Raw genomic sequence first — 53,302 nt, 5'->3', positions numbered from 1 at the left:
GTCTTCATTACTCCCTAAGCGTTCGTGAGTAGCAAAATTTCTCCCCGAGTTGTCACGCTTGCAAGATTGAATCCGGCGAGGAGTTTTGTTGCCGGGATAATGCTTTCGGTGAGTTTACCTTTCTCCAGTACTCTCGATTGTATAATATTAGTTGAACTTCCTGGATCCACTAAAACACATTTAATTTTAAAATCTAACACATTTAAAGAAATTACTAGTGCGTCATTGTGCGGTAGTAGTAATCCGTCTGCAGCTTCGTCCATAAATATGATATCGTCTTCCCGGAGCCTTTTACTATGAGTTATCAATACTTTTGTCTTCTTCGCTGCCGAAAAGGCGACCCCGTTAATTTCATTTCCTCCGAAAATCATGTTGATCGTTTGGCGTGGGGGTTCTTCTCCTGCTTTCGAGGTTTCCGCGTCGCCCCTGTTCCGACCATAATTGTTTTTAGCTCGGTCACTCAAGAATTCTCTGAGGTGACCATTCTTTAACAGTGTTGCCACTTCTTCCTGGAGGTGTCGGCAGTCCCCAGTCCGGTGGCCGTTAGTGCCATGGTATTCACACCATAAATTGGGATCCCTCTGGCTGGGATCAGATTTCATAGGTCTTGGGAATCGCGCCTCTTTGATATTCCTCATGGCCGACACTAACTCTACTACACTGACATTGAAGTTATACTCTGATAACTTTGGGTAAGAAGAATCTCGCCACTCCCAGATTTCTTTATCCTGTAACGATCTGTTGTTCCGGCCACGATCGGTCCCTCTATCAATGGTGAACTTGTCTGTTGTCTGGAAGCTCCTGCCACGACCTTCTGTCTGTTCGTAGGGCAAAAACCGGCCCCTCGAAGTCCGTCTATCCGTGTCAATATCATCTTTCATTTTTTCTCTGTTCTTCTCCCGTCCTTTGGTCGACGATGGAAAGCCCACCTAATCGTCTTCGATCCTTATTTGTGACTCATACCGGTTGTGTACATCCGCCCAAGTCGTCGCTTGGAACTCGAGCAAACTTTTAAGAAACTTCCGGTAAGCGTCCGAACTTCTCGGATTTAATCCTTTGGTGAATGCTTTAGCTTCCCATTCGTCCGCGACTGCTGGTAGTAATATCCTTTCCTTCTGGAACCGGGTAACGAACTCTCGTAATAATTCATACTCTCCCTGTGCGATCCTGAATATGTCGGCCTTTCGGGCTTGTACCTTTCTGGCGCCAGCATGGGCTTTGATGAAAGAATCCACGAGCATCTCAAAGGAATCTATGGAATGCTCGGGCAATAATGAATACCACGTTAAAGCTCCCCCCGTGAGAGTCTCAACAAATATTTTCAGCTACATATACCTAATTTCATGAGGAGCCAAATCATTTCCTTTCACTATTGTTGTGTCGGTGGTAATGTGCTCCTGTGTATTTGAAGTTCCGTCATACTTTGGAACTTTAGGCATTTTGAACCTCTTCAGGATTAATTCCGGGGTTGCGCTCGGTTTATACGGTAATTGAATATACTTCTTTGAGTTTGGGCCTTTTAGTACTGGTGGTGCACCCGAGATTTGATCCATGCGGGCATTTACTTTCTTCATGAACTGTAAAAGTTCATCCTTGAACGGATCGTTCTCGTTGTTGAGGCCGGATCTACTCCCCCTAGCCCCATCAGAGCCAACTTCACCCCTAAGAGTGTTATTATCAACTCTCTACGTCGTCTGGTTTGCGGGAACACCAGGAGGAACTAGATCTCACCTGTTTGCATTATTTTAGGCACCCGATAGCACCTTCTTCAGTTCCGTCATAACCTGATCATGCCTCGTGAGATGGCCTAGAATGATTGCATGTTGCTCTTGCAGGATCCTTACTGCATCCGCCACATGCCACTCATCAGCATCATCAGGAGTTGCCTCCCGAACCTGTCGAGGGTACCGCCTGTCATGTACCGGTGTGGCGTTGTTCCCCTCATTACGAGTGTCACTGATTGAATCCTCGAAATGAGACTGTTCCCCTTGAATTTCAGGGTTGCATGTGTCGTTAACAGTGTTATCTGCCATTTCTTTTGTGATTTTTGCTAAGACAAAATAATCAAACACTTAGAGAAAAAAAGGCAAGGATCAATTTAATCGCACGAGTGTCTAGGCCCCACGGTGGGCGCCAAACTGTTTACCCGAAAAACGGTACAGTTAAATTTGTTCGTGGTTTCTAGACAAGTGAATTAATTTGATCCAAAAAGTAATGAAATAATTGATGAAATATAAAATACTTAACCTTAGAATGTAGATGGAATGACATAGTTGATGAATCCAGGAATAGGGTTTTTGGGCACAACAATGATGAGATCAATAGCGAGAGAATAAAATTATATTAAAATACTGTATAGAATATAGTATAAGGTAGCCAGAAAATTCGTCCTCTTACAATGATAGTTGAGGTCACTACTTATAGCTACGTCTAGGAAAGGAGGTCCTAGGATCATGCCCTTCTTTAATGTCAATTACGAGGGCCATTGATGAAGATGTAACGTTAGACATAAATGCCAAATTTCTTGTAACGGGCTATCATCCTTAATGCTGCAAAATATTCTGTATTAAATGTTACTGGGCGCAAAACATTTAATACTCCTTTTATGATCGTTATTCCTTAAGGTGACAAGTGGAATAGCTATGTTCGATGGACATCCCCATCTTCCGTTCCACATGTCCCTCCTTTAATCTGCTACGTGTCATATCGTATTTTTTCCTATACAATACTAAAGTTATTTAATTCATTTGCTAAAACTTCATACTAAACATGTTTAAGTTTTTGTCTTGCAGTATGTAATTTTCTAATGAGTTTTTGCTAATGCATGCTGAAGTTATTTAGTTCATTTGCTAAAACTCTATACCAAAACATGCTGAAATTTTGTCCTGCAGTCTACAGTTTTGTCATGAGTTTTATTTGAAACTTCAGTCTAAACAAGCCGAAGTTTTTTAGTTCATTTGCTAAAACTTCAGACTAAACATGCTTAAGTTTTTGTCTTGCAATATGTAATTTTCTAGTGAGTTTTTGCTAATGCATGTCATACCAAAACATGCTGAAGTTTTGTCCTGCAGTCTACAGTTTTGTCAATAATCTTTTATAAAAAAAAGGTCAAATCGTCTTTTTAAAATGCTTTTAACAAAAAAACGGGTACGGATGCAAACGAAAAAATAAAACGAGTACAAATTAAAAAGGGACGACCAAATAGGGCGCCCCATGCAATTTTTACATTTGGTTTGCTTCAATTTTTTAAATATTTTTTAATTATTATTAATTGTTCGACTATAACATGGAGCTGGTTTTATTATTTCACATGATATCACTTTTGATAAAGGACTTTAATTTATTTTTTCCACAAAATTTTAGTGTTTAAACAATGGGAGAATATTCTTATGAGTTATGACAATAGATACAATCATACAAATTACCACTGTTGCGTCTTGCTAAATGTTAACACTATGAGAAGATGTTTTACAGTGAGAGCTTAGAAATAAAAGGATGGGCCGGAAACTATAACATCTGTTTATATTTTGATTAAAATTTTGCTATTTTAGTTATTTCACTTTTTTCTGAAAAAATCAAAGGTAATTCAACTGTCTATTTGTGTAAAATCCTAATCTAAATTCTAAAAATATTAAATCATCACCAAATGAATTTCGATATTTTCAGTTCGCTATTTCAACTAAATCGCAAAAATGCATACCTCTACATCCAAGCTTGCGATTTGAGAAAGTATATCTGTTTTATTTTGCACTATTCAACCTAAGACAGGTAATAAGTTGAGGTTTCGTTCTTTTGCCCTTTCCTTCATCGAAACAAATAGCATTGAATTATGTATTAGTCACTTATTTTTCGTTGGGTAAAACTAGCAATAATTTTAAATTTCGACTACCCTTGTGTCTTAAATGAAAAAATAAAAAAATTTGTCAGATGATAATACAGAGCTGAACTCGGTGCGTCATGGTCAAAATTTGAAACTCTTTTGAAATATAAGTTGCTTTTTGTATCTTTTGGTGTTGCTGAGATAAAAAATTATTTTGCTGTATTTAATAAGTTAGTTCACTGTCAAGAACTAATTAAAAAATAAGAGGATAATGTGCTACAAAAACCATACAACTCTTTTCACAATAGCAAAACCATACAATTGCAAGTAAAATTTCCAACCAAAATAATAGGTGAAGACTCATCAGAAAATTAAAGTCCGCATAATTTTTGGATTGATTTAAAATAAAATTTGATACACATTTCTCTATTTTAGCTACCAATTAGAAAAATTAGTGAAGCAATTGCAATGTATCCTCGAAAAAAGAGAGTGGTTTTCCTCCCATCCGGGTCCATCAGCCATTTTAGCGTTTATGTTTAATTACACATCCGCCAATTATTTGGATGGAAAAATATTTAGACTACTTACTCAATGTTGAAGAATGTCAAAGTATGTTTATTAGGTTGAAACACGTATATTTAGTTTCTTTGCTGATCTGATTTTTGCTTAATTGAGTCAGCTATCACCCGAATTCTCTCTCTACAATGAATAGCCAGTGCTTTGAACCTTCAAACACAATTCCTCCAAAACCACCTGATTTAAAACATGAAAAAACCACAATGCTAGTATCCTCACACCCAATGAACTTTACAAGTGCTTTGAATCTATCTCAAATGCAATTGGCAGAGAGCTCCTCAGAAGATGGACTGTTTGGTCATTTAATGGAGCCTACAACAACAACAACCACCCAGTATAATTTCATTAGTAGGGTCTGGGGAGGGTAGTGTGTACGCAGACCTTACCCCTACCCTGGAATAGAGAGGCTGTTTCCGATAGACCCTCGGCTCCCTCTCTCCAAGAACTCTCCACCTTGATCATTTAATGGAGCTTAACACACGGGAAATTAAAACAATACCCCTAACCGAGGAAGACATGCAGAGAATTTATGAACCATGGAAGTTCTTTGAAAATTTACTTGTTTTCGGAAAATGTATACTACATCATTATCTAAAAAAGAAAATCCAAGAGTTGTGGCATCCCTCATAGGCTTTCCCACTACTACATCATCAAATTTAGCAAAAACGAAAACATGGAAAAAGGCCCTCCACCGGGGACCATGGTTCATTAATGGCTATTATCTATAAATTACAAAATGGAAACCGAACTTTGTAGCCACCAAAGAGAAATTAATAGTCTCAGCGGTATGGATTAGATTACCACAATTGCCTATGATGAAATTTTTTAGAAAAAATTGGAAATTCTATAGGATGTCTATTAAAAATTGATGCATGCACATCAACCACAGTACACAGTCATTATGCCAGGATCTTTGTTGAATTACCATTGGAATTCTCAGTACAACCATTTATCTACATTGGTTACCATAAACAATACATCCACTACGAAGGTGAAAATGTTATATGCAAGAACTGTGGAAGGTTGGGTCATACACAAACCCAGTGCATTTATGTTCAAAAGGAAAGCATGGACAAAATGACTACAAACAAGGACCAACCAACAACGACAAGGGAAGATGCTGACGGGGAGTGGAACACATTATCTTTCAATAGAGGGAAGAAGCAAATTCCAAAGAATAATCCAAAAAGTTTCACCAAATCAATGGAAAATCACAACAACTCAGGTATCACTATAAAATTATTCAATGCCAATACAGGTAAGTATCTGGATACTCAAGTCTTGCAATACAAATCTAAAAATCTTGTTAGAAATCAAGGAAAATATCCACCAATGAGGGTTCAATTAACTTGGCCATGGGAAATATCACTATCCCAACCCAAAACAACTTCTCTCTCTTAGAAAATGAGCAAATGATTTTGTGTGAAACCAATGAAAATAAAAAATAAAATAAAAATGACTACTCTATTAGATATGAACACATGGACACTTCTTTGGATAATACGGACAACTTAGAAACAAACGTGTCATTGGTTAACACTACTACTAACAATGCCATGCATAAGAGCACCCCTAACAATAGGATTTGCCCACTAACAAATAATGATCCTACCGCTGCTAATAACCAATTAAAACATTCCCTAGACACTAATACTACTGCAAAACAAATTATGAGAGATAAGGTACCCCTCTTAGGACTAGAAGAGGGACCCCCCGAGCATGTCTTACAAATGTCCAGCCAAAACTCAAATCACCAAACAAATGGCACATCCCCTAAAACACGAAATGGAAGCCAAATCTTCAGAAGATCATGTTATAAATCTTATGCCTTTCCATCCAAATGACATGCAAATTGAAAACCCAATCATTGCCCTAACTACCTATACTCCCGCTACCACTGGTGAATCCAAAACCACGCCTGCCAATAACCCCCTTAAAAACCACTAATTAATACAAGATGCTAAGAATTCCCTCCACACTGAGGAGAAGACACAGACTAATCCAGATTCTGAGACATCAAAGAGCTCAGAATATGAAAAATCTACCTCCTTTCCCCCCACAAATGAAAAATTCACAAATCATTTATGTCCAACCACCTGCTGCACAAGACTACCAGCCTATTTCATGGATGGAGATGGGACTGATGGGTCATGCAGTCTCTTTCAATCTCCAAATAAATGGGTAAGAGACGATAGTCATCTTCCACAACACCCACTACCTAGCACAATTGATATCCGAAGGTATGAGGCTTGCAATAAACAACTATCTAAACCAAGTATGGCTAAACAATATTCTGCACCCACTTGCACCATCTCTGAACCCACACCTAGTGCATGCAATGAGGAACCAATGGAACATGCCACCCCATTTCAATCCCATACAACCACAGAACCTGCTCCTGGACATGCCCTTCTTTCCATTAAAAACTCTCTCACAACTAAACCCGATCTTCATGCCATGGGAAAATCCACAACAAGCCCAGGAACAACAAGCACCACCAATGGAGCAACAACCACCACTACAACAACCTCAGATGGTGCAGGATCCAGAACAAGAAGAGGCAGACATGGAAGAAATAGGAGACCCTCTCAACCCAGGCTTGGAACAAATTCTAGAGTTCTCAAACCTAAACGAGGTAAAAGTGTATCTCTTCACGGAGATGCAAGAGAAGAGGCATGTGCTCAACTGCCCACTGGCACTGTACAAGTGCTCAATGGACATCATACCACCATAAGACCCAACAGTGGAAAACCGAGCCATGATTCTAGTTCCCTCACTCAGGAGGAGTCCTATCTTTCTTGGGGGGGGGGGGATGGGGACCCACCAAACATGAATCTAAACCTAGCCATGGATTGTCCAACTAATTTTATTATTTGGAACATTAGGGGAGGGAATAATCACGACTTTTGGAGAAACTTTAGGGTGATGGTTGACACTTATAGACCATGCATGGTTACACTATTGGAAACTAGGATGGAAAACCATGCTCAAATACTTAATGATTTTGGTTTCTCGGAAATGATAGAAGTACCCGTTGAAGGCCAAGCAGGAGGTACGGTGGTAATGTGGAACCACAATGTAGTCATTGTCCATAAGAAATTCATGCAACAATTGAGGTACTTCCTATTCGTAAACTTTGGTTATTTTTATCTATATATATGCTAGTACTGATAAATTTAATAGAAATATTATGTATAAAAATTTAGAAAATATCTACAATAATTATAAAGGTCTGTGGATGGTAGGAAGTGACTTTAATGACATTATGGGATCAAATAAAAATTTTGGGGGAGACTTTTAATTGTAATAGAGCTAATTACCTTTGGTCAAAAATTAGTAATTACAATTTAATAGACATTGGCTATAAGGGTTGCAGATATACGTGGCCAAATCATAGAAAGAGAAAAAAAGGACTCATCATGGAGCGACTAGACAAAATTTTAGGAAATGAGGATTGGCTTGAAGTTTTTCCTAATTGCTCAGTAATCCACCTTCCAAAGACATATTCAGATCATAATCCACTTTTAGTAGAATTAATTCCTAGAGGTAGACAAGAGTATAAACAACCATTTAGATTAGAAACTTTTTGGTGTAGACACCCCGACTTCCAAAACCTAGTTAGCAAGAATTTGATTGGAATAGATTATTGCAGTGCTAGTAAGAACTTTGCAACTAGTATAAAGTCATGGAAGGATAAGACTTTTGGATATATTTTAGGTAAAAAAAAAGAAGAAAATTTTTGGCAAGACTTCAAAGGATCCAAAACTCTAGAAATTATACAACGAGTGACTTTCTTCATACACTCGAGGTTAGCCTCCAAAAAGATTACAATGACATCCTTAGAATAGAGGAGGAATACTGGAAATTGAGGACTAGAATAATGTGACTTAATGAAGGAGATGCTAATAATTTTTTTTTCCATATTTCCGCTTCAAATATGAGGAAGAGAAATAAGATTACCTATTTTAAGGACGAGGCTAAAAACTGGCTAAATGATCAATACTTGATCATCTCACATGTTTGCAATTACGTTAAGGATACTTTCACTACCTCGCACTTGAGTACTGATTGGAATAGCATGAAAACAAGCATTCTGGTAGCTACGAATACCAGGTTAATGCCCCTCCTGTGAGGGTTTCGTCGAACTTCTTCAGCAAAATGGAAGACATATGTTCCTTAACGAGGTCGTTGCCTTTTACGGCGATGACGTAATGAGTCTTATGATCTTCAGGGTCGGTTGTACCATCATATATCCTGAGGTATGGTAGCATTTTAAAGGTTTTTGGTATAGCATGCGAGGCTGCATCATCACTGTACGGATGTTCGACGAACCGGCCGGCGTCCCTCTTCGGCAACAACTTGAGGGCGCCCGGTATCTTACCGACCCTTTCCTCGTGCTCTTTCATTTGATCTCAGAGTGCTTTGTTCTCATTCTCCATTTCCTCCATCATTTTTAGAATGGTTGTAAGGGCGTTGTCACCTACACTATTAATGACATTGTGAGTAATACATGTCGTTGGAGGAGGAGGGAGTTGGTTGCACTGCTCGTCTGCTGGTTGTATGGTGCAAGTCTTTGCGTTTTTTGTAGTTGTTTCTCGGGCGGGCTTGTTAAGGACGCTGGTTAACGTGTCAGTAGCCACGTTTTGAGGAGATTTTTTACAACCTGGGGTGTGTCTTCCCCCATAGATGTGGAGGCTCCCTTACCAAGAGATTTGTGATGCTGCAGTGAGGGGGCGGGGACCCATCTCGCCTAGGGGAAGCACTGGACGTCGCGCCTTTGTCTGTCGTTTCACAGCTTTCGTTGATGACGTTCATGAGGTTGGTTGGGAGATCACTTATTATTCTCGTCCTTTCTTTTCGGTTACCTGCCATGTTGCGATTTGTGCACACAAAGAAAGGAGATCTCGTTTTTACTTGTGTTTTTTACGTTAGTAACTCGTCATAGTTGTAGATATAGAAGAAACAAAAATCTTTAACTAGGAAATCCCCACAGACGGCGCCACATTGTTTGACAAAAAAATATAACTCTTGGTTCAAATAATTAAATTTATGTGCTAATGGGTTAAACCTAGTTAATAATAGTATTTCTAGATGCGACTTCCGAAAGCGTGATTAGCATCGAATAAATTTGGTACGTAGAAAAGTGATAACAGTATGCAATAATTATTCCAAAAAGTATGAGTCACCTGTGCTAGTTCATTATTCCAACCATCTAGTTCATCCTTTATTCCAATCCTTAAAGCGGGTTTTTGTGAAAGAGTCACATGTGCTACTATGAACGTAATCATTTTTGAATAAATAACAACATAAATAAAATGCGGCATCTTTCTTCACACTATACTCTAACCATCTAGAATGTGAATCTTTAAACCAACCTGGACTAAATTGGCACATTTTTTTCCCAAATAAAGTTTTAGGAAATTTGTGATAAACTGGTTGGCAAGGCCCTCTTTGGATGTAGTGTCTTCTCACTTCATCCCGTATTATGGATCTATATCTATGAATGAGTATTCTCTCTCCGGGGTCAGGATTAAGTGATTTCATATCAAACTCCTCTACAAGATGGGAAAAATTATCTCTAAAACTAGAACTTGGTTGAGAAGAATTAAACCTCGTCAAAAATATGTCCATCTCAATTCACATCAACAAAACTTCCTACAAAGCAACAATGCCAAGCAAAATAATATTTTAATAGGGAAATCACACTCATTCTATCACGAACAAAAGCAAATATAATATTTCTAATAAGGGAATCACACCACTATATTTTATTATAAGTCATAACTCATAACTGTATTATTATTATTATTATTATTATTATTATTATTATTATCTTAAAGATAGAAGGAACACTTACCAATTTGTGAAAGGTATCCTTGAAATTCAAATACAGCTTGGTTTCAAATCATCCACTTCACTGAAACAATATTTCAAATAGCATTAGCAAAATATCTTCAAATACCTATGAAATTAATTTATTAAGATAAAAGAATTAACACACCAACTAAAGATTTAACATCATGTAAATGTGCACCAATCACCATGATTGTTGTCTGCTCAAACAATGAATTCAAAAACTAAAAGAACAGTAATGAATTCAAAAACTAAAAGAAGTATCCTTGAAATCCGAATACAAGTTTCTTGCAAAACTTGCAAGCATTATCTACTATATTAAAAAACTCCAAAAAATTAAGCTAATAAAAAGAGAAATTTACGGGGCTTCATGAGCACTTTACTCATCAATTATTTGTTCAACTTAAATGCTTGCTACTATTTGAATTTGCATTTGATGGTATTAGTGAAAAGGGATATTTTGAATGGGGAAGAAAGTAAATCTGTTCATAAGTCATAACTTATAAACAATCTAGGTTAAAATCAAAAAAATAATGAAAAAAATATTTGTAAAAAGAAGAAAAACTTACTAAACTAATCAAAGATTTGAAGAAGAGTGGGATTCGAACTTCAAAGGGATGCAAAGAAGTGAAGAACTGAAAAGAAGGTTGAAGTTGAAGGGAGGCAGAGAAGTTGAGAAGGTTTGTTTCTTGGAGAAAAATGAGGGTTTGTTTTCGGATCTTTGAGGGGATTAAAAAAATATTAAGTTATTTAAGTCTTAAGTTAAAAAGTAAAAATTAAATAATATGGAATGTAGGATCCCAGATTCGAACTTGGGTCCAGAGGCAAAAGAAGGTTGTTGAGCACTTCCACAAACTATCTCTTCTGTCCGGCCTTTGTGACTTAGGGGGCCGCTTTAAATATTTAAAGGGGTCCTCCCTGTATTAACAGATATATATATAAAATATATATACAATATTTTTGTCGAGGCCAAGGTGTTCCGTTGACCCCCACTCCCAAGGGTAGGTCCTCCCCTGTGTATAGTGATGATATATTTGTCAAAGAAAGACGACAGAAAATGGGTTGGTACTACGCTTGTCTCAAACCATAATCATGAACTTGCTTCTCCGATAAAAAAGAAAGAGGTTTTAAATGTAACATAGCTAGGTAAAAATCTCGTGTGGATGAATAAGTAATCCCTCTCAAGGGATGAGTTCTAAAATATATATTGTTTTCTGTATTCTTTAAATCGCGGATGTCCTCCTCCCCCCCCCCTCCCCCCCTCCCCCCTTCAAAAATACGTCGCTTCTTTTACTGTTATGCTAAATTGGAATAACGTATTGTTATGCACGAAGTAAAATATTAGGAGTAGTTTAATAATTGGTGACTTCTATATGGATTTCAGCGGCAATAATCAATTGTCATTACTCATTAAGCTTATTATAAATAATATTATATTAAAGACGGTGCAACTGCCAACAACAGTGGATTATGGTGTTCTTTTGACAGAGAATGCCATTCTTTAAAATTTATGTATGTCTACATTTTGGGTGAAAAACTCTTGTAAATTGCTTTCTCCATCCAAATTTCTCTATGGTGTATAATAATATTTTTTCTGCAGATCTCTTCTTAATATTCATTACATTTTTGTATGCATATTGACAAGAGTAAGAATTGTCATAAGGTAACAATATTGAAAAAGCCAAATGTAATGCAGAAATTAGGGGTGTCAAATGGGCGAGTTGGCCCATTTTGGGCGGGTTAAAATAGGCTAAGTTAATAAATATATTGGGTTAAGATGAGCTAAAATACGGGTCATAGTCCAACCCGCCCAACTCTTACCAAGCTTTAATTAATATGTGTTGTTTTATTATGAAATGCATAATTACTAAATAAGTTTTCTTCTTCTTTTGTTATAGTCATATATCAAACAAAAAGAATTATTTTTAGTTGCAAAGTTACTCATGGATCAATTTGGGTTAAAAATCTGCCCAACTTTAGATGAATTGGGTCAAGATAGACTGAGTTCAACAAATGGGTGAGTCAATAACCAGCGCAATCTTGGACGGGTCATTTGGACTTGGGCCAAATTTTACTGTCCTAAGCAGAAATCATAGAATTGTTTTTGAATTTATGTGTGGAAAAAATTATGGTGGGAAGTCGTTCTGACACTCAATCAACAAAATAGGATGGTCTAAGAGGGTGTTTGGCTAAGCTTATAAGAACTAGCTTATAAGTACTTTTTGGCTTATTTACGCGTTTGGTAAATATTCAAAGTGCTTATAAATCAAGTGCTTATAAGCAAAAATCAGTCATAAGCCATAAACTAATCACCCCCAACTTATGGTTTTTTAGCTTATAAGCACTTTTAGTTTGACCAAGGCTTTTACTAGTTTATCTTTAATAATATTTTCTAATTCACAAAATATTTTTCCCAAAATAAATTTTCTAACTTTCTTTTCATTCAATATTCGTTGTTCATCTTTTTCTTTACAAAAAAAACTTTTTAATTTATAATCTTTTGTAAAGTTTTTAAGGATATTTTAGTCATTTTAATAAAAGAATTACTTATCAGTTTTTTTTACCAAACACACCAACGGCCTATTATCAGTTTCAACACGTCTATCCAAACAAACACGTAAATGCTTATTTAAAAAATTAGTTTCAACACTTCAAACTTATTAGTTATTTACAATCAGCTAATCCAAACGGACTCTAATTTGGTGAGGAAATTTAATGACAAAACTGGGGGGGGGGGGGGATGAAAGGATCAAGTGAAAGAACAAATGGGATAATCTTAAAACTATTTGGAAAGACCAGGATGCTCTAGTTGGAAAGGAGACTTCATTAAATAGGGTCGGACTTTGAGAAAAAGACAATTCAAGTGCTTGTTGAATAGTGGGATAGGAAGTTAAAAAATATTTAGAATTCTGCTATTTAGTTTCTCTTAAACACTAAATATTTTCTATTGTTTTAGGAGAATCCAAATATAGAGAAGGAGATAGAGGTTAATCGTGGCAGGACATAAAGATTAAGGATATTGTTGTTGCTGGTGAATATGCATGCACACAATAATCAAATGACATACAAACAAGTAATTGCTTTCAACTTGAGCAATCATTCGAGTTTGAAACTCCCATAGTGCTTGGATCAAGAAAGAATACGGATGATTACTTGGATCAAATTAATCTACAAGTAGTGATAAAACCAGAAAAAGAACAAGTACAACTGATTAGCGCAGTAATAAAGAGAATTGCAGAAGAAAGTTATGGAATTACGCTCTTCAACGATTGTGGAGCCAAGAGATACTTCACTTAGTATTAAGAGTGTTATGGATGTTCTGTATGATTGCAGTGATTGGAAAAGATGGTTGAGCTTCACAAACAATAGAATTTTGTTACCATGTCATCAAAGGAAAAACAAATTATTATTTGCATTTAAATATCATCTTTTTCTCAAATTACGAAATGAACTTTTATTTGAAGTATTAGAATATTTTTTAAGTTATTGGAACGCATGACCGTATTTTGTTCTAGTGATAAGAACTTGCTTTTTTTTTTGTCAGAAGTGTTATTTTTCACTTACATGAGTTGTGAATTTGTACTTTTTACAATTTTTGTTTGGGTCTTACTTACAGATATGTACTTGAATAAAAAATAGTGAAGATGTTAATGAACTTATAGGTGACGATGATGTATTTGATTTGGCAATTTGCGGTGTAGCTCTTGCAACGGAGTATTACTTCAAGGGAAATGGATCCTCTACTTTTTCTTGTGTTAACAAAACTAACTGCGAATGCAGCTTTGCTTTGCTAGACCTGTAGGTTGTTACAGCAAGTTAAAAGTTGCCTTATATGAACCATCCGTCCGAATTCTTCTAACATAGAAAGCCCAGGTTAGGCATTCAAAAAAGTGCCATAATTGAGTGCCTGCTGTCTTCAGTTGAATTTATTTTCTTCTTTTTAGAGAGGGGGGTAGGAAAACAGATTAAGATAAGGAGACAACATTTACTCAAGAAACAGAATGACCTAATATTTAGTAGAGCAAAGGAAAAGAAACAGAGAATTAACATCTAGTTAAAAGCGAACCCCTTAAAGTTGGTCATTCAACAGTAGAATACTTCAAAAACCATAAACAAGTCTTAACAACAGAACCATTAGAACAAAGACGGTAGGCATCTTATGTAAAACCCCAGCAGCAGCACTTCAATCCTCAATAGTCACCACCACGAAGGCGAAGCACAAGGTGGAGTGTGGATTCCTTTTGGATATTGTAATCTGCAAGGGTGCGCCCATCCTCCAGCTGCTTACCAGCAAATATGAGCCTCTGCTGATCTGGTGGGATCCCTTCTTTATCCTGAATTTTGGCCTTCACGTTGTCAATAGTGTCAGAGCTCTCCACTTCCAAAGTGATGGTCTTTCCTGTCAAAGTTTTGACAAATATCTGCATACCTCCCCTCAAACGCAACACCAGATGAAGTGTCGACTCCTTCTGTATGTTATAATCAGCAAGTGTCCTTCCATCTTCAAGTTGCTTCCCTGCAAATATCAATCGCTGCTGGTCTGGGGGAATCCCTTCCTTATCTTGAATTTTGGCCTTCACGTTATCAATTGTGTCCGAACTCTCAACCTCCAAGGTGATAGTTTTTCCTGTCAAAGTCTTGACGAAGATTTGCATGCCTCCCCTCAGACGAAGCACCAAATGAAGGGTTGATTCCTTCTGAATATTGTAATCTGCAAGGGTCCTTCCATCCTCAAGTTGTTTCCCAGCAAATATCAACCTCTGCTGGTCTGGAGGAATACCCTCCTTGTCCTGGATCTTTGCCTTTACATTGTCGATGGTATCTGAGCTCTCAACTTCAAGGGTGATCGTCTTGCCCGTTAAAGTTTTAACAAAAATCTGCATGCCACCACGTAGACGGAGGACAAGGTGGAGGGTAGACTCCTTTTGAATATTGTAATCCGCAAGAGTTCGGCCATCTTCAAGCTGCTTTCCAGCAAAGATCAGCCTCTGCTGGTCTGGGGGAATCCCTTCCTTGTCTTGAATTTTCGCCTTCACGTTATCAATTGTGTCTGAACTCTCGACCTCAAGAGTAATGGTTTTGCCGGTAAGTGTTTTAACAAATATCTGCATGCCACCACGTAGACGGAGGACAAGGTGAAGGGTTGACTCCTTTTGAATATTGTAATCAGCAAGAGTTCGGCCATCTTCAAGCTGCTTTCCAGCAAAGATCAGCCTCTGCTGGTCTGGGGGAATCCCTTCCTTGTCTTGAATTTTGGCCTTCACGTTATCAATTGTGTCTGAACTCTCAACCTCGAGAGTAATGGTTTTTCCAGTGAGTGTCTTTACAAAGATCTGCATCTGAAAGGACAACGAGAAACTATTATTACCACTTAGAATCTAACTTAAATATTTAATTGTCTCAAGGAAATCTAACTTAAATATTTAATTGTAGCAAGGACAACAGAACAAGAGTTTCATAAAGGCACAAGCAATCTCAATGCAGTTAGGTTCTCCTATTTACTGAAACATAGTAGGCAAGCAACCATATATACAAAGTTTACAACAAAGAAATCATGTAAGATAACCAACCACTACTTATAAGAAAAGGTACATCTGCACACAATTGAAACAAGATGGTAAAACACATCATAAAGTCTGGAAGCAAAAGCTATTATTCAATGTCAAGATCCAACTTGTATTACATAAATGATAGAACCAAGTGAAAATATTATACATTCGTTGTCCCTCCTTCAAGGACAAGAGATCGGGATGAAGCTCGCTTATGTGATTAGTCCTCTATCTAAGTTCATTTGTGATGAAATCTTTTCCTACCCAGGCTTAAGCTTATTCTAGTTATCTGATCATCATGGATTCATGAAAAAATGTATATCAATTAGACAGTAGACCAAGTTAGTATATGTAAGCGATATATCATGGGTCGGCAGCATCAACCACCTTTCAATCATTTACCGCTCAGTTTTCTCTAATTATATTCGTGATCAAAACAGAATTTTGATCAGCCTAAATCAAAACAAGCCTACGTAACGGCAACTATCGAACCATCAAACCCTAAGATCATCAAATTCCTAGTGAAAACTTGCGCAATATCAGTTAACCGAAGAACCGTGTGTGACAGATCCCATCAGATTCCAATAAATCAAAAAGGGAAAAAGTTACCCTAATAAGCAAAAACGCCGAAAAAAAGGCAACAAACCCTAGCTCAACAAATTCATAACTTCCACAAGCAAAATCGAGAATTGACACATGAATTAATCGAAGAACAAAGTCGATTGCAGTCATTCATCAAGTTTTGATAAATCGAACACAAAAATACCTGAAAGGACAATATAATCTGACATGTTTCTCAACAAAAAACACACATAGATCAATTCAAATCGCAAAATTAAGGAAGAGAGAAAAGGAAGAATTAGAGATGCTTACCTTGAGAGGAAGAAGAAAAAGAGTCGGGAGAAAGTTAGCTTGTTTTGCAAAAGGAGAGAAGAATTTGTTTGTGAAGTTGTGAATGGAACGAAAAGGAAGAAGGGTGAGTTTATATAGGCGATGTATTGGGCTGAAATAGCGTGAAGGAATGGTCAAAGTCGGCTTCTTCGTTTCCGTAGGGGGTTAGGTTTGGGATAGAATACTGGCCTTAATTGTCGCCTACGCCAATCTTTCTATCGAATGTTCCAGAAAAGACTTACTAGTCTATGCTGGGGTTAGGACTATGCTAATTGTTAAACCATAGTTTTAAATTTTTAATAGAAGGACATATTCCTTGATTTTTCTCCCTAAAAGGGGAATGAGAAGATTTTTTATTCACCCGATATCTTTCCCCGCGAATAAAAAGAATTTACAGTGAGAAAGTTTTTGCAATTTTAAACTATAGAAAAAATTATTATTTCTTTCATTCTAATTTATTTTGACTAGGTACTCAGAGTTTAAAAATAAATAAATATTATTGACACATAAGGTTAATATGTAAATATTATCCATCTTGTGAGGGGCATACTAGGGGTGTCAATTGATATTTAAAAACCGACCAAACCGAACTGATTTTTAGGTTTTGTTTTAATAAAATCATAGGTTTTTATATAAATCTATAATCGTACCGATAATTAGGGTATGTTTTTATTTTATGAAAATAAATCGAAAAAAATACTAAACCGTACAGAATAAATTTACATGTGAAAAATATAATTATATATTAATTTTAAAAATAATAAAGCATTAAAATTTTCCTTGGATGTCTAGAGAGTTTTTTTTAAGTCCTATAAAAGTACGTATGTTATTGCATTCTACTCCTACTAGTGACGTTTACATGATATTTTAAAAAATACCGTAAATTGATTGAACTGTACCGATTCCGAAGAGAAACCGATATGATTGGAACGATTTCGAAAAGTCTAATTTTGGTTATACATAATAGAATAACCGAAAATCGATGTGGTACAAATTTTATAAAATAACCGGTCGAACCGAACTATTAACACCCTAGAGCATGCCTATCATATCAACCCTCATAAGAATATCTTCTTAAGGGAAAAGTACAGTGGCGGAGCCAGAATTTTGGTTAAGGAGTGTCAAAATATATAAAAATAAACATACTAGGAAATTAAGGAGAGTCAATACATAATATATATACATATAATATTTTTTTTACCTACCTACACTGTGTATTTTTTCCGTAAAGGGGTGTCATTTGACACCCCTTCTTATAAGGTGGCTCCGCCACCGGAAAAGTATGAATATAAACATTAGGGATTTTATATTAAAAATTGTTATTCTTTGTGAGATGAACAAGAAAGAAATTGGTATCAAAAACATTGAGACAAAGAAAATGCATAATTTTCCATGTAAAAAAATTAGCACTTCTTAATTATTATTTTTTGTAACAACTGTGAATATATTAATAACAAAATGAATACACTTAGAGAGCACTTAAGTTCATAACGTACTATGAATGTTAAGCCTCTAAACAAACACTATATACATATAAGCCTCATCAAAAACACCCCGCAACTATGTGCCTTTTTTTACCTTCTAAGTGAACCTATTCTTTCGATAACTTCCTTTTAATATGTCCTATACCTCTTCAGTATTTACAGTTATGACTTTGAATTGCTTCTAATTTTTGGCTCTTCAAGTATGGTAGAACATTACTACAAAATGGTTGTCACAACTCTTTTCTTGGATTGTTTCTATCGTTTCTTCTTTATATTTGCTAGTGTCTGCTCTATGTCTCCTTCCTGTAATTGCAAATTTGTCCATTGTATGAGCTCTGATCTGACAATCTTTAACCAATGACATTCTACAAACAAGTGCTTGTTTGTCTCAACAGCTTGGGCCTCACATAAGCAACAGTATACATTCTCCACATGCACATACATTTTTAGCAACAGTCTTTCTTGTGGCTCCAGCCACATAAAAAATATATGCTTTGGTTGTGCAATTATACTCCATATAAGATCAGCAGTTTGCACTCTATTTAAATCTCCTAGCAATGCATTATAGCTCATAGTAATTGAGTATTCTACTCCATTACTTAATGTATAATGCCCCTGCACATACCATGATTGCATTTCATTTTTCAAAGAGTTCAGTTTTTTTCCAATACCAGCTGCAATCAAAGGGGACTTTGTGAGTCCAGATATTTGTATCTGATTTCATATATAGACCATGAACCCTCTTAACCCATAGTGACTCTTTTCTTTCAATCAACTGCGAAAGAAGGTTTCCAATAGAAGCAACATTCCAGTTTGTACTACCTTTGACATTCAATCCACCATACTTCTTAGGAAGACATATCTTTTCCATGCCACCAGTGTTATCGTCTTTCTCTATTCTGTACTTTTTCATAAGTATTCTCTACAAATTTTGTCAACTTCCTTCACTACACTTTGAGGCAATATAAACAAAGCCCCCCAAAAGTTATAGATGGAGAATAAAGTTGAATTTATCACTTAGAACATGCCTGCATATGAAAGTTGCTTTGAGTATGTTGTTTTGATTCTTTTGGTAATCTTAATAATCCATCAACTGAAAGCATTCTAGTTTGTTCTATTTCTTTGAAGATACGGGAAGCCCAAGATACCTAATTGGAAACGTCCTCTAAATGAATCATGGCATGGCTATAAGTTTCTCCTTAGTCAAGTTATCAACTTCTACTATGAAAATGTTTGATTTCTCTAGATTTTCTATCAATCCTGAAGCCTTATTTAGTGTGATAAGGCTTCAACCACTCTTGTAAATGAAGCAAGATTGCCTTTGCAGAATATCATAAGATCATCTGCAACTATTAGATGAGTTAAGTTTCAATTGCTTACACATAGGGTGAAATTGAAAATCTGAAAAATCACTCATGGTTTTCAACACTCTAGAGATATATTTCATTATTAAGACAAAGGGCAATGGATACATAGGGACCACTTGCCTTAGCCCTCTTTAACCTTTATAGTAAGCACGACCTTCCCCATTCACTCTTATTGAGAATCTTGGAGAGGAAATACATGTCAAAATCAATTATATAAACCTTAGTGGAAACGTCATTACTTCTTCCAGGAATCCCCAATCCACCATATCATAAGTTTTCCTAAGATCAATCTTCATAAGGCATCTAGTTGGTGTTCCTGTTATAATATCTCAATAAGTCATGGACCTTCCTTGTATAAATGCAACTTAGTTGTCTGCCACAATATAGCACGTAGCATTCTTCAGTCTACTACATTGCAACATAAGATTGGTCTATATTAACTTGCATATTCTGGCACTTCTACTTTAGGTATCAATGCTATGTTGGTAACGTCTGTTGCTTTAGAAGCTTACCAATTTGTAAAAACTCCAACACAACATGTGTAATGTCTTTCCCAACAATGTTCCAAGCTGACTTGAAGAATCCACTGCCAAAATCATTAGGACCAAGACTTTTTCTACTATCTATCTGAAATACTACTTATTTAACATCCTTCCCCATATACGATTTAAGTAATCAACATGTTGTTTTGGAGAAAGAACATGTCTTTCTTTCACAAAACTATCTAGATATCTTGCCCTAGAAGTTGTATTCTTGCCCAATAAGCTTTTATAGTAGCCTACAAAGATTTTGGCAATCCCATCAGGATTTATCTGCCAATTACCTTGATCATCTTTTATCTGAGTAGTAGCTTGCTTCAGTCTTCTATGTTTGATCACTGAATGGAAGTACGTAGTGTTGTTATCTACCAATCTTATCCAAGTGGCTTTACTCTTTTGCCGCAAGTACATTTCTTCCAGAAATGATGACTTCTTATATTGCTAATAGATTTTCATTTCCTTATGTTGCAGATCCATGTTCAAAGGAATTGCTTGCAGTTCCTCTTGAGCTTTTCCCGACTCTTTCATGTCCTTATCTGCTTCACTGTATTCCTAAAGTATTGAGAGTTGAACTTCTTGAGTCCTTTCTTTAAAAAATTTAAGTCTCTTCACCACTCGCAATATTTTACAATCTTCTATCTGCACTTTCCAACCAGCTTTCATCATATCTATAAACTAAGGATGCTGAACCACACATTACAATATTGATAGGACCTCTTACTCCTAAATATTATGCATATTTTTAGATTTTTTTTCTTTTTCTATTGTATTTAAGTTGTATGTTTACAAATAATGGAATGAATGTTACATCCTAGTCATAATTGTGTTATCATTATATGTTAGAAGACATTAGACACAAACTAATGAATTTGCATGTTAATATGAATATTTTTGCAAAACACATATATCTCAAACATTGCACCTATAACAAGAATAATATTAGAAGAAAACATACTAGGAGATTTATAGAAATGATAAGTTACTTGCAATGAAGATGTCAGACTTGAAATAGTTAAAGATGATTATTTGTATACAGTTAATTTTTTCTGAATTCTATCAGAAAGGTCAGATCAATAGAACTAGAAGCCAAATAACAAATGTACAAACACTTCATATATTAGTACTCTAACTTACATTAAATATTTCTGTAAGTTTGGAGCTCAGATTAGCGTCATTTAATCCCAGCCCACCGTGAGCCTTGAAAGAAGAATTCTTTCTAGTTTGTGATCAGATTGTATTTTTTTTTTCAACACTAAAAATAATTCTACAACATTACCCCTTAACTACAACTTCTACATAGTAGAACCACATAGCCATTTGGTATAATCAACACCAAAAATACAACAATGAGTAGCCTCTTCCATTTTTTATTTTCCCAATCCTACTCCTATTCAATTTTTTGACACTTTTCAATAAATTCGAGATCACCCTTTTACTTGCACAGACATTTCATCATCATACCACCTAAAATAATGCATCAATCATTAGCATCCAATTTATAGCACAAGCACAAAGAAACAGTTAATTTACCAGTAAACGTATTGAGCTGAGCATGAAATTATGTTTTGATGATTCACAAACCGTATTTGAGAACCAGGTTTCTTGTTCCAATTTGGTGTGCTACTAGACTGATGTGCAGATAAGAGATGTGAATGTCGAGTGAATTAGGTTCATAACAGACCAATGGCAGAATACTGTTAGGACGCGGAAGACCAGTATTCTCATGCAAGTTGAAATTCCCAGAAGATTCTGTCTGTGCCCTAAAAGGAATGCGCAAAATTGGAGGATTTTGTGCACAAAAAGGAATTTGTATTTATAGGAAAGACTTGCATAGAAAAAAAAAAGATTGAAGAGTTAGAAACAAATAAGGAATCCAAATCTAAATAGGAGAGGTTTTCCTTAACCGAAATATTCTAGGTTTTGGAGCATTAATTGAAAATTTTCGGCCAAACTTGCAACTGTAAAAAGGAATTTTGACGCACTTCAAGACTACTACTATTGAGTCATTGAGAATACGTCTGCCAATAGCAATCACAACAAAAAGATACTTTTGAAGATTTAAGCCAACCAACTGAATAACCAGTTCCTAAAGATGAAGTTGCTCAAGTTCTTTAATTGTTAAGTTGAGTCAAGTGGTTTAAATTGTAACCTATTTGCTTTTCAAGAAGTATAATAGTAGGTTATTGTTGAAACTTCGGTCTTTATAAGCTTCCTAGACTAGTGTTGGTTCGGGAAAAGGTTGCTATAATTGGGTTGATTATAGGGGTCAAGATACTTGAGTTAGTCCCCTTGGCTATTGATAGGCTATATGTATATCCCTGTTATGTTTTGATGATCTAACAAACTTACTGTCAAGAACCAGATAAGGAACCTGTTACACATTCTCAAGACCTTAAGATCAAAAGGTTCCAGCTTGGGATATGGTTCAACTCTTCAGAGTCAAAGGAACAACAGAGGGAACAAATAGCTACCGTTTCCCGAGGAAAATGCACAAGTCAACTGCCCTAGCTGTAAAGTTGTTGCCTGCACACGCTACAGTGCAGAAATAATGTAACAGTCAACTTTATGGGGAGTGTTTTTTACCTACCTTGCTCACATCATCCTAGTGATGTCACAAATGCATTATTAACATCAAGGAAGGTAAAACAAATCAGTTGTTCACTTAGAGAAATCATTGAAGCTCCCTCACAATCATTGATCATCAAACAATCAATTCTTAAGTGCATCAAGAACAAAGAGCAACACTACTACGGACCAGTTCCCCATAGCAAGTCATTGTATGTCCTTAGTTAAGTTGTAACTTTGTAATAGTTCTTCAATTATAATTCCTACTTAGCTTGTTTAGAAGAATTCTGTAGGAAACCCTTTGTAAACCTTAAACCTTTGTGTTTGAGTCTTGGCTAGAGTTAGTCGAGTTGTAAAGTCTTTGTAATAGAGTTATTACAAAGTGGCTTGTAATAGAGTATTACAAGTTAGTGAGGAATTAATAGGTTAATTCCTAGGTTGCAGAGGTTGTAATCTAAAAGTTGCTCAGTGGTGAAGTTGAAATCCTACAAGGGTAGGTTGTGGTTTTTAATCCCGTTGAGTTGGAAATTTTCCACGTAAAAATCCTCTTGTTATTTACTTACAGTAGCGTGCGTGTGTTCTAGTAGAACTAATAGAGAATCTGGTTCTCTATAGAGTTTGGTGGACCCTTATATTTTATTAATTGGTATCAGAGCGGGTTATTTCTATCAGGTTAACACCTAGAAAGGATCCTCATGGTTGATCCTCCAAACTTCGAAGAAGGCCAGTCCACTTATAGACCACCAAGGTTCAATGGACAGTATTACGGATGGTGGAAAACTAGGATGCACGACTTCATCATGGCTAAAGATTCTGAGCTATGGGATGTCATATGTGACTGAACCTTTGTCCCTACTAAGAACCTTGGCGACCCAGCTGTATCCATTCCCAAGACAAGGAAGGAATTCAATGATGTTGATCGAAAGGCGGTAGAGAAGAATTTTCGTGCAAAGAAAATTCTTGTTTGTGGCATTGGTCCTGATGAATACAACAGGATATCAGCATGTCAGTCAGCCAAGGAAATTTGGGAAGCCCTTCAAACAACTCATGAAGGAACAACACAAGTGAAGCAATCCAAGATCGACATGCTCACACTTGAATATGAGCTCTTCAGGATGAAAGACGATGAATCCATCCAAGATATGCATACTCGGTTCACCTCTATCATCAATGAGCTTCACTCTCTTGGTGAAATCATTCCAAGAAACAAGCTTGTCAGAAAAATCCTTAGTGTGCTACCCAGTTCTTGGGAAAGCAAAGTGAACGTTATTACAGAGGCGAAAGACTTGCAGGAGCTAACCATTGATGAGCTTGTTGGCAATCTGAAAATATATGAAATGAAGAAGAACAACAACAAGAAGAAGGACAATGAAAGAAGAGAGTCCAAGAGGGAGAAGAACCTGGTCCTCAAGACGGACATAAATGATTCAAGTGGTGAGGAAGGTGATATGGCTTACTTGACAAGAAGATTCCAGAAGATGGTTCGCAGGAATGGAGGCATTCCAAAAAGGGGAAGTTCTAGTAAGCCAAAACAATTATGACCTCTGTCATAAATGTGGCAAGCCAGGACACCTCATCAAGGATTACCCTCTCCTAAAGCAAGATCAGTACAAAAACAACTTTGACAAAATAGCCAAGAGGAACCCGGTTCCTGATAAACGCCTCAATAGAAAGAATGTCGCTGACAATGTTGTAAAACAAGCTCTTGCTGCATGGGGAGACTCTTTCAGCGAATATGAAGAAGAAAATGATCATGGTGATAGTTCAATGATGGCAGTGGAAAGTGAAGCAACTGAGTATGATTCAATCTTTGCCTTGATGGCTCAGTCTGATGATGATGAAAATGACGACGATGATGAGGTAAATTTTCTGGATGTTCAGAGAAATCTGAAATCTTATTCTCCTAAAAAAACTCATGTCATTGGAAAATATGTTAATTGATGCTTATCACGGTCTTATAAATGATAAAGATGCTTTACTTGTGGAGTTAAGAGAAGTAGAACAGACCACAGATGACCTTGAAGTTGTTGTAGTTGACTTAAAAGAAAAAATTGAGAACCTGAAGAAAGAGAAGGATAACTTAGATGAAAATATTACAAACCTTGAGCACGAGAGAGATGACATATTAGTGGTGTTAGTGGATTTGAAGGAAACAATTGGGGAACTTAAAATGGAGAGTAGGCCCGAAAGTTCTCAAAAGGGAAAGGAAGTTGCGAGCGAAGCACACATTAAGCTTGAAAGTGAGTTAAATTCAGTGAAGTCTAGTTTGTGTGCTAACCTTGAAAAAAAAACAACTTCAGGAAGAACTAGGCAAAGTGAAGAGTGATCTTGAAAAGTCACTCAAATGGACCTGGTCATCTGATGCTTTCACTGCCATGTACACAAACAATGGGGGAAACAGGCAGGGAATTGGGTTTCAAAGGGAAAAGATTCCCTACAACCCTCATATCAAGTACGTTACTGTACCTGACAGTTGGCTTTACACTCACTGCGGTAACAATGGGCACTTTAAAGAAAACTGTAAGACTAGATTTCAGTCACAACAGAAAAACAAATCTTTTGCTGAAAAAGTAACTACTGGTAGAGAACCTGGTCCCTCATATAAAAAACACATGATGCCTGCATGGAACAAAAGATCCCTCATTCACCTCTTTCCTCATTATAAGGGATCCAAACTAGTTTGGGTTCCTAAGTTTAACTCATGATCTTCTTGTGCAGGGAACAGTGAAAGGAAGCAGCCTACAATGGTACATGGATAGTAGCTGTTCAAAGCATATGACTGGAAGTACAAACAATTTCCTTTCACTTAAATTCATGCAAGGAGGGAGTGTGTCCTTTGGAAATGGAAAAAAAGGATACATTCTAGGAGTTGGAAGGATTGGGAAGTCTCTCTCACACTCAATCGAAAATGTGTACTATGTGAACGAGTTAAAGTACAACTTGCTAAGTGTTTCCCAGATTTGTGACAAGGGAAACAAGGTGGAATTTGTGTCAAATATTTGTACATTCACAAACCTAATAACTGATGAGGTGGTACTAGTAGCAAAAAGATACAAAAATATCTATGTTGCTGATTTTGAGTCTCCACAGAATGGTGATCTCAGCTGTCTAAGTGTCATAGATGATGATTTTAAACTATGGCACAAGAGGCTGGGTCATTCAAGCTTCATATTGCTGAACAAATTGGTCAGGAAAGACATGGTTCGTGGTCTGTCTAAGTCAAGCTTCAAGAATCACAAAGTGTGTGACGCATGTGTAAAAGGCAAGCAAGTCAGATCCTCATTCAAGCCCAAAATGGAAGTCATCACCTCAAGTCCACTTGATCTCCTTCATATGGATCTATGTGGACCTATGAGGGTGTCAAGCAGAGGAGGAAAGAAGTACATCTTTGTGATAGTTGATGACTACTCCAGATTCACCTGGACTCTGTTTCTCAGGACCAGGGATGAAACCTTTGAAGTGTTCATTGCTTTTGTCAAGAAGATCCAAGTGAAGATGGGTAATAAGGTAGCCAACATCGGGTTTGATCATGGGACAGAGTTTGACAATGCCAAATTTGATGAGTTCTGTACCGAAAATGGTATCACTCACAATTTCTCAGCACCAAGAACACCTCAATAAAATTGTGTCGTGGAGAGGAAGAATAGAACTCTTGAAGACATGGAAAGAACAATGTTGATTGACATTGGGATTTCAAAGAATTTATGGGCAGAAGTTGTCAACATTGCCTGTTGTTTGGTGAACATGTGCATGATCAGGTCCTTTCTGAAAAAAACTACATATGAACTGTTGAATAGAAGGAAGCCCAAGCTAAAACATCTAAGGACTTTTGGGTGTAAATGCTTTGTTCACAACAATGGAAATGAAGCTCTTGGAAAATTCTATGCCAAAAGTGATGAAGGAATTTTTCTGGGATACTCATCGTAAAGCAAAGCTTACAAAGTGTACAACAAAAGGACTCAATGTATTGAGGAAAGTATACATGTGATCTTTGATGAATCTCACCTCTACTATGAGAAAGACAAACATGTTGATCAAGATGGAGAACCCTTATCTGTCCCTAGTGAAGACGTTGATATGACAAATGAAAAACCTGACATGATGAGTTAGGTCAAGGATTCAAATGACAATGGCACAAATGAATCTCCAACTGACATAGAGGAACCCAGATTCTCAATCACAATAACTGAAGTTGAAAATAGAGTTGTTGATGCAGTCCAAGTTACTCCACTTGCTGAAGTAAGAAGCGTTGAAAGATGCAGACTGGATCACAACCATGCAAGATGAGCTGCATCAATTGGAAAGAAGCAAGGTATGCACCTGGTCCCTCGACCTGTAGATCAAACTATCATATAAACCAGGAGGGTATTCAGGAACAAACTTGATGAGTTTGGCAATACAACAAGAAATAAGGCAAGGCTTGTAGTTCAAGGCTACAATCAGGAATAAAGGGATCGATTATGATGAAATATTTGCTCCAGTTGCTCGAATGGAAGCCATTAAAATTCTTATTGCCTTTGCATCTCATATGGAGTTCACACTGTTCCAAATGGATGTCAAAAGTGCATTTCTAAATGGCTATCTAAAAGAAGAAGTCTATGTCAAGCAGCCTCCTGGTTTTGAGTGTCAGGAGCATCTTGAGCATGTGTTCAAACTAGACAAGGCATTGTAAGGGCTAAAGCAGGATCCCCGGGCTTGGTATGAAAGGTTGTCAAAATTTCTTCTAGAAAATGGATTTACAAGAGGAAAAATTGACAACACTCTTTTTCTGAAGAAACGAGGGAGGAACCTGCTCATTGTTCAAGTATATGTTGATCATATCATCTTTGGAGCCACAACTGACTCTCTTTGTGAAGAATTTGCAAAACTCATGGGGAGTGAGTTCGAGATGAGTATGATGGGAGAATTAAATTTCTTTCTAGGACTTCAAGTGAAGCAATCTCAAAAGGGAACATTGATAAGTCAACATAAGTACGTCAAGGAATTGCTGAAAAGGTTTGACATAGAAGCATCAAAAGTCATCGACACCCCTATTGCCACAGCTACCCGTCTAAACATGGATGAACCTAGTTCCCCTGTAAATCAGACCATGAATAGAGGGATCATAAGGTCACTCTTGTATCTCACTGCAAGTAGACCAGACATTGTGTTCAGCGTGGTCCTGTGTGCAAGGTTTCAATCCAGTCCAAATGAATCTCATCTGAAGGCTGCCAAAAGAATATTGAGATATCTCAAAGGAACGCATGACCTAGTTCTCTACTATCCCTCAAGTGACAATATTGATCTTATTGGGTATGCTGACGCTGATTATGAAGGATATCTGGTGGACAGGAAAAACATGTATGGAATGGCATATTTCCTGGGTTATTGCCTAATCTCGTGGGGGTACAAGGAAGCAAAACTCAGTGGCACTCTCAACTACAAAAGCAGAATATGTAGCAGTTGCTTCTTGCTGTGCTCAATCGCTGTGGATCAAGCAACAACTGGAAGACTTTGGAGTGTTCTCAGATTGTGTGCCTCTCCTATGCAACAATACAGGTGCACTCAATATGGCCAAAAATTCAGTCCAACATAAGAGAACCGAGCACATTGATGTGCACCACCACTTCCTCAGAGACAATGTTAAAAAGGGGCTCATTTGCATGAAATTCTGCAGCACAGAAAATCAGATTGCACATATATTTACCAAGGCCTTGAGTAGAGAACATTTTGAAAGAAATCGTCTGGCACTGGGGTTGATAAATCCCAACTGAGAACCTGGTCCCTCGATGATTGGTTATGAAAGAAATGTTTAGGTAAAATTAGCTAAAAAGTATTTTCTGGAAAAGTCTAACTCATCTCTATATCGTTACAGGTAGACACGCGTGATGATTACAGAGCAAATAGGCAGTTGACGCAGTACGCGCTGGTAAAAATGGCAAAGCTTACAGATGCAAGATTAGTTAGGGAGCCTGGTTCTCCTGACACAGGTTAGTAGTTTCTATGTTCTCTCATGCACAATTTTAAACGGTTAAAGCAAGTGCCACGTCATCAGCATGTTAGTTACTTTTTCTTTGCGTCCTTTGAACCCAAACGTCTCGCCCATTGGGAACCGACGCAACTCCCAAAACTGTCGCCCTTTCTTAACCGGTCCCTTATCCATCATAAATACATCTATCACTGTCACAACTCCTCCCATCAAATTTCAAAAACCCATTTTTTTGCCTCTCTTCAAACTGCCAAATCCCTTCTCTTCTTCTCACCATGGCTGAAAATCAAACAACCTCGAATGTTCCAAGTGACATCCTCATTGATTCCTCACCTGTTGAAACACCGATATTAGACTCCTCACCCCACACCACTGCTAACCAAAACCTTAGGAGAGAGTCACCCCCACAGTTTGTCTCCTCTCCTACCCACTCGAGTTCTGGTTCACATAGGAGTCGCAAAATCTTGACTCCCAAAATATTTGTAGCCCAGAGCCATTCTCCTACTTCTCCAGAAAAAAAGGGGATAAACAGAGTACTGTTGACAAAGAAGAAAATCAGAAAATTTCAAGTTCGCCCATGAAAAAGGGGTCAAAGGTAGATCAAACTAATAGTTCCAAAAAGTTTGACTCAACAAAGACTGCTCCTGGTCTTGTGTCCACAGGTAACACTCCTTCTTCAATTGAATTCTCCATGGATGTACAAGATAAAGAGGCAAAAGAGAACATGTTGTCCATAGCTCATGAAGGGGTTGTTATAGAAGGAGGTGATGATAGGTTTGGGACTCATGGGGAAGAGTCTAAGACTATGAAATAGGGTAGAGAGCTTGTGCCTGTTGAACAATCGGCACAAGATAATACTACTGGGGTCCCAATACCGTACCTAATTATATTCGGTATGGTTTGGCTTTTCTCCTTTCGGTTTTGGGTTTACTCGGTACGATAACTTCGATTTGTTTGGTTTCAATATTAACTAGTGTATAAATCCATAAATTGTAATATCTTTAATTAAAGTATTCACAAATATAAAAATAAACATGTTCTAAGCTCACATGACTATTGACAAGATTTTATCCAAAACCAGTAAGTATCAACCCATAGAGAGAAAAATGGTACATAAAGGAATAAATTTTATCATTGAAAATATCTTGTGACTTGCTTAGAGCTAATTGCCGAAGTTAGAAAATACAACAAAGACTAATCCAACAGATGCAATTCAATACACGAGAAGAAATGCCCTAAAATTGTAAAAGTATTACGGTAAGATACTTGCCATCCTAGAGAATAAGAGCCAAAAATCTGCGGCCTACATTGTTCCTCCATTTTTCTAAAGAAGTACATGAGCTTTATTGCCAGCCTCAACATGCAATACCAAAGAAAAGTATTATGTAACTTAGTATGTTATAATCAATAATATGTGTATTTTATAACTTATTATATATTTCGGTACGGTATCGGTATTTCGGTATTATAATATGTGTATTGTGTAATATTCTATATATTTCAATACGGTATCGATATTTCATTTTAAAATACCAAATGCATACCTAATACCAATATTTTTTAAAATTTAAACCAAATACCATATCAAATACTAAATACCAATTTTTTTATTTTCGGTATGATAATTCGATATTTACATGCACCACCCTAAATGGACATAGTGGAGATTGGAGAAGAGCGGGGAAGGTTATTAATGTTTTTTATGAATGCAATGAAAATGTGTGAGATTTGGAATGCGAAATTGCAAATACAAATCCAGAAATAAAATTACTATTCAATCAATGACATCAGTTGCTAAAACTTGTGGTTTTAAGTTCAACCGCTAGTACAAATAGGATTTGACATTCTTTTAGAAAAAATCTATACTATGAAATCTGTAGTATTATAATTAAGATGAAATCCAAGAAATGTGATTGGCTGAAGCAAGATGCGAAGTGGCGAAACTAAACCACAGCCACGAAACCAAGACACCAAATATGGCCCAATTTAACTGAGTTTTGAAAATTTGCCACTCTCTATATTGTGCCCGTCTCTTCTGCTTCAATGGCTTCCTCTTTCTCACTTCATCAACATATCCATTGTTTTTCTCCAACTCCTACTACTCTTGGTTTCACCAAATGTCCGCTTCACATCTCCACTCTTTTTCCTACACCATCTTCTCGCAATAATTTCCTCGAATTCGATTCTCGTAGAAGAAGAGTGCCGTTTGCTGTTACAGAATCAGATTCCTCTAAATCTCTCGAACCAGACCCTCAAATTCTTCTGCAAGATGTCGCCGTAAGACCCACACTCATTTCATTTTTGATTCAGTATTTGTAATTGGGGTTCCCTTGTGCCATGAGTGTTATGCTAATTAAGTCCCTTCATTAATTTTCCTCCGTTTTTTTTTCCAGGACAGTTTTGTGCTACCTGCAGATTATTTTTCCCAGCTTCCTCGTGATCTTCGCTTAGATGTAAGTTAATTTTTTTGTGTAGTTTATTTTCTTCTCATGTGTGTAGTTAGTCACATTTAGTACAATGCATTTTGTATCTTGGAACTGTTTTGTTGATTTTATTTTGAACAGTAGCTGATGAGTTTATCTGTTTATTGACTGGTTATGACATTTTGAAACTGTACCAACCGTCAAAATAACTCCTTATGTTATCTGAATCTGAAATTGTTCACGTTCAATAATCCATAATAGGCTTGTTCTATCACTAGAACACATAAATAGCATTGTCTAATATATCATTCCAAGTTGCAACTTATCACTCTTTTGAGAAGTGTTCCAACACACACTCAAGCATTTTTTGCTCTTTAGTCATCCTTTTTTTTTTTTTTTAATACACCTCAAGCACTCTTGGCCCTTTAGTAATTTTCTTTCTTATGACAGTGGAAACAAAACTGCAAGTTGGAGTGATATATCGGGTCGCAAAATACTTGTTGTAACTTTTTGTCGGGTAGTTTTCTTTTTCTCTGTCACTGGCAATGTTGCTTTGGCTCTGGTATTGTTGCCTTCCTACTATGCCCAGGGTCATTTATGTAACTTTCGAATATTCAATATGGTTTGTTTAGTGGTCTGGATGTTTGGGTTTGATTTGCATCGTTGAAGGGGGTGGGGCGTTTGTTGTTTTGTTTAAGTCCTGACTAATAAAATTTGAACATGGTGTAGCTGAACGATGCAGCATTTGATCTTTCAAATGGGCCAATTAAAGATGAGGTTAGTACCTATACTGGTTATTTCTTTTTTAACTTCTTTACAATGTTTAACATCTCAATCATGAAACTGATAAAACTTGGATCAGCAATATGATTCGGCTAGTTGTACTATTCAAAATTAATCTTTAGGATGTTACTATTGGCGCTTTAAAATTTAATCATCCAAGGGATAGGCGTTCTATATTTGGCATCTTCACATTATAGAACAAGTGTCTTATATGATCTGATTGCAGCTATTAGATGTGTACTCAAGTTTCTTGTTCAGTCACAGCTGGATACTTTCTGCTAAAAAATTGTTCGTGCTCATTATGACTACAAAACCTCCCGTCTCAGATGAATACGGGAATGAATCTTGACAGGGGTTTGCCATTCATCACATGTTCAGACATGTTTCTCTGGATATGCTTCCTCATATTTTGCCAATATTCTATTGTTAAGAGACTATGAAGAGGGTCCTTTTTGGAAAGTTAAATAGAAAATAAAATTGAATATTGCTCAGCACTGGAGTAACCTGAGATTGGATTGATGGACGTATTGTAAAAACAAAAAACAAAACCATGGTTTTTTGTCATGTAATTAACAGTAAGATGATAAAAGATGCAATATGCTTCTGATGGTATAAAAGAAAGGTATCTCCTATTTTTTCTAAAGATATCCTCAATGGGATATCCAGAAAAGAATAAAATAACTTTCAACAGTTTCAGTAGTCATCCAACTGGATTTTTTCTGTATTTCGGTCTTAAACAAGTTGATTAATCATCTTTGCCCTTATTCAGCTATGGTTTCTTTTTTCCCCCAACATGCTGTTGTTAACTGATTCTGTTCCCCTTTATGTAAATTTGAATTTTGAAACTATCAAGTATCAAGCCACCATTATAACAATAGAGGATGAAAGAAAGCAAAACTCACTGAGAGAAGCACATTACAGATGATCGTTTAATTTTGCATTTGTAGTGTGGTGAGGAGGTGGGAGAGACATTATTAAATATAAGCCGAGCATGGGAACGGGCTGATACATCAACATCCACAGCTTTAGTGAACAAGCTGCCTCTATTGGTTGGCTCATTGTCAGGCTATCAAAAATCAGGCAAGAAAGAGCCTACAACTATGATGCTTTACTACTTATTTTTAACAAGCAAATTGAATTCTTTTTTCCATCTGAATTTCATTCTTATTACTAGTTAGCACTTGGAAGGCGCTTATTATCAGCTGGAAGAAGGTTCCAGTCCATGGGACAATATGGAGAAGGTGAAGTACAGAAGGTACTTTATATAATTTCCATACAACTTTTTAAGTGTTAAAAGAATGTATTCCCTAAATCTTTTGAATATAGGAGTAAAGGTCATCCATTTACATAAGAAAAATAATATTTTTTTTTTGAAATGGCATAAGAAAAAGAATTATCCTCTTCTTTTCTTGTTGTTGTGTTTGTCTGCTGCAAAGGAAACATAGTTGATCTCTCTGCATATTTTCCTTTTTCTCCCTTTTGTTTTCATGGTTGTATGTGGCTCTGAGCCAATGGCGAAGGGGTTATCTCTCCACATATACAATGATTTTTTTAGGGATTAAAATTTAACTTAAAATTATCAGTTGTTGATTATCCATGTGCTATTTTGAAGGTGAATGAGTTAGAGGCGGGACACTGATATGGGAAAAGGACTTAGTTCAGTGTTTGGATGAGGACAGAGGGTGTAAGAGTTAGAGGCGGGACACTGATATTTCTACTTTTGTTTTGCTGCTGTTTCTTGTTTGCTTTTTATCGTAGTTTCATCTGTTAATCTAGCGCCTTGATTAGATGACAGTTTTGTAGCGCCTTAGTTTCTCAATTTTTTTATTTTAACAATCCCTGGCATGTCTGATGGTCTCATCTCTGTCAATGATCTCCTTATACTTGAACGTCAAAGTAAAGTTGATTGGCATGGTCATGCCCTCGGCCTGTAGCATTCTATATTACCCTATGTTGCACAGTTCTCTCAGGAAAAATAAACATTTTGAATTTGGTAATCTGAGCAAGACATATGTTATGGGGGTCTTTGAGGAATTATAGCGCATCTCTCATATCTAATAGCCTGGATAATGATGGGAAACATCCAGTGGTTACGTAAGAGTGGCACTCATTTGAGGGGCTTATAAAGGTTTGGTTGTCTACCACTTGGAATATGGATTGGGGTTGTCACATAAATCAGGAGAAAGCCTAACAAGCTGACAAGCCAAGTTGTGTGAACTTGAGTTCTGAGAACTGGCACTAGAGAGTAGAGCCAGGTTAGGCATAGAGGAGTAAAAATACTCCAAAAGCTAAACTTGACAAGCATACTACAAGGTGACGCGATGTGATATGTGTATCCCGCGTGGAATATGTTAGTAGGTTTACGTATATTGGATCTGAAGTTTGGGTGAATGATGCTAAAATGAATTGTCATTGGTCTTCCTTGAGTTAATTTAATTCTAGAGCAGTAGTCTGTAATGTGTTAGTTTACAACATGTATATGGTGTAGTATTGTCCCACATTGGTAGAGGAGTAGTATGTCCTTGTATAGTATAGCTATAAATAAGGACCTCTTGTATTGTATTGTTCATCCAATATCAATAACATATTTTCTCCCGTGCCTTCTCACATGGTGTTGGAGCAATTGTGAGAGACTTATCGCTGTGCATAAATTCCAGTGATTCCGGGAAAGAGAAATCAGTACTTTTTTAAGGTTGTTTTCTATTTGCTTCATTTCTGTTAGTGTTGTGCAAAATCCAACACTACCACAAGAGTCGTCACTATCCGGCGACCAAGCCCTAGTGAAAAGCTCCGGCAGCAGCCTCTTCACGCGCCTCCACGTGCCAACACGCACCACCAGAAGCTCACGCGCGTGAGCTCACGCGCCGGCGCGTACGACCACTTCCGGCCATTTTTTGAAAATATTCCTTCAGAACAGTTGGGTCGCCTGGTAATTCCGATCCTACCCCTGCTGTTTTCATTTCATTCCGACAACTTTGAGTTTTTTCCGACAGCTACAGTACTATTCCGACATCTATAGTAGATTCCGACAGCTATAGTATTTCAATATTCTGTTTCTGTGTTTCTGTACACTGTTTCAGTAGATTACAGTTGATTCTTTCTCTTATTTGGTAATAATTTGCAACAATGTCTTTGGGATTTGATGCTTTTGGGTCTAGAAACATGAGTTCTGGAAGCTCTAGTGCTATTATTACCTCGGAACCTTTAATGGGAGGTTCAAACTACTTAGCTTGGGCTTCATCTGTCGAGTTATGGTGTAGAGGTCAAGGTGTTCAAGATCATCTAATCAAACAGTCTAGCGATGGAGATGAAAAGGCAATATCACTTTGGGCAACAATCGATGCTCAGTTATGTAGCATCTTGTGGCGATCTATTGATTCCAAGTTGATGCCCTTGTTTCGTCCATTCCAGACATGTTATTTGGTTTGGGCAAAGGCACACACTTTATACATTAATGACATATCTCGCTTCTATGATGTGATATCGCGGATGACAAACTTAAAGAAGCAGGAATTGGATATGTCTACTTACTTGGGTCAAGTTCAGGCAGTCATGGAGGAATTTGAGAAGTTGATGCCAGTTTCTGCTAGTGTGGAAAAACAACAAGAGCAGTGACAGAAGATGTTTCTCGTTCTTACCCTCGCTGGACTTCCTAATGATCTTGATTCAGTACGCCACCAGATTTTGGCTAGTCCGTTTGTCCCGACAATTGATGAATTATTCTCTCGATTACTCCGCCTTGCTGCAGCACCAAGTCCACCAGTGATCTCATCACAAATACTTAATTCCTCTGTTCTTGCATCCCAGACAATGGATGTTCGGGCATCTCAAACTATGGAGCATAGACGAGGAAGAGGTCATTTTGGAAGATCTAGACCCAAGTGTTTTTATTGTCACAAACTTGGACACACTCGTGAAATGTGCTATTTCTTACATAGTCGTCCACCCAAAAATGCTTACATTGCTCAGAACGAGACTCCAGGTAACCAAGGATTTTCTTTATCTAAAGAAGAATAATTGAGCTCCTTCAGTATCGAGCAAGTAAGCAGACATCTCCACAAGTAGCCTCAGTTGCTCAGACTGATATTTCTGTTACTGGTAATTCTTTTGCTTGTGTTTCCCAGTCTAGCACTCTTGGCCCATGGGTCATGGACTCCGGCACTTCTGATCACATCTCTAGTAATATATCACTTTTGTCAAATATTGTATATTCACAGTCTCTTCCCATTGTTACTTTAGCCAATGGATGTCAAACTAAGGTAAAAGGAGTTGGACAAGCTAATCTCTTGTTTTCTATCACCCTAGATTCCGTTCTTTATGTCCCTGACTGTTCTTTTAGTCTTGCATCTGTTAGTTGTTTGACTCGTGCCCTCCATTGTGGTATATATTTTATTGACGATTCTTTTATTATGCAGGACCGCAGTACGGGACAGACAATTGGTACAGGACGTGAATCAGAAGGTCTTTACTACCTTAACTCACTCAGTCCTTCCATAACATGTCTAGTTACAGATCCTCCAGATCTAATCCACAGACGTTTAGGACATTCGAGTTTATCCAAACTTCAGAAGATGGTGCCTAGTTTATCTAGTTTGTCTACATTAGATTGTGAGCCGTGTCAACTTGGGAAACATACCCGAGCCTCCTTTTCGCGTAATGTTGAGAGTCATGCAGAGTCTGTCTTCTACTTAGTTCATTCTGATATATGGGGTTCTAGTAGAGTCAGTTCATCCTTGGGATTTTGTTATTTTGTCAGTTTCATTGATGATTATTCAAGATGTACTTGGCTTTTCTTAATGAAAGATCGTTCTTAGTTATTTTCTATATTCCAGAGTTTCTTTGCTGAAATCAAAAACCAATTTGGTGTTTCTATTCGCATTTTTCGCAGTGATACTGCCTTAGAATATTTATCTTCTCAATTTTAGCAGTTTATGACTTCTCAAGGAATTATTCATCAGATATCTTGTCCTTATACCCCTCAGCAAAATGGGGTCGCTGAGACAAAGAATAGGCACCTTATTGAGACTGGTCGCACACTTCTAATTGAATCTCGTGTTCCGTTGCGTTTTTGGGGCGATGCAGTTCTCACAACTTGTTATTTGATTAATCGGATGCCTTCATCTCCCATCAAGAATCAGATTCCGCATTCAATATTGTTTCCCCAGTCACCCTTATACTCTCTTCCACCTTGTGTTTTTGGGAGCACGTGTTTTGTTCATAACTTAGCCCCTGGAAAAGATAAGTTAGCTCCTTGTGCTCTCAAGTGTGTCTTCCTTGATTATTCTCGTGTTCAGAAGGGATATCGTTGTTGTTCTCCAGATCTTCGTAGGTACCTTATGTCAGCTGACGTCACATTTTTTGAGTCTAAACCTTTCTTTACCTCTGCTGACCACCATGATATATCTGAGGTCTTACCTATACCGACCTTTGAGGAGTTTACTATAGCTCCTCCTCCACCTTCAACCACAGAGGTTTCATCCATACTAACCGTTGAGGAGTCTAGCGTTGTTCCCCCTAGTTCCCCAGCCACAAAAACACCACTCTTGACTTATCATCGTCGTTTGCGTCCTCCATCAGGCCCAACTGGTTCTCGTCCTGCACCTGACCCTGCTCCTGCTGCGGTCCCTGCTCCTAGTACACCGATTGCACTGTGGAAAGGTATACAGACCACACTTAACCCTAATCCTCATTATGTCGGTTTGAGCTATCATCGTCTGTCATATCCGCATTATGCTTTTATATCTTCTTTGTCCTCGGTTTCCACTCTTAAGTCTACAGGTGAAGCGTTGTCTCATCTAGGATGACGACATGCTATGAGTGACGAGATGTCTGCTTTATATACAAGTGGTACTTGGGAGCTTGTTCCTCTTCCCTCAGGTAAATCTACTGTTGGTTGTCGTTGAGTTTATGCAGTCAAAGTTGGTCTCGATGGACAGATTGATCGACTTAAGGCCCGTCTTGTTGCCAAAGGATATACTCAGATATTTGGGCTCGATTACAGTAATACCTTCTCTCCCGTGGCTAAAGTGGCTTCAGTCCGCCTTTTTCTATCCATGGCTGCGGTTCGTCATAGGCCCCTCTATCAGCTGGACATTAAAAATGCCTTTCTTCACGGTGATCTCGAGGATGAGGTTTATTTGGAGCAACTACCTGGTTTTGTTGCTCAGGGTGAGTCTCGTGGCCTTGTATGTCGCTTGCGTCGGTCACTTTATGGTCTAAAGCAGTCTCCTCGAGCATGGTTTGATAAGTTCAGCACGGTTATCCAGGAGTTTGGCATGACTCGTAGTGTAGCTGATCACTCTGTGTTTTATCGGCACTCTGCTTCAAGTCTCTGTATTTATCTGGTAGTCTATGTTGATGATATTGTTATTACTGGCAATGATCAGGATGGTATTACCAATCTGAAGCAACATCTCTTCCAGCACTTCCAAACTAAGGATCTAGACAGATTGAAGTACTTTCTAGGTATTGAGGTTGCCCAGTCTAGCTCAGGTATTGTTATTTCTCAAAGAAAATATGCTCTAGACATTCTTGAGGAGACGGGGATGATAGGTTGCAGACCTGTTGACACTCCGATGGATCCGAGTTCTAAACTTATGCCAGGACAGGGGGAGCCGCTTAGCGATCCTGCAAGCTATAGGCGGCTGGTTGGAAAATTAAATTATCTCACAGTGACTAGACCCAACATTTCTCATCCTGTGAGTGTTGTAAGTCAGTTTATGAATTCTCCCTGTGATAGTCATTGGGATGCAGTTGTCCGCATTATTTGATATATAAAATCGGCTCCAGGCAAAGGGCTACTCTTTGAGGATCGAGGTCATGAGCAGATCATTGGATACTCAAATGCTGATTGGGCAGGATCACTTTCTGATAGACGTTCTACGTCTGGATATTGTGTTTTAGTAGGAGGAAATTTAGTGTCCTGGAAGAGCAAGAAACAGAATGTAGTTGCTCGGTCTAGTGCAGAAGCAGAATATCGAGCAATGGCTATGGCAACATGTTAGCTAGTCTGAACCAAACAATTGCTCGAAATTTGGTGAAATTAGCCGGATGGAACTTGTGTGCGATAATCAAGCTGCCCTTCATATTGCATTAAATCCGGTGTTCCATGAGAGAACTAAACACATTGAGATTGATTGTCACTTCGTCAGAGAAAAGATACTTTCAGGAGAGATTGCTACAAAGTTTGTGAGGTCGAATGATCAACTTGCAGATATTTTCACCAAGTCTCTCACTGGTACTCGTATTGGTTATATATGTAACAAGCTCGGTACATATGATTTGTATGCACCGGCTTGAGGGGGAGTGTTAGTTTACAGCATGTATATAGTGTAGTATTGCCCCACATTGGTAGATGAGTAGTATGTCCTTATATAGTATAACTATAAATAATAACCTCTTGTATTGTATTGTTCATTCAATATCAATAACATATTTTCTCCCGTACTTTCTCACAGTGCCTTCTCACATAATGGTTAATAGATCTTTGGCACAAGAGACTAAGGTTATGCATGCAGCTTGTTCCTCAAGTTTTACCCAGATTAATCTCTTCGCTTCAAGGCAATTGGGTGAAATAACTGAGAACTGTTGTCAGATATAATTTATTCTGCAATAGCACTCTACTTGATACATCCAATTATTTCTTTGCTCCTAAATTTTGATACTTGATCACTATAGATTGCTAAAGTAATGATAAAGACTGGGAGGCTGTTGTCTGCAAGTCCAGTATCTGGGATTACTGGTGAAGAACCTAAGCAGCAAACCAGGACATTTAAGGTATTAAATGGTGCATTGATACTTTTTTTGGAAACTTGCGTTTATCCTAAGAGTATTTTGCTTCAGTTTGGGGAGCTTCAGGTTGAATTGACCTCAGGAAAAGCCTACATTGGAGCTGGCATTGCATTTATCTTTGGGTAATTGTTTCTTTTGAACTGCAACCTCTATATCTTTTTCATCGAAGGTTGTTTAAGAATTCCATGTCTGCTATTTGGAATACAGTTTACTTTCTTGGAAATTAAGTCAAGGCGTAGAGAGTATACAAGAGAGCTCCTTACAGTATGCAAATGACAATGCTTTGTTGCTTGCGAAGGTAACTAACTCGAAAACCACTCATATTTATATTTGTCTCTGTGTTGGTATTTATGAAATAGTGTTTTGGTGCAGTCCCTGCGAGGAGTTCTGCTTGTAATGTCCTATTCATCAACCATTTTATCTGCTTTTTCAACTGTGGGACTTATCTTACTTGGGGGCCAACTTAAGTCGGAAGATAAGTGAAAAGTAAGTGAAGTTTTTGCCTCCTTTCTTTCTTTATCTTTTTGACAGGTCGGGCCCTTTGTGTTTTTTTTTTTTTGGTGTGTGTGTGTGTGTGTGGGGGGGGGGGGGTGTTCTTTTGTGGCTGGATTATGACTCTGAAACGACAAAAATAACTCGTCGAAGAACTTGAAATAATTCTATTTCTGATACAATCTTTCTGCTGTGAGACAAATTTAAAACACTTTATTACTAGGTTTTTCTTTTGTTTCCTCTCAAAAGTAAGATTCTGCAGATGGTTATGATATCTTAGATGATAATATTGGAAATACTTCCATTTATTAAGCTCTCATTTTCTATGGTAGTTTATAGTAGAACATTTGACATGATTCAGGAAAAAGTATTAATTTTTCTGAGAATTTCTAAACAAGACCAGAAATGCCCACATCTGCAAGAAGGTTCAAGTAGCACATATCAGCGATATAATGAGTGAGTCGCTTGAGATGGTTTGGGCATGTCTTGCACCGACCACTAGATGCATTGGTCAATAGATGTGAAACCATGATAAGTGGAGGTATTAAAAGGGGATGAGGTAGACCTAAAATCATTTGGAAGGAAGTTGTCTCGAAGGATCTCCAATATCTTGGGATCCTTGCAGACTAAGCGAAAAATATTGCACAATGGAAGAAAAGAATCTATATAGCACTGTTGTCACATGCTAAAAGCGTTAAAAAGCCCTCTAGGTCTAACAGGGATTTAAGTACAAAGCAGAATTGAAGTATGGGATGTAATTGCACAATTATATGTAATGCAAGAAAAAAGTAACACCGTCATTCATAATGATCACCTTAACAATTAATGTATCTTTTTTGCCATTCCTATTTATCGTTTAGCACCGCTATATTCAAAATAGAACATATGGTCAATGAAGTGCATGCCTTAATGCTTGCCTACACTAAAGCGCGGCCTAAGTGCAGTGAGGCGCCTATCCTGAGCTTCAACAGGGCTTAAGCGCGCTTCAAATAAGAGTCTTTGATAACACTGCTACATAGGCAATACCTATTAGTTGAGAATATGTTTTAGTCATGTCAGCACTGTTACTTTACATCCTATATTTTTTTAGGAGTTGTTTAGCGTCTTAAAGATTTACACGTCAGTAGAAAATATAAAAAACTTCTAGTACCTTTTATTTTTATTTTTATTTTATTTGTATGATATTGGTTTGAGAAGAGTTTATATGGAGTAACATGGTCAATGAGGATTTATATAGCCGAACCGAACTTGTTTAGAACTGAGGCGTAGTTGTTTGTGTTGCTTTACAGATGAACATGTATGATGCCAAACAGGAGATATAGGTTTCCGTCTATGTAAAGGACAATAGGTTTCTTAACTGTTGAGGGGAAACTTAAAAGCTACTTCCGTGAGGGACGGCTAGTTCTATCTGGTGTAATCAGCCTATAGACTCCCTAAAATAACAACATAGGTAATCAAGTACAGGACAAAGAGAATTGATTTGATTATGACAGTACTAAGTTGTATAGAGATCATGTCTTGTTGCCTTAAGTGCAGATATGTGCAAGAGATTTAGAGTAGAGTTTATAACTTCCTTCTAACACCTATTATGCATATAAAGTATACAAGTAGTGCTGTTAAACATTTGAATTTGTGGGTTAGTTCATATAGGCACAATAGTAAAACAAATAAATTCTCTGAAAATTCTAATAAATTGATTTGAAAAGTTAGATATAACAAAAAGATCACTTCATAAATAACTCAATTTTGTCTTCAGCAAAATACAAGGGCTCAATAATTTTGTTTAAACGGAACGCAATGTAGCAAAAGCAAAATAATTGCACCTTGGTTTGTCCTTTCAATAAAAAATTACCCTTTAAAAATAGCTTTCATATTAGACAAAGTTGTAATTTAATTATTCTCCTAATATGTAGGATTTTAAAATCAAATAAAATTTTGGTTATTAAATCTTTCCTTATTTGAACTATGTAGAAACTCATAATATTTAGAACTATTGAAATTTATTATAAATAAATAACTTTGACTTTTCTAGATCCTTACTCCAAAATTTAGAGAAAAAAAAAACTAATTTGAACTAAACTATAATTCCTTCAAAATGCGTAAGAAAGAAATTGTATCTACTTTTGCCTCTGAATTATGTTCGTTTATGACAACCAAGCGGTAGCCAAGGGTCTCTAACAAATTTTATTATTAATTTGATTCCTTTGAAATAACTTTTTAGAAAAAAGTATCCTAAATGTAAATAAAAAAGAAAATTATCTTTTTAAGAAGGAATAAAGTTGTCATTAAAATATTTAATAATTCCTAATTTAAATAAAAAAGAAATTTATTACTATAATTACAATTTTTCCTAATATGAATTATGAAATACACTTTAATTTACATGGTTAAAAGAAAAATAGAACATTCGTAAAATTCTAATATAAATAAAAAAGGTAAAAAGATACCCTAAATTTCCTACCATAAATAAATGAGGAAAATAGTTTTCAAGAAGGAATCAAATTGTCTTTAATTTCTAAAATCTAGGTTAAATAAATGAGAAAATATCTTTTCAAGAAGGAATCAATCATTTGCAATTCCAAATTCTCGGCAACTTTGCTACTTATCAAACAAAAACTTATGAATGGTTTATTTACCTTTTTAATTACTCCTAACATTTTGAATTTTACAAATGTTATGTTTTTATATTGAACATAATTTCATTTTTTTTGGAATGTGCCAAGTTCATATAATTCAATGTAAGAAACGGACCATCCTTGCTCTTTTATAAATTTATAGTTAATGTGTCTTTGTCTCCAAAACTAAGAATATTATAACACAAACAATTATTTATGGATGAGCATATCTTTTTGTAACGTTGATAGATCATATTACCCTTCAATGATGTACTATTTCTTCAAAATATTATACATACAAAATTGTAAAATTATTTAACAATGAATAATAGATAAAACTATAGTATATTCATGGTTCCTTATATAATTGCAATGATTCTCTTTATTGTTCATTTTCTTAGAATCATACAAGCTTGTTACATTCAGCTTAACCTTATAAGTTGTTTCTTATAAAGAAGTTTAGATGTTACAGTCTGACTTACATACTGTCGTGAGTAATGCTAATACAAATTAACATATTCTGTTTATTCTAAGCTTTTAAACTAGATAGAAAGCCCATGTATCTGAAATCCAATAAGACATATCGGGACTTTGTGGGGTGACGTTTCTTTTCATATAGAATTATTTAAACAAAATTAACATTCATATTTTAGGAAGTTAACTATTTCCTTTAGTTTTATTCTATAAATCAAGATATTTTTAATAATATTTATGTAATTTTTAAAAAGATTTTGATCGTAACATGGGTTACATGCGCAACGCGCGTACCCTAAGACTAGTCTATCAAAAGAACACTGTCCTATATGACATGCAATAAACTTATCTGATTGGTTTAGCTTTTCTTTTAGTCCAATCCTGTGAGTTGTTCATCTTGGTGTACTTTTGCTTTTATAAAACTAGTTTTTGGACACGTACGTTGTACGTGTATCCACGTCAATAAATACAAACAATATAAATTGGAAGATTTGTACCAAAAAACAAAGAAAATCAAACCTTCATAAAAGAATATTAAACATCAAAATGTGATATCCACATATATTAAGAACAAAAACAGCACAAAGTGTTTATAACTCTTGTTAGGTAACTTAGAGGGATAAATTCAAATTTCATATAATTCTATACTCAATTTGAAATGGGTTATAGCGATTTGTCTTAGTTTAAAAATAAAACGACTAATCTCAAATAAATGTTAATAGAAAAAAATGATATAAACAAATATAGTGCTTGGGAAAATAACAACTTGAACATCGGATAAGAAAGAGAAATATGCGTCAGTGTCAACCTAAAATACAATTAATAAACAAAAATGCTAGCTACTGACGAGGGAGAAATAGGACGGAATAAACATTTTTCCATCCCATGATATTTATATTTTAAAATTTCATATAATTGTTTTCCACACGAGCAATGATGGCATGAACAGACCTGCAGTTTGTGAGCAATTCAGTTTTAACAATCAATATTTTACAATAATTGCAAAGGCTAGTTGTTAGTACGACTTTGTAAATGTTAGCCATGATAAACATACCAAGATCAAATATTGCGTCTAGTCAAAGAGTGGATATTCATGATATAACTATAATAGCAAGCATCTCAATATTCCACCTAACTAAACATTCAGAGAAAATTTAAAATACTAAAAATAGAGCAAAAGAAGTACAACAAACCCATAAACAATACACACGTTTGAAGACTCCATTTCATGTTTTGGGTTTCAGATACCTTAAAAACACTTTGTATCTCATATAGAATGTTATCGATCGTCCAATTCTCTGCTTCGTTATTTGATCTTTGTTCCTTGCATACACATTTGTTGCTACTTGCAAATGTTGAAGTACTTTGGATAATAACTTGACGTATGAATTTGATGGGTTATGGAAGCTAGTTAAGAAAATTAAAGAGGAGGAAGAGTGGGAGGCTAATTAAGAGGTAGTATTAAAGAAGTAACTATTGATATATTAGACAATGGAAAGAAGAAAAACAATGACTATTGAGTTCTTCATAATATTGCATACTTAACCTAAAATCATTAAGTAGAGGGTACTTTAGTCATTCAGCTTTTGAAGGATATTTTAGTAGGATAAGTTAACCTAAAAGTCTTCACACTTATGATAATTATTAAGGAGTAAAAATTATCAGTTCGAGCCAGAGGATTGTCTCCACCCTGTTGTCTTTCCTTTTACCGTTCTAAGCGGCTTTGTGGCTCTTGTACCTACTCAATGTTGAAGTGTTTCATATATCAATATGTATTTCACTTGCACTTTTCCAGTTAGTAATATGGTTTCGATTTTGGATTGCCATTCCTTTATAGAAATCACCGGGTATTTCATCACTTTTGATACTGATATCCTGTTCACATTCTGTGCTTTCTTTAGGGGCTCATCTATTTTCTTTTTCTTTTCTTAGGGACCTTCCAGTTACTGACAGAATAAATGCGAACCAACCTATCGCCTTGAATTTCCATGGTATCAGTAAACTGGGTTGGATGACAGATCATCTTACTTGTGAAGATGGTGGCCTACATAAATTTGAGTATATTAGAGGTTTTCTGGTTGTAGCTTTAAAATTGCATCTCTGTGTCTATCTTGCTGTCTGCATAACTTCTTTCTTGTAAATGTTGTTTTGGCTCCTTGTATTTTAAGTCTGTTAAATATTCATACTTTTCAATGTCCAAATCATATGTAAGTTTTTCCTTTCAGCCACAACTTCTTTCAGTCAATATACCAGATTCCATCTGATCTTGTTGAATGCGTTCCTCTTCCTTAGGTGGGATGCTTCCATATGCCAGCTTCAATGCCACATCACAAATTAAGACAATTTGTTTGTTTGGTGTTGTCTCTCCTTTTAACATCAAGAGTGTTGGCACTTAATCTTATGCCATTACACAAGACATGCTTTTCCCATGATCGAAGAATTGTTTCTTCAAAGGTAAAGTGCGATTCAAGAATCAAGTAATGTTACAGCTTTTGCCTCTTTGCATGTAGCATACAGTTGGGCTATTAGAGGTCTTTCCACGATCATTTTAGCCTCCATCTCTAGCAGCTTCCGTATATTAGGATACCCGTTTATTGACTGGAATGTGATATGTGTATGCCTAGTTTCTTCTTGTTCCATATTGTTGGCCATGCATTTTCCCTTCCAAAGCTTCTGACTTTGTGTAATCAGTGAGACACCAAAGAATTGCAGAGCTGATGAGCTTTTTTAGTAAGAAGACCGCTTAGTGATACCTACACTTTGCAACTAGGCTTAGTCAAGACTCCTTGCTTGCTAATTTGTGTTAGTCAATTCAAGTTATAACACTTTGTTTCTTAAAATGAACAATTATTTACTTCTCTTCACGCTGTCCAGTTCCAGCCTTAGCATGAGTATGCTCTTTTGGGTTGTAATTTGACTAAAATTGAAGAAAGAAGTAATTAAATCATTAATCTATGACATAGAGGGTGCTGGGAAAAACTGAGAATGGACTGAGGTATTGCAAGAAGAAATGCTACCATAATAATCAATTAGTTCTAATATCAGAAGAATCGCAACTGTTTTTATTTGCAATGCAGTAAAGATTTTCTATATTATGGAATTTCCACAATTATAAATTTTACTTCTCTGTGTAAGCTTTAAGCTTTGGTTTTCTGCTTTGAGTTTATTCAAGGTATTTTGTGCTAAGTGACTTGCCTACTAGTTGATTTTGTGGATCAAATGAGTTGATCTTTTTTTTTTTAAAACTTGTTTTACATGTTATTTACTCCTCTTGTACATGCAGAAGTTTTCTAGTGCACATTTTTAGTTTCTTGGCTTCCTGTTATGTGGTTGTAAATACAACTCTTAGCTATTAGCCATAAATTAACTGTCTAAAGCCATCTTTTTCCAGAGATTTACTTTGGCACTAACATTAGCTGATCCTTTTTGCCTATAAAAAATTTAATAGACACAGACCTTGAAAATCTATTACTTCCAGTAAGCTTTTGTGGACAAATCTGTTTTGAGTTGGCGATCCTCTTTGTTGAAATATTTTATTTTTTCGAAATGTGGAAGTAAGCATCTATGTATGTGTTGATTACTTTGTTTTGTTTTTTGGTTTAACCCATTCGGAGGTATCTGGTACACATTAGCCAGATAAATTCGGATTCATACCACGTAGGGCCCATTAAAGGAGAAAGCATTTCCTATCGGAAGCCTATCCATCCTTAGGACTCAAAACCGAAACCTCTGATTACTCTGATTAAGGATGAAGAGATTCTATCCATCCCACCACATCCATTGGTGGTTCATTACCTCATTTGTTGCCATCCTTGTTTTATTGCTACAATCGTTCAGCCACGTGACTGTTTGATGGTTTGGTAGAGAATTTTTAGCCAAAATTGTCCCGTATTTTTTGGGAGTAGGTCTAATTTTATCCTTCATCTATCACCTTAAGAACTTATTATCCTCTAACTTTATCAAACTTGAGCAGTTTTAGTCTGCTAACAAAAAAACCGAACGGAGAAGCAGTAAATCCATGTGGCTTTTGCTAACTGGATAACAATTAAAACAGAGAAGAAAAAAGACGGAACAAAATCCTCCCCCACCAAAAAAAAAAATTCCGGCAAAAATGTCCTGAATTGTCTTTAAGTTAGGATTTTTAGTGTAAAAATTCAGGACAAAATAAGTATTGACTAATTTTCAAATAGCTTCCATGAGAATGACTATCAGTGCACTTACCCCTTAAAAATAAGAGTAGCTTTTCTCACCAAAAATTCTACAAACCAGACAAAATTGATACCAAAACATTTGCAGATTCAGGTACAGGATAAAACCATTTAAATTGACACCGGAAGCACTTCACATAATGGATAAATTGACACTATAAATATTATCCACCAAAATCATTGCAGTCACAGTGTCACACCAATAGGTAATAATCGTTGCTGGTGACTGGGTTTCACCATATTTACGTTGCCATTATGTTGCAATTCCAAGGTTATAATATGCTTTTAAAAATAAATAAATTAATGTTGCGTGTTTACTGCGAGGAAGAGCTGAATTAGGGAAAGAAAAGATTGGAAAAGAAAACTCAAGATGGGTGTTTTTTTTTTTACCTGGGTGATATAAATTTCAAGTGAAACCCGTTAGTTTTGGTGCTCTCCATTTAGTTTTTCTGTTAGTTGACTATAACTGCTCAAGTTTGGTAAAGTTAGAAGACGATAAGTGTTCAAGGTGATAGATAAATGATAAAATTAAATTTACTCTCAAAGATAAGGGACAATTTTAATTAAAAACTCGTTTGGTAGATCTGGGAACCTTTTCTTTCTGGTTTATTACACGTATAGGAATGAGTTCAGTTTTGTGATATGTGCTGCTGATATGATAATTGTTCTTGAAATTTAATATTAGATGTTAACCTTCAGAAGTTTATAGTATAGTATATATATATATAGTATAGTATATATATATATATATATATATATTATACACTTAGTAACAATAAAGTAAGCAATAGTAGCAATTATAGAAGGAAATTAGAGAGAGATTGATGAAATGAAGGGGTATTTATAGTTGAAAATAGGGAAAAAATATAATTATAAAAAGTTTGGAGTTAAAATAAAGTTTGGGGGATTTAAATAGCTATTTTATAAATAGCCAACGGCTCTTAATATATATATATATATATATATATTTTTTTTAAAAAAATATAGCCGTTGGGACCGTTTGGCCCGCTAAGGGACCGGTCCGGTCCCGGGCCTGGCGGACCCAAAGCATAGGACCGGCCCAGGTCCACTAAAATCGGGCCAAACGGTCCTGACCCGTTTAACTCGTTTGGCCCATTTGGCCCGCGGTTCAGGGCCGGTCCCAGGCCTGGACCGACCCACTTGCCACCCTTTTAAAGTTAAATTTCTGCGGTTTGACATAAACTACTTAGTGGAATGATATGTTATATTCATCTTTTTTTGGGGGGCTTTTTGATTTTTAGCAACCTGTTTACCCTAAAAAATAAATAACAATTGAATTTATATGTGGTTTTAAGGATATGCGGATTAATTCAATACAAGTGATTAATAGTGTTAAAACCGTTTACCCTAAAAAACGGATAACAATTAAATTTATAAGTGATTTTAAGGATATGTTGATTAATTCAATGCAAGTGATTAATAGCGTTAGATTAAATAAATAAAAAATAGATGGCCAAACCAATGATAAGGGTGATTCTGAGCTCGGTTGATGATTCAATGAAGAACCTGCCCTCGATTCCAAGCTTATACTTATGAAGAACTTAAGAACAAGAATAAGAACTTTGAACAACAAAGAGAATTGAAATAAATTGTCTTTATATGCGTGTTACAATGTGTTTAATGAACAATTAGTTTCCCCTTTATATAATATGGGAGTTTTACCCTAAGTACGATTCTAAAAATTAAAGGATAAGAATCTTTCTTTATGCTAATCACTAATTCAATACTGATACGGGCCGAGATTTATGCCGTGACACTCGGTTGGACACGGATGTCACGACTCTTTGTTAGTCGTGTTTGGCCGCTTGGTAATGCTCTCTGAAGTTGAGGGACTCGAATCAGACTTGGGAGATGTGGCCCCGATGCTTTCGAGGGCGGATGTTATGCTCGATCCCCGATGTGAGAGGTTTTTCGCCCAGACTCCGATTCCTTGTGATCACGTTCCAGTCTCGTTTGTCTTACCGGGAAACCGAGATGTTCAACTGGCTCGATTTTACCCGTATACAGATAGTCCCCTTATTTCTTAGAGAGAAGGTTTACCGAAACGATGAGAAACGATAGATGCTTTTCACCTCCTTTAATACGCCGCAACAGAAACGACAAAGAAGCTGAAATGTCCCGTCAAGTCGCGTCGTACTGACTTCGAACACGTGTTAGCCATCGACAGGTTACCTCTGAATGCGAAGTGTCACGAAACCTCTATAAAAGCATTCATTCTTTGTTCATTTTTCACCGTTTGACCAAGCTTCTACCTTCGATTCTTAAAGCTGTTACTCACCTTCTTCGTACTTCCATATCTTTACCTCCGTTCTTCAAATTTTCTTAGTAATTTTCGGGTTTTTACCTAGTCTTTACCCAAATCAGCACACTTGACTCTTCATTTTTCAAAACCTTTTCTTAGACCTTTCAAGCTTTTTTAGATAACAATGCCCAAAACATCCAAATCTGTTCCTCAACAAGTCGCTTCTTCTTCTTCTTCCCAATCGACTGCTGAAATCGAGGCGGTCACTCCTGATATAGTCATCCTCGAGACGTCTGCTCCTGGCGCGGCTACCGATGAACTTGCTCTCGAGCCTCCCTTGAAAATGTTCATTCCCGGGGGATGCTCAGTCGTAGATGACTTTAAGGTCGAAAAGCCCACATCGGTGCAGGGCCGAGGTGAAGGAGTATCAAGGTATATATACTTCATAACCGAAGACGTCCTTCCCATGGTCCGAGAGGACTGCAATTGGGCGGGTAAAGACGTAGTAGTCCCTGGGCCCGAGGACGCCATTACTACCCATGTGGAAGGTATCTAAGTGTTTACACTTATCCCTTCACATTGGTCCCGATGGACCCGGTTATCTTGGACTTCTGCAAGAGGTACGAAGTATGCCTCGGTCAGATCCACCTGTCTTTGTGGAGGGTCATGATCCTCCTTCGTTACTTCGTGAACAAGACTGAATACCTTCGGTTCACTATCAATCACCTACTCCGCCTATACAGTCCCCGAATCTTCCGAGGGAGACTAATAAAGCTCACACACCGGGCCAATAAAGCCCCATTCTCGAGTATCGATGAGACCGGGGCTGGCAGGGACGCTTCATTCGGGTGAAGACCGAAGACTTGATTCCCCCTGAGTTCATGCCATTCCCCGAGAAGTGGAATGCATCTCGTAAGTACATTTTACCTTTGAATGCCATTTTACGTTCATCTCCTTTTTTCTCACTAACACTTGTGGTGGTGCAACTGTCGCTCAAGTCCCAAACACTATCCCTCAGCTCAAGGAGTGGGTCGATGGCATTTGTTCACAGATGCCTTATTCCGAGCACATATGGAGCAAACTCTCGAGAGGCCAGTGGGAGGCCCGTTCTCAAGGTAAGACCATTCCCCGAATAGGTAACATTGGGCTCTCCCTTTCGTACCATACCTACTCTCTTTTCTTCACTTTTCTTTTTGTAAGTTTGCCTAAGACCATTGAAACCCCTCTTCTTTGGGACAACTCGGGGCTGCAGGGGGGGGGGGAAAAGAAGAAAAGAAAGGCTTTGGGCTCCCCGAGCTCAGAGAAGAAGAAGCCAAAGAGAAGGTTGGCCCGTAAGCCAAAGGAAAGTTCTAGATCTTGAGCGCCCGACTTAGACTCGCTTCTTTGGCTCAGGGATGAGCCCAATGAAGACGATTATTGGGGAGGAGATCTACGAGGCTGATCTCCCTCAGACCTGAGAGGTTGATGAGGAAACCGGGGCTGAGACTTCCAGGGATTCTGGCTATGCTCCGAAGGAGGCACCCGGTATAATAGAGATTTTAGGGTTGCCTTCCTATATCGAGTCCATGCTCGAGGAGGCCCGAGCAGGGAAGGAGAGGTCTAATGAAGGGGCTCATGGCGTGGACGATCCCCTTCGTTCCTTTTTCGACGGCATGGACTCGTCCGTCTTGGAAGACGTTTTCGGGTTGGGTGACCTGGAAGTGCCAAGAAAAGATCTGTCTTTAGAAGTTGGCAGGTTGAACTAGAGCCCAAAGTTAATCAACTAGTTCCCCGCCCCGAGTGTCGATCCCGGCCGTAAGAGGTTGATAATTATCACTGTCACGAAGGATGTCCGAGTTCTTTCTTCTCCCATGAGAGTAACGAGCTACCTCTGATGCCTGGTGACTGAAAATGACCAGGCGAAAATGAATGAGGTGGACATGTCATGCCTGTTCAACAAAACGCAGCAGGCGCTGAATCGGGTAAGGCATCATTATGCTCTTTCGAACTTTGAATTAGTTTATGATATTTCTTATGTTTTCTTCTTTTACCCTTTTGCAGGACTCGGTACTTCATCACAAAAGCTTTCTTCAGTACCGGGCTGAGGTCAACCAGCTTGACCTTGAGGTCAATGAGCTTGCTGAGAAAAGAAATATGTACAAGCTTCTCAGCGAGCAACACGAAAGGGCCATCAGGGACCTTAAGACCGGGATGAATGAGGCTCAGAGGGAGGCTTCGAACCTGAGGTGGGACCATGCCGATCTGGTCGAAAAGGTAAAGGTTTTTGAAGTTAGCAATGAAGACTTAGCCATGGCGACTAACGACCAACACTTGCAGGTTCAACAAAAGATTGACCGGATCGACCAACTTCGAGCTAAAATAAATGAGGTCTATGCCATGGCCGATGGTTAGAAGAGCAAAATGGATCGGCTGTCTTCAGAGAAGGAAACTGCCCAGGCACAGCTAGCATCGTTAAAGGTTCAACTCCGGGTGGGAAAATAAAAAGTCGACAAGCCCTCCTAGTTGAATGATGAACTACGATCACAATTGAGCTACGCTCTGGCAAAACAGGACGCCCTCGGTAACGAATGTGAAGCTATAAAGTCTCAGCTTCACACAACCTCCGCCGATTCTGAAGAGATGGTGGCCCAGTATAGGGTCGATGTTGAAGCAGCCGAGGCTCGCCTAAAAACTACTGCTAAGTACGTGAGGCAGCTATCCCGGAGGGAGACCCTCGAAGAGATCCATGCCCTAGGCTTTGACCTGTCGGCCGAGATCGAGGAGGCGAAGATACTTGAGATCGAGGCCAAGAAGCTAGCCGAACCTGAAGATGAAGAAGGCTTAGAGGGCTCCGAAGAACACGAAGGCCCCGACGGCTCTGGTGACGAGTTGGGTTCTAGTGAAGATCAGACGTAGATGCCTTAGGATTATTTTATTTTGTTTTTTGTATTCTGTACATATATTTTGTTGAGTCCATTTTTGTCGGGACTTTGTAAAGATACTCCAGAATATAAAATATTTCCCTTTTGGCAATGTGCAAGTCTATTATCTTAGCATCTTTTTACGATTGCAAATATTTTTAATGACTTAGCGCATAATCAAACTTAGTAATAAGTCACTTTTCGGAGGTCCGAACAAGACCTGTCCTTGATGCAGTTTTTGCTCGAACATGTGTAAGCTCGGAGTGGACAGAAATTTCCCCAAGAATTTTCTTTAAATGTTGTTAGACTGTATCTTTGCCGAGGGTAACCTTTGAACATGTTTAGAATTTTGTTGAAGGCCTTATGTTTTGGTTGAAGGCACTATGTTTTGATTACGGGTTTCGGACGTCTCCGAACTATTTTTTAGGGTGGCTGTAGCCTTTTAAGTTTGGGAACTACCTAATAGGTTTTGCGCCTCCAAGTTTCGATAAACCGAGCCGTCCGAATTTATCTCGGACGGTAGTCCCCGAGTGGGGGTAGCCCTTTGGGCTCGGATAAGGGTGGCCCTTGGGTTCGATAGTTCCCGAGTAGGAGTAGCCCTTAGGCTCGATACTTTTAAGAAACAAAAAAAGTTTGTTAGCACAGTAGAAACTTTTTTTCATTTATGTGTGTAACGTACAAGATTGTAAGCATGTAAAAGCTCGTATTATGGCCGGGGTGACCTATGCGGGCACGGTTCAT

The 53,302-nt window shown here is 37.2% G+C and overlaps 2 protein-coding genes across 4 annotated transcripts; one reads left to right on the top strand and one right to left on the bottom strand.

Annotated features, from left to right (window-relative positions):
* Positions 1-14,233: 14,233 nt before the first annotated feature.
* Positions 14,234-16,901, bottom strand: LOC104092702 (polyubiquitin-like). Its single transcript, XM_009598394.4, has 2 exons — positions 16,672-16,901; positions 14,234-15,588 (listed from the first exon to the last, which is right to left on the bottom strand). The coding sequence occupies exon 2, from the start codon at positions 15,586-15,588 to the stop codon at positions 14,440-14,442; it is 1,149 nt and encodes a 382-aa protein (XP_009596689.1). The 5' UTR covers positions 16,672-16,901; the 3' UTR covers positions 14,234-14,439.
* Positions 16,902-30,551: 13,650 nt separating this feature from the next.
* Positions 30,552-46,376, top strand: LOC104112436 (uncharacterized). 3 transcript variants are annotated; one of them, XM_070175136.1, is made up of 10 exons: positions 30,552-30,889; positions 31,006-31,065; positions 31,765-31,812; positions 32,766-32,898; positions 32,997-33,073; positions 39,496-39,594; positions 39,661-39,731; positions 39,817-39,907; positions 39,982-40,095; positions 45,483-46,376. In XM_070175136.1, exons 1-9 carry the CDS (start codon positions 30,656-30,658, stop codon positions 40,090-40,092), a joined length of 924 nt encoding a protein of 307 aa, XP_070031237.1. In that variant the 5' UTR covers positions 30,552-30,655; the 3' UTR covers positions 40,093-40,095; positions 45,483-46,376. The 3 variants fall into 3 exon arrangements, with proteins under 3 accessions (XP_070031237.1, XP_070031236.1, XP_070031235.1); XM_070175135.1 differs by having other exon boundaries at positions 30,553-30,889; positions 45,416-45,543; XM_070175134.1 differs by lacking the exon at positions 45,483-46,376 and adding an exon at positions 45,123-45,414 and having other exon boundaries at positions 30,556-30,889.
* Positions 46,377-53,302: the final 6,926 nt, after the last annotated feature.

The sequence above is a fragment of the Nicotiana tomentosiformis genome, chromosome 5, assembly GCF_000390325.3.
Source record: "Nicotiana tomentosiformis chromosome 5, ASM39032v3, whole genome shotgun sequence".
NCBI lineage: Eukaryota > Viridiplantae > Streptophyta > Magnoliopsida > Solanales > Solanaceae > Nicotiana > Nicotiana tomentosiformis.
The sequence above is the reverse complement of the archived record's forward strand: the minus strand, read 5'-3'. Positions and strand labels throughout refer to the sequence as shown.

Coding starts and splice junctions, on each gene's coding strand:
- LOC104092702 (XM_009598394.4), bottom strand. CDS start 15,588: ATGCAGATCTTTGTAAAGACACTCACTGGAAAAACCATTACTCTCGAG.
- LOC104112436 (XM_070175136.1), top strand. CDS start 30,656: ATGGCTTCCTCTTTCTCACTTCATCAACATATCCATTGTTTTTCTCCA. Junction 30,890..31,005: donor TTCTTCTGCAAGATGTCGCC/GTAAGACCCACA, acceptor TTTTTTTTCCAG/GACAGTTTTGTGCTACCTGC. Junction 39,908..39,981: donor ATGCTTTGTTGCTTGCGAAG/GTAACTAACTCG, acceptor GTTTTGGTGCAG/TCCCTGCGAGGAGTTCTGCT.